This window comes from Cygnus olor, chromosome 1 (genome assembly GCF_009769625.2).
Source record: "Cygnus olor isolate bCygOlo1 chromosome 1, bCygOlo1.pri.v2, whole genome shotgun sequence".
In the NCBI taxonomy this organism is placed as follows: domain Eukaryota; kingdom Metazoa; phylum Chordata; class Aves; order Anseriformes; family Anatidae; genus Cygnus; species Cygnus olor.
This window is the reverse complement of record NC_049169.1, coordinates 21,024,458-21,096,546: the sequence shown is the minus strand read 5'-3', so window position 1 is coordinate 21,096,546 and position 72,089 is coordinate 21,024,458. Positions and strand designations below refer to the sequence as shown.

Here is a 72,089-nt window from a genome sequence, read left to right as displayed (position 1 = left end):
CATGGCAAAGTCCGGTCATCGTGGCCTTTGAGTTTCTCAGTGCTTTCATTTCAAAATTAAAAGCAGACAGTTTAAATGATTCAATACCGTAAAAAGCCAAAAAATATAGTTATATAACATTTTGTGAGTATCCTATAACTTCCTGGGCCTTTTAAAATTGAAGTTTGTTTTTTTTTTTCTTTTTTTTTTCTTTTTTTTTTTTTTTTCTTTAGCAGCAGAAGCTGTGCATTACAATATCCACAAGTACTGCATGACTTAACAGGAGGAGATGATTTGCTTTCTTTTTAGTTTTCATTTCTTATATTATTTTCTTTATAATTAAACTTTTTTATTTTCCAGAAACAGAATATAGCTTATGCCTATAAGCTTTTGAGAATGGTAGCTTACTAATTCAAACATTTAAGTTCTTAAGCTTTGGAAAGGATTCAAGCTATACTAATTTTCAAACAGTTACATATTTTGAGCTTTTAAAACTATAATACTATAAACAGACCTTAACTATTGTAGGTGTTTTTGAACACAGAGCTGTTGTTGAATGAAAGGCTATTTCAACTTTAAAAATGGACCTAATGTAATCAGTTAGATACTTTGCCTTTTCTCTCTCTCTCTCTCTTTTTTTTTTTTTCCCCAGAAAAACATATGGACATTGAGTTGCATATTTAAATTAAAAATCCTAACTAGAGAGCTGTAGCCCCAGGATGAGTGTTTGTGCACACTGTTTTCACCTAGGAGCTCCATCTCTGATGTAAGATTTTCATGAAAAATTTGCAAATAAAAACGATTCTGCTGCTTGCTATTCATACTTGTGAAGACAGTAGGTAGGACAATAGAATTGCGTCTGCATGTATTTACTGGAAAATCAGTTCTGACAACAGCTGAGGAGGTAGAGTTTCTATGAGAATTAGGTATCCCTAAAGTTGTGGGTGGTGAGAAATGCAAATCCTGTTGTTCATTCCCACTTACAGGAATTTCTTTTCTCTGTTCTTATCCCTTTTCAAGAAGCTATAGTCTTGTGTAGTGAGAGCTGATATATTAACTTGACTCTGTCCCTAAGAAAGCTGTTATCTATCCCATTCCTGTGAAGCATCTGAACCATGACTTCGGTATAGTACATTCAAGGAGAATATAACTTCATTATCTTCAGACACCTTGCAGAGCAAACACACAGGCTATATCACCTGTTTTTGTGAAAAGACATCACTTTTTGGAACTCGTAAGTTACAGTGTTTACATTTTTTTTTTAATAAAAAAGAAAACTTTGTTTACATATGTAGTTTTAGCATATGAAGCTATTTATATGTAGTTTCAACCCACTGCATGTTACCAATTCTAAATCCCATTTACAGATTTAATTTTCCAATCCCCACTTTTTTCTTTTAATCTTTTTCAGTATTTTTAAAGCTGTTACTGCAAAGCAGGCTTTTAAAAACATAAATTATCAGACACAATTGCTTTCAACCACATTATCAGCAAATGGCAAGAGTGCAATCAAACTAAGTGCTTCTTCCTGTTGTCTTTCATGCACACACACACCCCACAGACAAAATCACACTTGAATACACTCAGCTAAAACAGCTGATGAAACCTTTTTTCTGCTTTTCCCATGTGGCAGGTGAAGGGAAGAATGTGTCCCTGCACAGTGGTGTCACGACTTCCGCTATGCCAGTTTCTTTCCTTTGCATGGATCTGCCTGTCGGTCACACTTATGTCTAAGCGGTTTGGAGGGGTCATGTTTCCCTCCCACAGCAGCTGCTGTGCTTTTTCCCTTTTCAGTCTCTGTGTTCAGTGGTCCTGTCACTACTAAAAGAAATCAGGCACCCCATTGCCCTCAGCTGTGCTGCTGTGTAAAAAGGGATATGAATGAAAGAAGCTGGCATCCGGTCTCTCCTGCAGAGCACTTCCAGGCAATGGTAGAAGCTGTCCAGCCAGGAAGATCATTTCCTCTGCAGCATCGCAGAGATGCTGCAATATAGGAGCAATCTGGAAAATAGAGGGAAAGAAACCAAACAATTCTCACTATGTCTGTGAGAAATGAGTATCTGACACAATACTTGAATTCTGAAAGAATACTCCAATTTTAAAAAAATAGTAAGATTTCAAGAATAGGCTGGTTTTATTCACTGAGATGGGAGCAGTAAAATCCCTATGTGTATTAGTTCATTCTGTTTGACTGGACACTGATTGTTACTGTTAAGTTTGTATCAGGCAAATGGTTTGTCACCATTTATAACGATGTCAGCTGAGTATTCTTCCTGATGATGGCACCAATCTGAACCCCACAGAAACCCGTAATCCCCCTTTACTCTGCCCTGGTGAGACTACATCTGGAATATTGTGTCCATTTCTGAGCCCCTCAGTTCAAGAAGGACAGGGAACTGCTTGAGAGAGTCCAATGCAGAGCCACAAAGATGATTAAGGGAGTGGAGCATCTCCCTTATGAGGAAAGGCTGAGGGAGCCGGGTCTTTTTAGCTTGGAGAAGCTGCCCAGAGGGATTGGAGAGTCTCCTTCTCTGGAGGCAATCGAAACCCACCTGGACGCATTCCTGTGTGACCTGATCTAGGTGTTCCTGCTCCGGCAGGGAGATTGGACTAGATGATCTTTCAAGGTCCCTTCCAATCCCTAACATTCTGTGATTCTGTGACTGGATATGATGGCTACATCCACAGAGTTATTTAAGAATGCTTTATCATTGCAATACTTAACCATTGTGGTAGTTTCACTTCAGTGTCTAGCTCAGCTTCACCACACTGTTCTCTCACTCTCTCTCCTCAACAGAACAGAGGGAGAAAATATGAAAAAAATTCTCATGGGTTGAGATAAGGACAGGGAGGTCATCACCAATTACTCTCATGGGAAAAACAGACACAGTGTAAGGGAGATCAATGTCATGTATTGCTTATTAATAACAGACTAGAGCAGTGAGAACTAAAAATGAACTAAAAACACCTTCCCCCCCATCCACACTCTTCTATGTCTTTCCCCCGAGTGGTGCAGGGGAACAGGGAATGGGGGCTGTCGTCAGTCCCTGATGCTGCATCTCTGCCACTCCTTCATGGTCATTCTCTGTCCCTGCTCCACGTGGGGTCCCTCCCACGGGATGCCGTCCTTCCTGAACTGATCCTGTGGGGGCTTCCCACAGGCAGCATCTCTTCAAGAACTGCTCCAATATGAGTCTGTAACACAGGGTCCATTCTTCCAGAGCAAACTGCTCCAGCACGGGTCCACGATGGGCAGCAGCTCCGCCCAGACCCCCCTGCTCCTGCGGGGGCTCCTCTCCACGGGCTGCAGCTCCGGCCCGGGGCCTGCTCCTGCGGGGACTCTCCATGGGCTGCAGCCTCCTCCAGGCCACATCCACCTGCTCCACTGGGGCTCCTCCACGGGCTGCAGCGTGGAGATCTGCTCCATGTGGGACCCATGGGCTGCAGGGGGACAGCCTGCTCCACCAGGGGCCTCTCCACAGGCCGCAGGGGAACTGCTTCTGCATGCCTGGAGCACCTCTTGCCCTCCTTCTGCACTGACCTTGGGGTCTGCAGGGCTGCTTCTCACATTTTCTCTCTCCTCTCTCCCAGCTGATGTTGCATAGCAGTTTTTTCCTTTCCTATATATGCTTTCACAGAGGTATGACCACCTTTACCCATTGGCTCAACTTTGGCCAGTGGCAGGTCCCTTTTGGAGCCAGCTGGAGCTGGCCCTTATCTAACATGGGGCAGCTTCTGGGCTCTTCGCACACAAGCCACCCCTGCAGCCCCCAACCTGCTGCCAATAGCTTGCCGCATAAACCCAGTACAACCCTCAATATGGCCCTGTCCACTTTTCTTTAAATCCACGGTAGGTACTCAGATTCCTCACACAACACATCCTTATTTCTCATTATTTGTGATATTTATCTGAGGCAATATTTTAGTGCTGTGTCTTTGTCTCTTGTATAACCTCCCCATGCTCTGTAAAGTTCTCACACATCCACGTGTCTCCCAGAGCTCACAGCTCTCAGTGAGGATGACCTGGCTGCTTTCCTCTGAAGCTGCAGCTGTCCTCTCCTACAGATATGTTGAGATATGTTGCCATCTTTGATATTGTCCTGATCCATAACAGAGACATTTCATCTCCTCTTCTAGTACATTCCACCCCCCCCCCCCCCCCCCCCTTTTCTCCTTGTCTTAACTTCCTTTTGAATGATACATGAAATTGAATATTGAAAATACATGAAATGATGTTTATTGCCCGGTCTACCTTCTCTGCTTGTCATCACAACCCTATCCAGTCTAAATATTAAAATCATGGAATCATAGAATCATAGAATGACTTGGGTTGGAAGGAACCTTAAAAATCATCTAATTCCAACCCCCCTGCCATGGGCAGGGATGCTGCCCCCTAGATCAGGTTGCTCAAAGCCCCATCCAACCTGGCCCTGAACATTACCATGGATGGGGCAACTGCAAATTCTCTGGGCAACCTGTTCTAGTGCCTCACCACCCTCTGAATAAAGAATTTATGCGGAATATTTAAATTAAACCCATACACTTTTAGTTTAAAGTCATTACTCCTTGTCCTATCACTACACTCCCTGTCAAAGAGTCCCTCCTCAGCTTTCCTGCAGGCCCCCTTTAGGTACTGGAAGGCTGCTATATGGTCTCCCGAGAACCTTCTCTTTTGCAGGATGAACAACCCTAACTCCCTTAGCCTGTTTTCATAGGAGAGGTGCTCCAGCCTCTTGATTATCTTTGTGGCTTTCCTCTGGACTTGTCCTAATACATCCATGTCTTTCTTCTGCTGGGGGCCCTAGAGCTAAACATAGTACCCAGGTGGGGTGTCATGAGAACAGAGTAGAGAGGGGATTTAATCTAATAAAAATTAAATATTAAATAAAATGGTATTAAATAATAATTCTATTAAATAAATATTTTAAAATATAATAAATAAATATACAATAACTATAATATAATATGATATGACAATGCATAATAGCAATAATGTAAGTATATAATTTAAATATATTTAATTATATTAAGTAAAATTATAATTATTAAATCTCACCTCAGTCTGCCTGCTGGCCACGCTTCTTTTGGTGCAGCTCAGGATATGTTTGGCTTTCTGGGGTGCAAACACATTGCCAGCTCATATAGAGCTTCTCATCAAGCAACACTACCAAGTCCTCCTCAGAACTGGACTTAATCCATTCTCCACCCAGTCTGTATTCATGTTTTGGACTGCAAAATCTCTTCTAGTTCCTCATTCCTCTTCATCTGTTCACTTCCTCCTGTCTTTTTCCATGAATGTATCTCCCATTAGCCTTTCCCACTTTTGAGGTTGCTTGACTCTTGACCCCAGTTGCCTTTCCAAGTACTGCTTAATCTCCCTTTATGATTTCACATCAAAGATAATGTGTATTTTATACATTTTTAGGTGCACAGAGGTGTCAGAAACTGAGAGGCATAAGTTGGTATTCAGAATTGATGTTTGTAATCTGGCTGTAGGTCTTTGTGCTAATGTTTGTTGTATAGAAATGACAGTTCAAAATACATTGGAGGCATTTCTGAATTAGAATGAACTTGCTTCCCTTTATTCCAGGGGAAAGTTTTCCTTATTGATAGTCAACTGTTCAACTCTTTCAAATACAAATTCATCAAGCTTGCAAGGACAAAGTCTTTTCTAATTCTGCCTTATTTCATTAATCAATGTTTTTTGTTTGTTTGTTTGTTTGTTTGTTTGTTTTTTCTTCCCCTCACACCTTCTGATACCTAAACAATTATTCTTCTAACAGATGACTGATTTAGTTTTACAGGCTTAATAGAATTATTTTGCTGATTTCAGTCCACAGATATGTTTATACCACCTAAGTAGTTATTGCTGAAATGTATCTAGTTTCTGAGAATAGTCTTTTCTTTGTTCTTTAAAGAATAATAATAAAAATGAGTTAACACTGTGGAGCAAATCTTCAGCTGATGTATATATATATATATATATGTATATATATATCCTGACTTGAATCAGGATGAAGGAGCCTAAATTCATTACTTTATTTCCATTCTTTAGTTAGTAACATAGACAATTGGACTAGCCAGATGCTGTGCAACGGAGATAACTGTAATGTTCAAAATGCGGAGTCCCGTGTTGACACCCAGCGACAAGCCAAAGCTTTGCATCTGTTCAATGGCCTAATAGAAATTCAAGCTATACTGCCAAAAATGGTTCAAAAAAAGTTTAGCTTTATCCAATTTTACCAGAGGACTGCAAATGAATATATGTCATGATTTTGCTTGAGCTAGTGTACACTGCACAGTTTTTCTGGTAATGTTTCCTTCCTGAAAGCACATATTTGATTGCATCCATGTTTTGGAAGCATGTAGAAAACATGTCTTTATGCTACTTTATTTTAAACAAGACCCATGGAAAGAGCAAGTCTGATCAGTCTATCTGAGCTGGTACAACAAAGTATTGTAGAAAAGTGTGTGACTTCCTTTTGGTATTATAGCCTGGATAAGAAGAATGAGTGTAAATTCTGTATGCACATGTGAACAAAGCACACCTAGATGCTTGTTCTGAGAAGGACTTTGCCCCAAAACTGGCAATGTCCAAAGGAAATGAACAAAGATAAACTGTGCTTAAGCTGGCCATTAGTGGAATTAAACAGTAGGCAGTGGAATACCAAGTAAAATTTGAGAGAAAGTCATCTTGAGAAGCACTGTAGGAGAAAAGTGAAGATCTCTAATGGGATAGAGACCCTGTGGTGCAAATGAGGCCAGCAAGGCAGGTCAGATTCCCCTCTCTAAATAGTCCTAGCAAGACCATCTCCGTGGTCACACAAATGTGGCTCAATGAAAAACACACATCTAGCTTTTTAATCTCCTCTTTTCTCCCCCCAAGGCCATGGAAGATTTCCCTGAGAAAACTCAGCCATGGAATACCTGCCAAAAATTGACATTTATTATGACATTGCAAGGGAGACACAGAATATACAAGCAAGAAAGACAACAATATTGAGTGATGCTGGGGTGTCTACATATTTATAGCTGTGAAATGTGCTGTCTCAAGGGCTGTGGATGTGGTTTACCTTGACCTCAGTAAGGCTTTTGACACCGTTCCCCACAACATTCTCCTCAAGAAACTGGCTGCGCGGGGCTTGGACTGGCGTACGCTTCGCTGGGTTAGAAACTGGCTGGATAGCCGGGCCCAGAGAGTTGTGGTGAATGGAGTCAAATCCAGTTGGAGGCTGGTCACAAGTGGTGTCCCCCAGGGCTCGGTACTGGGGCCGGTCCTCTTTAATATCTTTATCGATGATCTGGATGAGGGCGTCCAGTGCACCCTCAGTAAGTTTGCAGATGACACCAAGCTAAGTGCGTGTGTCGATCTGCTCGAGGGCAGGAAGGCTCTGCAGGAGGATCTGGATAGGCTGGAGCGATGGGCTGAGGCCAACTGTATGAAGTTCAACAAGGCCAAGTGCCGGGTCCTGCACCTGGGGCGCAACAACCCCAAGCAGAGTTACAGGCTGGGAGATGAGTGGTTAGAAAGCTGCCTGGCAGAGAAGGACCTGGGAATACTGGTTGATAGTCGGCTGAATATGAGCCAGCAGTGTGCTCAGGTGGCCAAGAAGGCCAACAGCATCCTGGCCTGTATAAGAAGCAGTGTGTCCAGCAGGTCTGGGGACGTGATTGTCCCCCTGTACTCGGCTCTGGTGAGGCCGCACCTCGAGTACTGTGTTCAGTTTTGGGCCCCTCGCTACAGGAAGGACATGGACGTGCTCGAGCGAGTCCAGAGAAGGGCGACCAAGCTGGTGAGGGGTCTGGAGAACAAGTCTTACGAGGAGCGGCTGAGGGAGCTGGGCTTGTTCAGCCTGGAGAAGAGGAGGCTCAGGGGCGACCTTATCGCTCTCTACAGTTACCTTAAAGGAGGCTGTAGTGAGGTGGGGATTGGTCTGTTCTCCCACGTGCCTGGTGACAGGACGAGGGGGAATGGGCGAAAGTTGCGCCAGGGGAGTTTTAGGTTGGATGTTAGGAAGTACTTCTTTACCGAAAGGGTTATTAAGCATTGGAACGGGCTGCCCAGGGAGGTGGTGGAGTCACCATCCCTGGAGGTCTTTAAAAGACGTTTAGATGTAGAGCTTAGCGATATGGTTTAGTGGAGTGCTTAGTGTTAGGTCGGAGGTTGGACTCGATGATCTTGAGGTCTCTTCCAACCTAGAAATCTGTGTCTGTGTCTGTGTCTGTGTCTTAACAAAGGTGCAAAGGCAGCCAAGTGCACTCTAACAAAATTGCTATGTTGGCAGCTGTGTCCAGGAACAACAGGTACCAGTAAAAGTTCCTCACATGGAATTCATGTCTTTAACACCTCTATATTTACTTTAATTCTTTGTCTGATCATTCATGTTTTTCTACTATCTGTCCTATCCCACTACCTTTTATTTTTTGTGCTCATAGCTGAAAAGAAGATTGTATTTCAGTGTTGTGTCCATTAAAAATCACATCAAAAAATACTTACTGATACTATGTATGTACATTATGTTGATTTTATGCATTAGTAATCATAAAATACTGTAAGAAGTTGCAAAAGAACTGAAGTAAAAAACAAAAAACCCTCAGATTCCTCTCCAGAGACTATTTTTTCTGAATTCCATTTGACATACATTATGAGTTTTGTATATAAGATTTATGTTTTCTAGAAATTACATTTGTTCTTAATTTAGAGAGTAAAAGAGCCATCATGTCTACGGATATCAAAACATGTTATACATTCTTCTCTCCAACAAGAAGCACACCATCAGGACTGTATTAATTTCCTGTTTTCTCCTAGAGCTGTAAACAAGTACTATTCTTCTGCTTGTGGCAATCCTGTCTTCTCCTCCTTTTAACTGCATGGTACCAGGCTTTATTTACTTTGATTTTATTTTTTTCAGAATCTTTTACTTTCTTCCTTTTTTTCCCCCTTGTCTTCTACCATTAAGTCATATCTCCTGAACTTCTTGTCCCATTTAAGAAGCCTTATAAAATCGTTCCATCAATGCATTATATGGCACTGTGGGAGCTGTCTACCCAGCTCTGGAATCTGTGAGCCATTCTCCCACAACTCTTTGAATGCAATCTTTCAGCAAATTTCTTATCCACTGAGCAGTTTACCTGTCAAATCCATCTCTCTCTAATTTGGTGACAAGAATGTCATTTGCGATAGTGTCAAATTCTTTGCACAATTCCAGGTAGATGATGGCAGTTGCTCTTTTATCCACTGATGCTGTAACCCCACTGTAGAAGGCCACCAGATTTGTCAGGCACAGTCTGCCCTTAGTGAAGCCATGCTGGCTGTCACCAATCACCTCCTTATTTTCCATGTGCCTTAGCATAGTTTCCAGGAGGATCTGCTCCCTGATCTTGCTTGGCACAGTGGTGAGACTAACTGGCCTGTAGTTCCCTTGATCCTCCTTTTTTCCCTTTTTAAAAATGGAGGTTATGTTTCCTCTCTCCCAGTCAGTGGAAACTTCACTGGACTGCCATGACTTCTCAGATATGATGGATAGTGGCTTAGCAACTTCATCCACAAGTTCCGTCAGGACTCATGGACACATCTCAACAGGTCCCATGAGCTTGTGCATATTCAGGTTCCTTTGATGGTCTTGAACCTGATCCTCTCCAACAGTGGGTGGTTCATCGTTCTCCCAGTCCCTGCCTTTGCCTTCTGTGACTTGAGTGATATTGCTAGAACTTTTGCTGGTGCAAGATTTGGTGTAGGATCTCCCTCAATTGTGGATTGCAGGAAGCTGAGAGACTAGCATGAAATACATCAAGTAACCGACTGTTTCTTACACTCTTCCTTAAATATCCACTACTGATTATTTTTGTATATGAGACAGTGGGCTAACCACATGCTTGGCTTGCTATGATATGGCTATTCTTATATAATCCTGTGTAGAAATTTATGAACACAGATTATGAAAATGAATTAATGCTCACCCATGGACTAAGTGGAGCCTAGACTCATTCATTCGCTGTCAGGGTATCCTCACACTTTCTGCTCTTAAGTGTAGAAGGACTTTAGGGGAGAAGAAAGTATAGGTGCAAGAAACCTAGTAGATTACAATTCACTATCACGCGTGCATGCCATTAAACATGTATCTGCATTTTTTTTAAATTATATTTTGCATGATGAATGTGCGTACGATTGGGATTCAAAGTTGGCTGGTGCACTCATCAATGATTTTGGTATTGGTAGGGTACTGACATTAACATGAAAGTAGTTTTGCTCCTCATTTCTACATTAACATATTTTATCTGGTTGTAAAAGATTATTCACCTCATTTCCATTTTGGTCCTTTGCTTCTCTAATGCCAGGTGCCACATAAAGATAAAAAATTTCTAATGTTTGCCTTGATTTTATCTAAATTATGTTAAGACCCATGAGGGTCTTCGAAGACCTTGGAATACCGTATCTCCTCTGTGTTGTCAAGTTAACTGAAAACTCATCCCTAACTGGAGTCCCAATAAGAATAAAAACTCTTAATACAAATGTGATGAGTTTATTTTTTGCCTCCTGTTGGCTGATCTTTCCTGGAAAACAGTCCATTTTAGCACAGATGTGTTTTCCATTCCTACTGATCCATTTTGGTTGGCTACTGTTAATAAAACAACAACAAATAAACCACCAACCAACCAAACAAGCAATCAAACAGAAGAATCTAGCTATAACTCAGGCATAGGTAATGGAATATAAGAAGCTTTCTGAAATGTAATGTAAAATATAGTGAGACTCAAGCATAGTATCAAGCCAGTGTGAATTAACACTCAGGTAAAATGCACAGAAATGGGTTTTGACCTGAAGTCCATGGCCAGGTAAGTTAGTTGAACATTTTAAACTAGGACAAACAGGTAACTGCTTGCAAACCATTTGTCTTTTCTTTAAGAAGTAGCTTATCTGTAGAAAGTTTAGGTGATATGTTACAACTGTGAACTAAGATTCCTTTACCCCTTCCTCCTTCCCATGCACAAAATCTCTGCTGGGGATTTCACACTGGTTAAAAGATAGAGTTCATAGAAAAAAATAAATCAAAAAATATCCTTCAGAAGTTTGTTTCTGCACAATCCAGCTGATTAAAGGATTCAGAGCTGACAGAGAGCACTCAATAGTAATGTCAACAGCCCAGGTCTCCCTGGCAGAAGTGCTAACACAGTAAGCTCACAATCTGAACTGGCTTTTTTCAGCTGAGATCAAATCTCTGGCAGACACCCACTGCAGCTGTAGTTTTATTGACAGTAATGATATTTCTGTTTTCAAATGACAGAAAATATGTTTGGTACTTTCAGATTTTTTTTTCCCTTTGGGTCAAAGGTCTTTTCACGCCTTTCATAAATGGTGGAAAATATACAAGTTAACTTGTCTAAAAAATTAGATCTACAGATCATCTTCAATGTTTGAGTAACAAGTTTATTTTTACCAGAACTTGCTATTGAAATATTCTACACACATTTCCTATTAATGGGTAATACCATTCTGTACTTCTCATTATTCACTACATATTTAATGAACTGAAAATTATCTTATTGTAATAATGAAAGAAAGTTACCATGGTATTTAGTTGTTATGTCTAATAGTATAGCATTGTTAGAGAAATAATATAAATATTCCCAGCTGATAGAATATAATTTTGGATTGCGAAATACAACATAAACAAGTGATTTCCTTAAAGGGGGAAAAATAAATGATTATCATCTCACTTTAGATACTAGGGTTTGAGGCTTAGATAAATTAAATGTCTTAATCTTGTTAGGTAGGAGTTAACTGAGATCTTGTAGTTTGCAATCTACTGTCTGAAATCTAACTATATTTGTGCATGTGCATGTGTGCATCCATTCATCTGTTCATCCAACCACCCATTTATTTCCTTTTTTTTCATTCTAGGATACTAAATAGTGTCTGATTCACAAACATATGGAAAGAAATTACATTAGTAAACTTATTAAGGGAAGATGGTAATGACAGAAAAATCTCAAAGACTTTTGAAGTGCACTAGTGTTACTTTGCAGGTGTTTGTCTAACTTGTTCCTTGAGTCCTTCTGTGGTGGAGACTTCATCAACTTCTCATGCTGTTCCAGTGCTCCATTATCTTTAATGCTTAGATCATTTCATAATGTCTTTTTTTTTTTTTTTTTCAATTCACATCCATTATTTCTTTTCTCTCCTTCTATGTGTATTGAAAACTATTGTTCTCTTTGTGTTTGCAGTAAGAGCTTACACAGCTGAAGACAGTTATCATGTCTCCTCTCTGTCTTGTAGGACACCTGGTCTAAAGAAGATGTCATGGAGTGACAAACACAGCTACTGAAGAGGAAAACTGCTCTTAAAAGATAATAATATGCTAAAGGTGGAAATGTTAAAATATTATAAAGATAAAACATTTTTAAAAGATCTCTTCAATTACAGTTGTCTATAACAGCAGTTAAAGTCATCTGAAGTATTTTTAGGAACTACCTGCTACTCTAAAAGTGCTAAATATGTAGACTTTTCAGACAGCTGGAATAATAAACATGATCCCCAGGCCTTTACAATTGCGAAGACTCTGAAAACATATGACTTTCATCAGTGTAAATCAGAAGCAGTGGTTTGGAAGGAGGCATAAAATGACAGTTTTCTACAGGATACAATGAATTTAGGCTAAACTGCATTATTTGAGGAACACTCATGCTGTGGCTAACTAAGGAACAGAATACAGTCCACAGACCACTCACAGGCTACTTTTAGAGACCATTCAAACAATAGTTTTATTTGTTTGATTGTTTATTTGCTATTTGTTTAATATTTTTATCCACAACACTATTATGACAGATATTCAGAGCTTTGAGGTTTGATTCACATGAATTCCATACAAGCATAATTCTAGATTTATACTGGGGAAAGAGAAAGGAAAAACTGAGATTTTTATATCATCTTACAACATGCTATAATGCGCTGAAATGATTTATTCTTTGTATAAACCATTTACAAACATTTATCAAGTCTTAATAAAGTGATATAATAAATGTAACATTTTTCAGTTTTAAGGTAACTACACCTGCACAAAAAGAATTATCTTTATGGTAGAAAACACAACAAAGGACTTGAACTCAGTATTTTGCCTTCTCCAGATTATTTTGAAGTAGAATTGAAATCAAATTCAACTGCAATTTGACTCTGGCAGTAATTTAGAAAAATAAGAGAATATCATGAGCCTGAACTTCTAGTTTCTCTGAAGTATTTTGTTTTGAAATGCTGAAGTTCCCAACCTGTGCTAGTGTATACCTGGTGCAATCTGACACTGAGAAATACTGGAAGGATTCCTTAAAGAAGAATCCCTCAGGCCACAGCTTGTTCCACTGCAGCACAGCACACTATCACTTCTATTCAACTTGGACCATTTTTTCACAGTAGATCTTACAGAAGTAACAAAACCACACAAGCTGCGAAGAATTTGATGACATTTTACCTCTGTGAAGTTCGCAATGATATTGTTATTGAAGTGTGTGTCTGTGGGAAGGCTGAATAAAAAACAGAATTTCCTGTCAAGAAATAGATGAATACTGGTCCATTTGAAACAATAGAAATTATTCTCATTTACCATTAGATGGCATACATACAGTATAAAATAGATGATTAAACAGAATTCCAGTGTACTAGGTGAAAGGTTAAATATTACTTCTGTAGCAGAATAGATGCACACTAAAGCCTGCTAATATTTGTTTCCACTCAGAATTGTTATGTCTAAAGAATTTCAGACTCGTCATTGAATACTTCTACATAACTGGCCAAATAAGTCTATGCTGCTAAAAGCAGCTCAGTGGTTGTTAACACTGCAGCATTACTGTGTATTCAGCTCCTGCACATGTACTTTCTATTTTTCCTGTTCGGTGGGGATTTTCCATTACTTTAAGTCTTGTAACAGACTCAGAATTTTCTTCATTCCTTTACCGCAGGTGTGTGGCAAAAGGAATCACAAAAAAATAAAAATTAAAATTAAAAAATCTGTAGTCTCAAAGCATATGTTCAGTGAAAATCCAAGTATTTTACTTGAAAAAAGAAATGTCTGAGTTTCTTCTACCAAAGTGGGACTGTTCTTAATTTAGAAGTGCTCTAAGACAATCTATCATACCAAAATAGTAGCTGACTAGCTAAGCACAAGGAAGACGCAGGTCTACACTGAATAAGGGCTCTGACATGTATTTAATTGTGATCACATTATGAGATATACACTGCTGTGGAGTTATGAAAAATGCAGTCCTCCTGGCTGTGTCAGAAAGGAAAGGATACTGTTCAAGGCTGCAGTGGAGAAAGGACTTCTAGTGCCGGGTAGCATCATCCATCTTGCTCTGAAAACCTGTGTACCGGGTATATTTGCCTGGCTTGCTCATTAGCTGCGCTTTGTATGTAGGGCTGAGGAAAAGAGAAAATTTACAGTGTTGCTTATCAAAACTTCCTAATCTCTTGTTTCAGAAGTGGGAAAGGGGTGGAGGTTAATGTACAGCTACAGCCTTCTTTCTCTCTTAAACAGATGGAGAAAAAATATAAACTGTAAGGTCCTGTCAGCATACTCTTCCCAGTGAAAAGACAGGTAACTTCTGCAAAATCTCTAGACAGTAAGTCAGGAGGAGAATTCAAACCAAAACTTAGAAGTGACAACTTGTTCTGAAAACGAAACAAAACAAAACAAAACAAAACCATTGAATATTTGGAGGATATTTGAGTGCAATAAGAGAACTTTTGTGTTTATATGCCCAGAAGCTTATATAGAGAGGATAAAAATTGCTATGTTCTCTCTCATGACCTTATTCACTTCTGCTTCGTCCTTAGTGGTCAGATCATCCTGACTCATAAGATGTCTTAGTAGCAGATGTTGTATGCACAAAATGTCACGATAACTTAAAATCATCTCTAAACTAAACTGTTTATTCCCTTATTTGTGCTGGAAAGGAATTTGCTGAAAGTTAAGGTAATATCTCAACAGATTCTTGTAGAGATGCATACAGCAAACTAAACATCTTACTGATGCTACAGAAATGGCCAGTGTATTATATTGCATACTGTCGAGTTTTAGTACAGCTTTGTTCAGCCTGAAGAAGCTTTTTCAATTTAGAGTAATGTGGATCTGGAAAACACATTTTTTCTCTAATAACGTAACAATGGTATGGTGAAGCATATTCTAGACAGTAAAATAGTCTGGGATTAACATGTAGGTGTATTAAGCCCAAAAACATTTTGTTGCTTGCTTTTGAGAATCATTTTTCCAAACCACTCATTGTTTCACTTGATTTCTGTCACATAGATAAGGATGTTATTACACACAGCCTTGCATGCATATCTGATGTATAGCACCTGAATTGCTATAGTCCAATCTTAAGAAGAGGTAAATGCAGCAAGTATTGAACGTGTTAAGTAATGGAATTAAGGGAAGCCCTTGAAATGTGGGAATAGAGGAAAACAGAGAAATTTTGGAAAGTTAAAATAAATAAAAAGACAGGAAATATTTCTTAACTTTTAATAGGTGTTGCAGGGAAAACTGCTCAGTTCACATAGTTTATATGAAATCAATATCAAAACACTTTATTGATTTACCCTTTACATGAAATTAGACAGTAATCAGTGAATGCTGCCAGATGGAGAAGCAGCTGTTTCTGGCCCAGGCATAAGTTGTGATGCTGGGGGCAACTTGTGCCAGTGTTAATCCAAGCTGTGACTTGTGCAGTTTCCAGTAAAAGGACTCTACCCTCCAATTACAGATGTTCACCCTTCTTTCATACGTCTTCCCAAGCTGACTCTGTTTTTCAAAAGTCTATTTGTAATTCTCTGGTCACACTCCAACCTGCCTGAAGGGTGTCATCCTCTGTAACATTGTCAGTTTGGTGGCAAATGCCCTCCCAGGCAGTTTTGACCATTTAATTTACTTGTACTGGGTACACTCTGTATCTTAAAAAGTGTTGCTACCCAGGCCATTTGCCAAAGGTGGGCTTTGCAATCACCCACAACAAAGTTTCTAGTTAATTATGATGCCTTTTAACTAAATATTATGATCAGTGTTTCTTTCAGAGTTACCTGATACTTCTTCTAGGCACATGTAGTGTTTGTTTCTCTTCAGGACAGATGAAGGTCTTGTTAATTTTGCCAGTCTTGATTAATTGCTGGTAGTCTACCACACATTTGTAGTATATTTTTATAAAGAGCTCACATACACAAGGTTGTTATTACATCATTGTATGTGTTTATATTCAACTGAGTGGAAATTGGAATTTCCACCTCCTAGGAAATTTTTGCATTTCTTCAAAAAAGAAAGAAAAAAATCAGTTTTTCCCAGCTTAGAGCAAAAGGTTGTAAATATGCTTTCTTTTCCTTCATTAGGAGTTGTAGAGACAATGATTGCTTTTTGGGAAACATTGAAGAGGAAAGGAACAGTTTGCTTATTTTCACTTACAAGCTCCCATCTTGGCAGCAGACTGCCTTAGGTCTTAAGGGCCTGTGACATGAGGAGTTCAACAGCCCTTGCTCTCTTGAAAGGTCTTATGGACCTGTGTTGTAGAAGAACTCTGAATACTGAGTTCACAGGAGCACACCTGGTAAGCTGCTAAAAAAAATGGGGTGTTTCAGAGCTTCTCCAGTGTGACAGTAATTTTTAGTGTCAGAAAGTAACTTTGTGATGCAGGAGGAAATTGTCAGTGTTCATTAGTTCTCTTATTTGACTAAGCTTTAACCATAATCCTTACTATATGCATTTCACTCCAATTATAAATTGTGGGTTTTTGGAGAGGGATGGGGAAAGACATTGAAATAATATGGTAGGTTTTGATTCACTTCTCACTATACCATGAAAAGACAGGCAAAACAGATTCTGGCCTAATACCTGGTCATAGCTGGGTACATAAAAGCACAGAGATGTTGGAAGAGGAAAGTGACTGGGACGCTAGTCATCACAGGGATGTAAAAGGAGCATTGAAAGTTAGCTTTGCATTTGTTGAAGCTGTTTCATCAGACTGTAAAGTAATGTGATATTTAAATGTAATTACCCAGAAAATAAAGAACTCAGCTAGCCCTGTCCCTGCAGGACAGAGACTGTACTCCAGTCTTCTGTAACCTTTTGTAACCTTCTGCAATACAACAAGCTGGAGAAAGTGTCCATCCCCCTCTCCCTCCTCCTCCCCCCCCGTCCCCCCCATCCCCCACCCCGGATTTGTTTGAGGGCTCTCCTCCAAAGAATTCAGGAGTCACTGCATGTGATATCGATTCACTGATTATTTCAGCTCTTATAACTCCTACTGCCTTGCACAACGAGTCTCCCTGCTCAGTGTGCTGCCAGGTAGATATTGCCTAGCCTGCAGGTAGGCTACCTTCCTTTCTCAGACATATATATATATATATATATTTAATCAAAATGTGCTATATGTGTACACAAGACCATCAAAATCCAAATGCAACTTATATGCCTTCCACCACAGTGAAGGATTCACTTTCTGAGGTGCTACTACCTCTTAATTTTGAATACCAGACTACAAAAGCAACTTGAAAAGCAACTGAATGGGAAACTTTGCAAAAACAAGGTTTTGGCGAGATGTACAGTTGTACTGGAGATGTACAGTTCAGGACATCACTAATCACCTCAGCCTATGTTTTTATGGTTCTGTCATACACTTAACAGGATTGTCTACATTATAGTTGAGATGAAAACCTAATTCCTCTGGGAACTTTCTGGAGCACATAAGAATAAAATGTTGTTACAGATAAATTGTCCAAATTCCAACACAATTGTGTTGCCTTTAACCAGGTTACCTGTACAGTTACCTAACTTCCAGTTACCTACTGGTTCTTTTCTTTCTTTACTAAATGTGTTTTTAACACTGCTGAATGCTCTTCAGCTTTCTGTTTCATTCTACTATGGTTTTCTTTCCTACAGCAGATGAAACTGTGCTCTTGTAAAATAGTATTTTCAACAGTACACTGGATGAATTGTTGTCTAAAAATTTAATAATATATTTTATTTTCATTATTCATCTTTAACTTTTTATGAAACAAAATAAAATCATCATGATACATAATGTTCATTTGACATAGCTTGTGGCCAGGTTCTGGTGTGTGAATGCAACCGGTCAGAAACATTCAATACACTCTGTTTCCTTAATTTTCTTTCCTTTTATATATATATATATATATATATTATTTTTTTCCAACTTTTGTTACACTGCTAGCTTCAGTTAATTTTGCCAATCATAAACATTTCTGACTGAAAGGAATGCCTAATAGAGTGGCTCAGGAACTAAAGATGGGGAATGGGGGCTGTCGTCAGTCCCTGACACTTTGTCTCTGCCGCTCCTTCTCAGTCACTCTCTGCCCCTGCTCCACGTGGGGTCCCTCCCACGGGTTGCCGTCCTTCCTGAACTGATCCTGTGGGGGCTGCCCACAGGCAGCATCTCTTCAAGAACTGCTCCCACATGGCTCTGTACCACGGGGTCCATCTGTCAGGAGCAAAATGCTACAGCACAGGTCCCCCACGGTGGGCAGCTCCCCCCAGACCCCCTGCTCCTGTGTGGGCTCCTCTCCACGGGCTGCAGCTCTGGCCCGGGGTCTGCTCCTGCGGGGACTCTCCATGGGCTGCAGCCTCCTCCAGGCCACATCCACCTGCTCCACCGGGGGCTCCTCCACCGGTTGCAGCGTGGAGATCTGCTCCATGTGGGACCCATGGACTGCAGGGGGACAGCCTGCTCCACCAGGGGCCTCTCCACAGGCCGCAGGGGAGCTGCTTCTGCATGCCTGGAGCACCTCCTGCCCTCCTTCTGCACTGACCTTGGGGTCTGCAAGGCAGTTTCTCACTCCTCTCTCTCCCAGCTGCTGTTCCCCAGCATTATTTTTCCCCATTTCTTAAATCTGCTCTCACAGAGGTGCAAACAACATCACTTATTGGCTCAGCTTTGCCCAGTGGCAGGTCCCTTTTGGAGCCAGCTGGAGCTGGCCCTTATCTAACACGGGGCAGCTTCTGGATTCTTCTCACAGAAGCCACCCCTATGGAACCCCACTACCCAAACCTAGCCATATATACTGACTGCAGACCGTTACACTATTTCAGACAGATCTGCTGTAGACTATACTTCAGTTAGTCTCCCCACCACTGTGCTGAAGAGCTTAGATCAGACAACCAAATTTCTTCTGCTTTAATCAAAACTATATTGTCACTTGCCACAGGAGAAGAGGAAGAGGATGATATTCCCATCAGTGTAGAATTGCTCAACAGGAATGGCTGGTCTGTCCCAGTAGTTATTCTGGTTTCATGGGCAGGGAATTGTCTGCCTCATGGAGAACTGAAGCTTTGCAGATTGCTCTGTTGCAACAGCCTGGTGGCTAGAGACAGACCTTGGAGTTAAGGTAGCAAGTGAACCTTTCTGTTCTTTTCTTAGGATGCAGAAAGAAGAAGTAACAATCAAGGTCAAACAGAGACAGCTGAGAGTAGTACAAACATGGCCCAAAAATTACATTAGAAACTGGATTTATATATATATATATATATGATCACTGAAACCAGTATCTCTGCTCAAGTACTGCAAACTCTGGGGATGCATTCACTTTCCTTGCCTTGCTGGTACAGTGTCTGTTGTTATAGGTGAGATTTTCAAGGCTGAATTTATCCATATTTGACTTTTTTCCTTGCATTTAATCCTGCTATACCTCTATCAGCAAGGCTGAGGAGTCCCTCCTTTTGTCAGAGCTTTTTTTTTTTTTTTTTCTATCCAATGCAAAATATCTCTGCAGAGTAATAGTCACTTTCAAACTTTTCTATTCACAAGCTTCTGACTCCTGAAATCTTCCCTCAAAGGGCTTGCTCTTCAATGTCTGGCTCGTTTTCTTTCTTCTCTGAACTCTCTCCAGTTGACTGTACAGCTTTCCTGAAATGAGGATTCAGGTCTGTACCTAGAAAGATGAGAAATTTCTTCCACTCCATTATTTCATTTTCCCTATCTTTGTAACAACCATTGCTTTTGTTTTTATTATTATTATTAATTATTATTTTCTTATCATAATATTGCCCTGAAAGTTCTTCTTGAAGTAAAAAACAAGTTTTGACATTTATGACTTTGCTTCTCAAAACAGTCTTTACTATAATGAATACAATGCTCTTACTAAATATTTCAGGTGGGATCCTCCTCTGATCGACTAGACCCATCCTGCCAGTAGAGAAAACTCTATGCAACTGCAGCACAGCTTGCATGCAATAAAAGGAGTGGGTGGTAAGAAATGTTGTGGCCTTTCTTCATCTCCATCTCTCTGAAGGACCATAGAGGTGGTTTGCAGTGGTCCCTGACATTGCTGAGTGCAAGCATGTGCTGGCTGGAAGAACCTCTTGAATTCTTTCGTGTTTAAAGAGCAAGACAAATGTCAGAAACAAATAAGCCCCCAAAGGAGCAATGTATTAACACAAGCAAATTATAACAAAGCAGGAAATGTGTCATGCTTCAGTGGCTGAAGCAGGAACTGGCAATGGAGATTCTTAAGCTCTATTTTTAACCTAGTTATCTAGCTTTATGACACTTTTTACTTAACCTTACTGTGCTTGTATTATGTAATATACGGTCATATCTTACCTCAGAAGTTTGCTGCAAATATCCATTTGTTTTTCTACAGAATTTGGTGTTTCTCAGGGGAAAAAATTATTTAAAATGATTCATTATTAACTTATTGCACATCCAAGATCATTTATTTTCTCATGACATTTCTGCCAAAAAACAGTTTGTCTTTGATTTTTAAAAAGCGTAGTGAGGCATGCAAGCCTTTTAAATCTTACCAATTCTGCAGCGTCATAGGTGGCTTAGGGCAAAAGGAAGATAATAAGTATAGGCAATATGAGGCCGTTATGATCACTGCTTTCATTACGCATCAATTTAAATGATTATTTTTTACAGGTGTGATATTAGGAAGGAGGACAGAATTGCCATAAGGAAGAAGAAAATCTTCACAATTTATAAAAGCTTCAGGTTTGACGTTTCATTTTCTTTGCCTTCATTACAAAAAATTGGAGCAATCTCCCTCTGGAATGAAAGAAAAATGCTAAATATTTATTTTGCTAATTGATAGTTCTGTCATCCATCACTCTGTTCTCCACTTCCAAATCTGAAGAAGTCCAATATGCAGACAGGAAACCCCACACCACAATTTCTTTCCTTCAGAAAATGCTAGGTTTGCTCCTTAAAGACAATTTAAACTTCATATTTTTAGCCTCCTGAATTTCAAGAGCTAGCAAGTCTTGTAGGATGAATTCCCACATTCAGTGATTTTGTTTGTTTTAATTTTATTTTTTATTTTTTGACAGAAGACATATTTTATATCAAAAGGAAGCACCTTCATGGATTTGGTGAGATCAGTTAAAGCACTCAAACCTGGGCCTTGGTCTATTTAGGGTGAATGGGGTGAAAGTGAAAAGAGAGAGGATGAAAACATTTATATAAAGAAACTACATATACTCTTTGAAGCTTATTAGAGGTAAGAGACAAATTTATCAAAATTCTCTGTAAAAAAATACAAGGACTCAGGATAACTCTCACAGCTCTTAGAAAATATCTAATCAAAAGAAAGAAATTAGAAAAATTTTGAATGTCACCATTAATTGTCCAAATGATCTGTTTGTTGATAAAGGGAATCTTTAATTACAATCTAAAAACAGAATAGGAAGATAATACTAACTATCTTATAAGTCTTTAGAGTATATTTGTAGCAACTTCATGCTTTCAAATGCAGCAGAAGCTGTTGGAGATGACTTTTAGACTGAAATTCTGTACTGGAGGTGAAATTCAATTTAGGGAAAGTGATTCTCTATTAAGTTTTTGTGTCTATGAAGAAAGAGAGCAAAAAAAAAACACCCTCTAAATTTCAGGAAAACAAGCAAGGAAACAAACAAACAAACCCACAAAAACACAAAACAAACAAACAAACAAGCACCTTAGGTCTTGAACCAGTAAATAATGTTCCGAAGGAAATAGATCTATTGAAAAAGATGGCATTTCCTAACAACTAATACTAAAGCACAGGAGCAATCTGTCCTGATGGTCTGCAAAAGAAAAGAGGGATCACAGCTAAATAAGAGAGCTGTGGCTAGAGCTTGGGAAAAAGAAGAGGGTTTGTGACCTTTAGAAGAAGGGGCAGGCCACTCTTCAATATCTTTATTAATGATCTGGATGACGGGATTGAGTGTACCCTCAGTAAGTTTGCAGACACCACCAAGTTAGTTATGAGTGTTGATCAACTTAAGGGAAGGAAGGCTCTGCAGAGGGATCTGGATAGGCTGGACTGATGGGCTGAGGCCAACTGCGTGAGGTTCAACAAGGCTAAGTGCTGAGTCCTGCACATGGGGCAAAACAACACCATATAATGATAAAAGCTGGGGGAAGAGTGGCTGGAAAGCTGCCCAGTGGAAAGGAACCTGGGGATATTGGTCAACAGCTGGCTGAATATGAGCCAGCAGTGTGCTCAGGAGGCCAAGGCCAACAGCATTGTGGCTTATATCAGAAATAGTGTGGCCAGCAGGACCAGGGAAAAGATTGTTCCCCTGCAGTCGGCTCTGGTGAGGCTGCACCTTGAATACTGTGTTTGGTTTTGGGCCTCTCACTACAAGAAGGATACTGAGGTGCTGGAGCATGTCCAAAGAAGGGCAACAAAGTGGGTGAAGGGTCTAGAGACTAAGTCTTAGGAGGAGTGGCTGAAGGAACTGGGGTTATTTAGCCTGGAGAAGAGGATGCTCAGGGTAGACCTTATTGCACTCTAAAATTGCCTTAAAGGAGGCTATAGTGAAGTGGGGCTTGGTCTCTTCTGCCAAGCACGAAGTGATAAGACAAGAGGAGATGTCCCTAAATTGTACCAGGGGAGGTTTACGTTAGACATTAGGAAAAATTTCTTCACTGGAAGAGTTGTGAAGTACTGGAACAGGCTGCCCAGGGAAGTAGTTGAGTCACCATCCCTGGATGTCTTCAAAAATTGTTTAGATGTAGAACTTAGTGACATGGTTTAATGGTGAACTTGGCAGTGCTATGTTAAAGGTTGTATCAGATGATCGTAGAGGTCTCTTCTAACCTAAATGATTCTATGATTGTATATAAAAACAAAAAAAAAAAAAAAAAAAACAAAAAAAACCATAAACCTGATGGCTGAGATGTAAAATGACAGCAAGGATGCCACAATCTGCTCTTTCCCCTGGGAACACTAGAGGAGAGGGGAGACAAAAAAAGGAAGCAGGGAGGCAAATAAGAATCTCCAAAGTACAGGAGAGTCATCACTGTAAGAAATGTCCTCCACCACCATGGAACAAGATAACAGCATATAAGAGAAAAAGAAGAGGAGGAGACTCTGCTTAAGAGTGAGATAAGGTGTTTGTGGGTCTCTTATATGCTTGAGGACTGTGCTAGTCCCCAGTGTTGCACGCAGTTTTGCTAAGAATATCTATAGCTGGATGGGTTAGCAAAAGCCCTGTGTTTAGTAGCAGTAGCTGGGAAAGGAAGAAAAGTAGGCATGGAGACCAGCTGCCAAGCAGGAGTGGGGCAGGAGAACTGACAAAAAACAAATCAAAAATCCAAGACCCAGTTGGTGGAGTGGGCAGTAATAAGGCATAGCTATCAGGGGAGGCTTGCAGGGCAGGCAAGGAAAAAGTCCAGCTAGTGGGAGCTGAACTGGGAACAGCGAGATTCATGATGAATGGGAATGAGTGGTGGAAGCAAGTCTTACTGCAAGATCAATGGCAACTTAGATCGGATCTTGCTACCAAGCAGGACATACCGATTCCCAGGTGGATGTGATGCTGCTGCAGAAGGGGGCCTAAGTGTTTGTATTTAGTGGAAACCAATGATTAATCAGTTTGGTGAGTAGAAGGAAACAAGGGATTAAATTTGTGTTGGCTTTAGTAAGAACATGGACATGATCCTGCACATGCAAATTAGGAAGACATGGTTGGGTGAAATTAGTATGGAGTAGATAAAAAGCTGTTTGAAGAAAACTGTGCAGCTATTATTAACTTTTTGCCAAAAATGGGAGGAGAAATCATGAGGGCTTAGATGGATTTATTACCAGTCGGTATTTTACTTAATCATGATGGTAATAAGGATGACGTAAAAGAAAATATACTTTAAAATGGCAATATGAAGTTAAATGTTGTTATGGTAATTTGGAAGAGGAGGAGAGAGATACAAGTTTAGATTTCAAAAAGTTTTTGATGAATTAGAGAAAGGGTTTGTAATCAATAAGATGAAATTCAATAAAGAGCAATGCAGAATAATTATTTTGTAGGAGAAATGAAATTTAGAAACACAAAATGGAAAATAACTGGTTAATTAGCTGTGCTGCAGAAAAAATATCTTGAGGTTTGAGCTCACAGGTACAAGTTAATGCAGTGTGCTCTCAAAAAGGCAAATACCTTGCTGGGATGCATCAATAAAATTGTTCCTCTGCACCCAGCAGGTAATTTTCCCTCTAAACAAGCGTAGCCTCAGCTGACATATCTAGGTCTGGGCACCAGAGAGGAGGGCAATGAGAACAGAAGAAAAATGGAATATAAAGTATATGTTAAAATAGTGAGAAGGGTTGTAGGGGGAAGGAAGACAGGGTGACAGACCACCCAAAAAACAAACACAACCAAAACAAACCAAACCAAAGTAATCACTAGTTTTATTCTTCTTCATGTCCACTGGAGTAGGAGCTTACCAGTTCCAGGCTAGGAACCATGGTTAGTAAGAAACCTGGAATGTGGAAGTGTGTCTTGTAGACATAGGAAAGAGCTGTTAGGGAAGCACAACAACCGTGTCACCTACAGCTAGGCATGTATGATGGAAATATATAGGCCAGAGGTTCACAAAAGCATTTGATTACTCACACCTCAAAATGCTGTATGATCCATTCAAGGTGCAGTTGATGTCGCCTCAGGGCAGGGAATGCAAAGTTCCTTTTTGCCTCATGTTGTAATGCTTATTATGGCACTCACACACCTTGCAGGGTGATCCTGTGTGTAGTGCCTTCTACAGTATCTAGTTTCATAATTACTTCTAACCAGAGAATTATTATTATTTTTACAGATGGAGTTCAAATCAAATGGGGATGCCAGGATCTTTCCCTGCCTCCTGGCCAGTAGGGCTGGAATTTCACTGTGTCTAGGAAAAGTGGAAAACCTGGCTCGCTGCCAGACTGCAGATTAGTGCTGCTGAGATGCTGTCAGCAGCAGTCTTGATGGTAAATATTCATGAGCTAAAATGTGCCAATATTCATGTTTGGTGAATTGCATATTCAATGCTATTGTCTATACCACTTTGTAAAGGTCATTCTGGCATCTAAAGTTAACTGAAATAACTGATCCACTGTAAAAGAACACCATTCTCTCAGAAAGTGTGAAACCTGTACATTTTCAAATAGTCTTTGTGGGCCACTTGTAAACACTTCTGTTTCCATTATCAGGTGACAGCCCCAACATACAGTGTAGCTTTAATTTAGCAAGAACAGCTGTTGGTTCTGCCCAGCTTTCACTGATTCTTGCTATGCCTTATTTGACTTTGAGAGTACAAAAACTGTATCTAGAATCTCAGAATTTCATTCACTTGTGCAGTGGGTTTTTATCTGCAGTACTTTCTTCAGCACAACACAGTCAAGCTGATGTCTTTTCAGTTTTTGAATATAGAACAAATTTTATATAAAAAAGAAAAATGATTCCACTTATTTTTACTTCACAAACAGCTCATTTTGGGATGGGGCAGGGAAATCCCATATTAATTTTCAACAAGAAGGTATTGCTGTGAGTGAATTTCTGTCAGAGCCAAGGAAATGATTCTTTCAGCTGCAAGAATTCAGTGCTGCAATGTCATAAGAGCATGTAGTTATTATTCTGAATGCTATGCAGACTGTAACATAAGACAGAAAAAAGTGCTCACGAGGAACATATTGAATTATAATAAATCTGTCTCGTCTGGAGACAATGATGAGCTGGCACATTTTTTCAAGTGGCAGTCACATAGGATGCTGTGTGCTGCATACATATTACTGTATTAGCAATAGGCAGAGAGAGGATGGCACCGACAGGGGAACTGCTCAGACAGATAGGTTGATCATTTGTATTCCAGAGCTCAGCAAGTGCTCAATTCACTGATCCAAACCAAACATGTTGAAGTCAAGGCCTGTTTCTATAACATGTTTGATATACAGCTGAGCAGTAACTGAATCAAAACAGCATCTCACTATCGCTGTCTGGTGCCTTACTGGGTGGTGAAAGCAAGTGAAGCTTTTCCTGGCACTAGGGGTATGTTGTATGCAAATGGACCATCTCAGTGGTAAATCTTTAACGTGGCAGACAGAACATTAATTGCATAGCTCCCCAGGATCATGTTGCATGCCCAGTTTCCTTAAGTTAAATTATTCCAGTGATTCTTCTCTTGATGGAGGATTCCAGACATTGCAATCCTACTGTGTGCCGCAAATTAGCTATTCTGCAGTTCGCCTTCAAGTCCTAACTAACTCTTGGGGCAAATGACATTTACATTCACAATATGTATCTAACTGAGAGAACCCAGTGTGTTAATTACAATTCATATTAATATTATGAAATACAATCTAATAATTAATGTGATATAATATGGTGTAATATGTCTATAGTTACAGTATCTTTCTATCATGGGTACAGATTCCCGTGATGAAAATGAAAAAGCCACTCTTTCAGTTTTTTAAACAAATAAATGGCAAAAGTGATCTTCCTGTACATATTATAAAACTAATTCCTGGCATGCACACTGTGCTGAGGGATCAGCCCTTTGCTCTTTGAGCCGGTACTACTGAGGCTGTATACTCACGCACGTGCACCCAGATGCACACACGTACTCAAAGGCTTTGTTCCAGCTGCTTGCACTGTAATGACCTCACCTTTTAGTGTGTGCCCATAACTTAGCATAGCTTCAGATGTGCCATGAGCAGCATGCAGTGATTCTCCAGAGGCAGAGGTTAGCAGCATGACATTGCAGTCTTTTATTTTCTCTGAACATTTTTGCTTTCTCTTAATCTACACCCATTTCCATGTACAGGTGAAGGTCTATCAGAAAGAAATTAAGAGTTGCTCAAATTTTTATGCATGTATAAGTACAGTTCCTTCTATTTTCCAGAGAGCATTCTAATGTAATATCCTTTTCATTAGAATGAAGATACACTGTTTTAGATAGATTAGCCCCATTTGCAATGAAGAAAAGAAAGTTTAGTCCTTTCCAAAAATAAAAGCTCAACATCTCCTAAGATAGATGTCATTTGAAAGAACTGTCTAATCCACCTTGTTCTTTCCCTCATGGTTCCTTATTGCAGTTTACTTTTATTCTAATTTCTCTTCAAGAAGATAGGCCCTCTTGAAAATGTGATATATCTCTGGTAAGTAAGGAAAAAAAAAATCAAGAAAAAGGGAAAATTTTAATTTGCAATGGTGGAGGAAAAAATGTAGGTAAAAGAAGGGGAAAGAAGATGATTGTATGGAAAGACTGCTTATTTTCCAAACTGAGAATTCAAACAATGAATTTCCTGTTGCAGCCCTTTTAATAATACATATATGTAACAGGCAGGAGGTGCAAGACTGTCCATAATAACAAGTAAGCAAGCAAGCTGTATCTTTCTGGAGAACAACTTGTTGCTTAGTCAAATAATGTCAAAAAGGGGAGGGGGGGGAGATGATTTTAAATTAAAAGAGGGTAGGTTTAGATTAGATATAAAAAATTATTTACTCAAAGGGTGGTGAGGCACTGGAACAGGTTGCCCAGAGAAGCTGTGGATGCCCCATCCCTGGAAGTGTTCAAGACCAGGTTGGATGGGGCCGTGGGCAACCTGATCTGGTGGGTGGCATCCATGGCCATGGCAGGGAGGTTGGAACTGGATGACCTTTAAGCTCCCTTCCAATCTATGATTCTACGATTTCTGCCAAGAGTGAGTGTTAGAAGGAGGTGCCCTCTGTGGCCAAATACATCACCAAAGAAAGCAGTACTTGGAAAAGAGGAGTTGAAAAAAGGTTATTTTAATGGTTTATTTTAAAAAGCACGTAAGTAAAACAGCTAGAATACAAATAAAAGGAACACATCATGGAGTCATACAAGTCTAAATCAAAGTGTTTTTAATAGGTATTCCCTGACTACATAGCTTTGAGTCGATCACAACATAAAGAGGAAAATATATCTACAGTATGTTCTTGTCAGCTTGACTTAGTTAATGTAGACATTTGGAAACACAGAAGTGCCTTTATGTTTGCAATGTTCTACCTACTAGATTTGGGCTTGCAATATTGAACGTGGGTTCAATCTATGGCTAACTTTAATTTTTTTTCAACAAAAATAAGCAACAGATGAACATTTTCTTTTCTGCAATGCTATCTGATTGTAACTTGTCTGTTACTTAGCTCCAACATGTTTTAGTTTGTCCTGATCCTATAAAGGAGAATGCCTGGTAGCTTAAACATATAAAGCTCCTTATTGGAGCAGGATACTTTAGCATGCAAGCCACACTTTCTTTGGAATTTTTAATCTTACATCCATTAAAGACAATGTAAGCTGTGCAGTATTAAGTCCTTTCCAGACTCTCTTCACTTAGCTTACAGTGGAAATTATTCCAAGGTATATTAAGATTGTGATTAATATTTTTTCCTCACAGAAACAGATTGCCTAGTTTATGTGTTTCAGCATGTCTATGATTCATGTTCTTGTGTTCTCAGATGGTGGGAATCTTTGAAATGCCCCGTAAGTGATACAAAAAGAGAAAGTATGAGGACACCAATGTTTAGATGTCAGCTAATTCCCACTGCTGTCCGTACTCTTAGGAGTAAGAGGAATAGAAAATGAATTGTAATGACTTTTAAAGTTGTTTGTTTGTCCCCTGGGGTTCCTTTGTGGAGGTGCTGCTACTTGGCCTTTCCTATGCAGTACTGTGCCTGAAGGCGTTTGTTATAAAAAAATGACATAATGTATGTAACACTGCAGTCATTTTTAAGCCTGCACAATATCAGCTTGAAGAGGCTTCTTTATAGCATGTTTAGTGACTGATTATGTAAACAGAACAAAGTTCTTTTTCTGTTACATGAGTGTGTAATCTCTAAACATTTACGATCCAAACAACTTGAAAATGTTGGCTTTTTTCCACTTTTAAAGGTTATACACCCAAGTAATTCCCACAAATACCAAACTGCAATAACATGTATTTAAACTTCAAATGTCTCTGGCAAAATGTTGTGCTTTTAATCGTATCCTGGAAAACGTAAATGTAGTTTCAGAGGTAGCAAATGGTTTATGACAGGCCAGATTCTGCCTCCTTCACTCCTACAAATTGTGTCTTGGAAAAGTGATTCTATTAAAGGGGTAAAGCCCTTCATAAGTGAATAAGAGTGGTACGATCACTTCACTTGTTCACTAAGGGCATTTCTATGGCACTAGATATTCCTCTGCTTGGAGACAAGAGCTATTATTTCATTATGGTACTCTGACAAATGGCACAGAGATATTCCAGGGTCTATAAAACCTCCAATGCAGCAGTCAGAGGTTGGACTAGATGATCTTGGAGGTCTCTTCCAACCTAGACGATTCTGTGATTCTGTGATTCTGTAATACTTAAGTCAGACCTTCAATCTTCTTATGAAATAGAATAGACATTACTGCTTGGAAAAATTGACAATCCCCATTAGTATCTGATCAAGCTGCTGTAACTGGATGATTTGCCCCTGAATACTTCCTTGCACCCCAGTCATTGATATATGTTATTTGTAAAACAGCATATTTTACAACTCCAAATCTCTTTTTCTCTGAACAACAGTACAGGTGGAAAGGACTGGGGAGATGGGAAAGAACCACATTAACATGAATTATCTCCTACTGCCTCCACAGATCCCCTAAACATCTGTTCAAACTGTGCATGTTTTTTATTTACCAGTCTGGTGGTAAATATAAGTATGAAATAGCAGGTAACAATTCGACATTCAACCATTAGTCTGCGGGCAGTTTATTTCCCTTTGTAAATTTTCCTCTTTTCCCTAAACACAAGAATAAAAGGGATCGTAAGTGAGAACAGAAGGCACTGAAAACTCCACGAGACTGAATTCTTACACTTTTACATGGTTGTAGAAGGAACTGATGAATGATCAAAATATTTGCTCTTAACACTTATAAAATTAAAATCATGTTTCATGTTCCTGTGATACACATTGATCTGCTTATTGAGAGTAGCTGATTCTGTTCTTTTCACTGAATAATATCACTGGCTATTGAGTAGACATGGAAGAGAATCAGACCTTTGGGAAATGAAATATGAGGCATTTTAAATTCTTGGCTCTCTTTTATAATTATTTTTTTACCTATACTCTGTTTTTACGGCTTGGGTGTAAGTACACTGTTTTGATAACCAAGTATATATAGGACTATATATCCATGAAATATGTATTAGGACAGACCAAGTCAACTCATTCTTTTATCTCAGAGCAGGAGGTCAATTCAGAACTTGAAAAAGAGGACAGGATAATATTGACCACTACTACTACTACTACTACTACTTATTATTTCTGAATAAAACATATCTGAAGTTCCAGTCCTCTAGTAAAGCATGTGAAGTGATCTTAAAATGTGCTTAACTGAAATATTCACTCAGAGTATTAAGAGATAGTTGAAGCAATTGTTATCTATTTAATATATTTCAGAAATTGATTATTGGTTTTTGAGGCACAGGAAAATCTCAGTCATACTTTCTGATATAAAGAAACAGATCAGTCTCAAAAACATGCATGTACTATATAGGATATCAATATATAAAACTGGATGAAATATATTTGGACTTATTCTAGTCTGAAAATATTTTGCATCAAAAGAAATTGCTTTAGGTGAAGAAAATAACTATACATAAGGTCTTCAAATATTATTTGTAGATAAGCACTAATAACTTAATGATGACCTCTGTAGACTGAGACTCTAGGCTTCATTACTTTCTGCCACTTGCCAGCTGTCTTGATCAACAGTTTTGAACAGTCAGAAAATTACACAGCTTTGAGATAACAGTGATAGAACTAAATTTTTAAGATAGATTGAATGAAAACATAACATTGAACTTGAATGTTATGTCAAAGTCAATTGAAAAAAAAGAAGAAAATCTTAAAAAAAAAATAATAAGGCCCCCTATCTTACTGAGACCTGTTAATATTCCACAAAAAAATTGTCTTGGTGGAATTTTAGTCAAGCTCTTTGCCTGCAACACCTCTCTTGTACGGTCCAAAACAAGATTAAATCTTGACAAGAGAATCAGGCCTGTTCCCATGCTTGGAAGCATGTGACACTTTCAAGGCAAATGTTTCTATCCACCAGCTCCAAACTTGGGACAAATCACGGATTACTCAACTGTTTCCTTAATTTCAGTGGAGTACATAATATATGCTAAAGGGTTCAACGAAATAAACAGAGGATAACAGACCCTTTGTCCTGCTGTTTCTGTGCATGATTTGCAAATAGTTGTTTAATTCTGACAGTTTTCTTTTGATATGTTGCTTGTATGGTTTTAACTGTGGCTTTGCTAGTGGACTTTTGAATTGATAGTGCACAATATTCTACTGAAGTTGAATGTTTATTCCAGATTTTTCAAGCTATTATATGCAACTTGAAGCAGGATTTATTTCTGTACACTCTCCCAAGTACATAAATATGTTCAATGGCTAACAGTTCCCTTTGCTAGACTAGTGGCTTAACAATACTGTTCCCCAATGACCTTTTTTGTCTTCATCCTAAGGTTTTATTTTTTTTCTTATGTCCTCCTGCCACCACAATGGAAAATATTTTCAGGGCAAAAACCTGTTTTGACCTGTGTCTTGCAAAACACAGAATTACTCTTGGACTCTACACAGATCAGCAGTTGTGGAGTTCTGTCATTTTCTACAAAATCTTCAATTAGTCATACTTGCCAACAGAAGTTGCCAACTGCCTTCACAACGCATATCAGATATAATACACAAATACACACATACATGCACACACCTCACATATATATAAAGTACTAACCTATGAGATTTTTTTTCTGAAATACTAAACAAGCATATCTCTCATTGCTTTAAAACAAACACCTTTCAAGTTGGAAAACTCTTTTTTTTTTTTTTTTTTTTTAAACAGTACCTAGTCAATTCCCTAAATCTATGTTAAACTCTGGACACTGGCCATGTGCTTATCATTTGCTATCTGTTAATTTTTACAGTCTGTTTCACTTCTTACCTTAGCACCTTATTGATACTCTCTACTTAACAGGGCTTTTTGATGCACATATAATGTACTATCACTGCCTGTGTTTGAGGTTTAATATCATTTTAGCCCAAGGAACTGATCCAGAGATTCTCATTCAATTGCATTTTATTTGCATGTATGAAGCTCATCTCTGTCATTGACACAGACAACATTGAAGTGCTGGTTGTTTTCAAATGTCTATACATTATTATATTCAAAGCTTCTTTTCTCAGACAGGAATCATAGTTCCAATATGCTTTGGTTTGAGGAACGCAGAAACTGTTAAGCTTCTGAATGGTTATATTTCCTCCAGTGTTTGCTTATTTGCTATTTATGTTCATTATTTCAACTGTGCTTGCCCATTAAACATAACCCACAAAATATGCTCTCACCCTAATTAAATTAGGTGGTGATACACTCTTTGTTGTTGACAGCAAAAGCTGACTCACTTGACATTGTTAAGTTTATATGAGAATACATACAGCTTTCATATCTACTAGAAATCTGCATATTTTTTATCAAATCTAAATTTCTCATAACTATAGTTTTGAGTGAACAAAAATAATATTTTTGTATTAGTCTGGGGGAAGAACTACATTTTTTTCATTATGTCTTTCCTAGTTCATTAAATTATGGGAAGTACTTTATAACCTAACAGAAAAAAAATAATATGTAAAATGACTAAAATTTCAGGTCATAGTTTAAACTGGATCTTTTTTTCTGAAGTGAGGATAAAGAGCCATCAGACACAACTCCCAGAGAATGGGGTGAATCTTAGGCATACTAAGTCTTTAAATATGGGCTGCATTATTTTTTTTTATTGATTTTTATTTACTTATTTATTTTAAGTTGCTGCAGTTACTAATCAGATGCAGGAATCACTGCCTGAAAATAATAATGTAAGATTAGACTGAATGACCTTTATGTTTCTTTCTGGCCTCATCCAACTCTCTCTCTGAGCAAAGTACTATCTCTGTTTTTCTCCTGTGGCCATTTGGTCTATCAATCATTGTGCGTTAGCCTGAGACAAATAAAATGACAGCAAGGCAAATTGGAAACCAGTATTTGGACCAGAAAATGCAAAAGATGTAAAAATTTTAATATCCAGTTTACATGCCTACTTGTACAACATGTGCCAAATCTTCATGAATCCAGACACTTGAACTTGTCATGATTGAACACAGAAATTTATATAACTAAAACTCAAAGCCCTTTTAAATAATCCAATAAAAGGAGCAAAGCTCCCAGACAAAACCTGTGGTTTGATCCTCTCTTCACCCTGCTGGACACTCAATGTTTTGCTACCCTGACATATATAGCAATGGTGGTCTGGAGTTACTCACAGTCTTGAAGTTCTTGAAGAAACTTTATCTTGATATTTTCTTCTGTGCTACTAAAGAATCATGACTTCCTACTTGATGCAGTACATTGCTCTGCCATCCAGTGTTTGGTAGTGGGCAGGGGAAAAGAACAACAATTCATCCTTCTGATGTAAAATATTGCTAGTTTTAAGGAACTTTTTGCACAGGGAGGTACAAGTACTGCTATTGTCTCTGTCATTAAAATGCTGTATAAGCACTCTAAACACAGTTCAACCCAGAGTTTGAGTCAACAATTGCATGATCACATAAAATGAGACAGTTCGAATATAATGAATCTAACATAGTGTCTGCACTCATGATGCAGTATGCATCACATGTGCATTGCTCTGAGAGTTGGGTAAATGATACAAAAGCTTTTAATCCTGCCTTAATTTAAATTTGTAATTCAGTCATTACAGTTAGATTTTATGTCTCAAAAACTGTATCTGTGAACTTTTTATTGAGAACTTCCAGAATAGTAGAGAAGACAAAAACACGAGCTGTTACCATAGACAGAAAAATAGCATCTCTACAGCATCTCTGCAAAAAAAGAGGAGGATCTTCTGTGAGCAACATGTTTTTAATTCTGGACAGCATGTGTTAACAGTCTATCCAATTAAGAGTATTAACAGAGTCATGAGGCAGTCATACGAATGAGGAACGAAGTGGTAACTTTCAGGTAGGTGACCATCCCTTTCATCTCTCTGCCTTGAGCAGACTCTTCCTCTACATCTGCCCCTGGAGCAGCTAGATGTGAGAAATTGTATTAATTAGCTTAATTGACTTGTCTCCTCTTGATGAACTCTGAAGCTGCAACTTGTCTTGTCAGCTGCACCTGCAAGATGCTAACATCTCAAATTTCCCAAACCCAAACAGGACAGCCTGCCTTCTATAGAAGGATTATTGGTCTAGATGGCCTGTTCATAGAAGGTGATGTTTTACATGCTAGCAAAAAAGTGAACAAAACTCCTAACAACTCCACACATACAATGCACAATAGTTATGACTGCTCACAGGAGTAGTCTTAACATACTTGTTAGTGCAATTACATCCTCTGCAACAAGAAACATGTAAACAATGTTATGTTAATTTTACATGCCCTTGCTCTCCCTCCTGTAAGCTTCAGGCAACACTGGAATATGATATACATATGCATATATATTTCATCTCCAAGATGATTAGATGGTCCTTTAATTAAAAAGTTGAGAAATTCCATATAGAGCATGTGATACTATTCATACCAAACTTATTTGTTGGTAAGATGCACCCATTTCAAGAAGCAGTAAGATATGTTCACCTTAATTTAAATATTCTCAAATATTAAGGGTACTTGTTAACTTGCAAAGAGACCCCTGGGAACTGAGGTTAATCATGTAGGATTACCAGGAGGAAAAAAAATGGTAAAAAACATTCTTCAAAGAAATAACTGGAGAAGTAGAATGGAAAGAAGAGTCAACACTTGAATGCAATAAAACTTGTGAGAATGTATGCTTATAGTGCATAATAATCTGTTTTGCAGTGTGAATTTGAAATGCTACTTTTGTTAGACATATTTAGCAGTTGGACCGCTTTTTTTAAATGAATATGATCTCAATTACTTAACACTTGGATTTTCACTCTCTTCTTACTTTCTTGCTCTACTTGTGTTAAACAATTTATTTTGGAACTAGATCTCACCAGATATTTGTGCAGCAGCTAACACAATAGTGCTGGGTACAGATGTAATACAAATTATGAATAAATACAGATGGTATTCATGACCTTAGGCAGGTTCAGGGATGAGAGGAAGGTCAACATAAAATATTATTTCCACCTGAACCGCTCCTTGAAAAAGTCTTACCTACTTCAATAGTACTAAGATTTCATGCTAAATTTTAAATTTGCAGTTGAAACTATTCCCATTAAAGTTCATTTTGAGCCTTAAATTTGTGGGCTTTGTAAAGAAAACATGCTTTAATCTTTCAGTGTTGGCTATGAGATCTGAGACCATCCTTGCTGTCAATAGGAGTAATTAAAAAGAACAGGAATGATAGTAGAAAGGGGAATTACCTGTCCTTGTTTTTTGATCAAGAAAGCAAAGTAAAGATTTTGGATATGATATACTATAATTAGCATCAGTTTTAATTGGAAGCAAGATAATTTGCACGGGTTATATTATCAGCAGGATACAGAAACCATTTGGCTATAAATTTTTTTTTTCTCCTTGTCTTTTAAGCTGAACTTGTTCAAGAAAGGAAACCCTTCGGAATTTTCATTTTCTGCATCTGCTGACAAGATGTAATTAAAAAAAAAAAAAAAAAAGATACAGAACATACAGAAGGTATATAAAGACAACCCCAGAGATCAGAAACACACACACATACACACAGAATTTAGATTCATTCCAGGCATGGGGGTTGTGGGAAGAATGATTTTCACTTAGGTGCTGATAACCTGGGGAGGTTAAGGAAGTCCTAGTCCCCAGACCATTGTCTGCTTCTCCCTGTTTCACAGTTTCACACTAATGACATACATTGTGTCTGCAATGCAGCACTGCAGAGCTCTCAGTTTCTCCAAAGCAATAAAGCCTAACTGCAACTAACGAATGGAACCTTCTCAGCTATTGTCCTATACTACAGTTCTGTTGGAGTTATGGGATGCATAGACACATGCTTTCTGATGGTGAGGCCAAGTGGTGTGGCCCTGTTTTAAAACAGGAATCTGTATTTTTCACCTCTGTTAAGAAAGGTGACCCTGCTTCTTCCCTCTTGTTAACTGTGATTTTTCTCAAGGCAGTAGAGGCTGCACAGTCCCAAGGGCCTAGATTTTAAGAGCCAAGTGTCCAAAGCAATGCTAAAACTTCAGTGTTGGATATTTTGTGTTGGTATTTTCATCGTACAAAAAGGGAATGGTTCCCACTTCATTCAAAAACTATTTTGACCTGTCAGACTAGGAAAGGACTACTACTTTTACTTTCCAAGGGGATCTTTGTTCCTCCTGATTTCTTCCTGACTATTTTCTGTTCAATACAAACTGAGACATCTTGACTGTTGCCTTAACCACAAAAGCTATGGTGTATTTATGAAGCCATTAGCATGGTCACAGATTATTATTACACATGGACACCTACCTATAATCCATAGAATCACAGAATCATTCAGGTTGGAAAAGACCTTTATGATCATCTAGTCCAACCTTTAACCTAGCACTGACAAGTCCATCACTAAACCATGCTCCAAAGTTCTACATTTACACATTTCTTGAAGTCCTCTAGGGAAGGTGAATCAACCACTTCTCTGGGCAGCCTATTCCAATGCTGCACAACCCTTTCAGTAAATAAATTTCTCTTAATATCCAACCTAAACCTCCCCTGGGATAACTTGAAGCCATTTTCCCTCGTCTTATCACTTGGTGCTTGGGAGAAGAGCCTGATTCCCCACCTCACTACAATCTCCTTTAAGATAATGGTAAAGTACAATAAGGTCTCCCCTGAGCCTTCTTTTCTCCAAGCTAAACAACCCTAGCTCCCTCAGCTGCTCCTCATAAGACTTGTTATCCATTCAACTCCATTAGTAATTTTTCCACTAGCAAGGTTAGGTTCCACTTGCATGTCTTTGTGCAGCAGTCCTTTTTAAATATACACGCATAGAAACATGACACACAGTCAGACATTACTAGTTAATGCCTCTTAATGAAATATAGCAGTTTTTTACAGGACTACCTTCAGTTAAGGTTATCTCAGAACTGAAGAATCAGGGATGAGTCTCTATTTCATGTTACATTATGTTTTGCTGTTTGTTCTGCAGGTGCTTTTCTTGAGGAAGAAAGATAAGATAGGACTGGACTTCTGCCAGCAAATGACAACCGATGCCTCCTCTTCCCCAGAAATAATTCATTTCTTTTTCATTTGTCTCTCATTTCCATGACAGAAGCACAACCTTTTCTGCTTACCTGAATATGATTTTTAGCACACAGGCACAAACTAACACAGCTTACTCAGTGTCACTGCTCTGAAAAAAAATTTCCTTCTGGAGTACTTTTTGTGATTTTCAGTTGCCTAACTACATGTTTTGCATTTCTATAAAGGCTTGGGATGTACTGGTTTGGTAACTCAAAATAAGACACTACTAACTATGGATAATGTTTCATTCTGTTCATGAAGTCTCAGAATGGGTTATGGTCCCCATTTATAGGTGTACAATCTCAACTTCTTTGCATTGACTTATCTTGAGCAGGATCTTAATTCACCTGAAGATAAACACTTTTTTTTTTTTGGGGGGGGGGGGGACAAATACGTAGTCTAACTCTAGATTTTGATTCATAGAATCATAGAATCATTAGGGTTGGAAAAGACCCCCAAGATCATCTAGTCCAACTGTCCCTTGACCACTATTACCCAATAAACCATGTCCCTAAGTACCCTTGCAACCATTTGACAAACATAGCTGCAGCTATCAAATTTCGTTGTCTTTCATGCTTAAAAATAAAAGTCATAGAATTTTACCTGGCATTGGAAAACCATCTCTTTGGTTTTGAGTGTGAATTGTTGGTGAAAGTCAAAGGTTGGTCTCCAGATCATTTCAGTGTAAGCTAATGATATATGTGAGTGAAAGAGAATTATGGTAATAAGAACTGTTCATGTCACAAAACTGGGAGCCAACATCAAAACATATCACCAAGACATAAGGATGAAGAGCTGTAATACATAGAAGCAGAACTGGGACAGAATCCTTTTCTCGAAGCAAAGTCTTTTTATAGGCCCCTACCAGCTGAAGATGACTGCAGATGAGAGCTTTGTATAGTGGTCAAAAGCACAGGACTCTTGTGAGCAACACATGAATGCAATAAATCCATAGGAAACTTAAATTCTTGTATTTGTAAGTTGAAGTTCTTTTATCAGAGACATGAAGCCAGAATTGACATAATGTAGAGTTCAAGTCAGACCACCCTTGACTGTCCTATCATTCACAACCAAAAAAAGGAATTCTTCTTAGGATGATGTAGAGGAGAGATGACTGGGGAATGTAGAGACCTTCCACTATGAGGAGAGACTAAGAGTTCATCTTCCTGAGACTAGTAAAATAAACTGTAAGATACGATTGGTATGAATAAAAACTCTGGCAGATTACTGCCAAGGCGGAGAAAAGAAATGAAAGTAAAGGAAATGTGGTTTTAAGAGCAGCTAAAATTAAACTTAGAATGGAGATGAAGAGGTTTCTTGCTACCCAGAAGAGGAAACTTCTGGTCTCACCTTCAAGCAAGAGTTGTGGTCTAAAGAAACATCACCAATTTTTAGATGGAACTAGAAACGTTGTTTGTTTGTTTGTTTGTTTGTTTTTGGAGGAGGAGGGGAGCTATATAAACTTTTGACAATAAATAAGTCATCTTTTTGGAAAATTATCTTCCGGAATTGCAAATCACGAAAGCATGTAGTGTAGCAAAGTGTCTCCGTTACTATTCATTATGCTCTTTTTGAAATCCATACCTTTCTACATACAATCTTGTGGTCTTAGCTTTTTGTATGTTTGTCATTTTAGAATACTATTTGGAAGAAAGATGTTCATCTGTAAAAAGCTCCAAGATGGAATTTACACAAAAATGAGATATATATATTATTGTGCTCTGTAACTGCTGAACACTGAAGAAAGCTTTTCTACATAGTTGCTATTATGACTGCATAGTATAAATCACTAATAAATATGACTATAAGGCTAGAAAATGTGAGATTATTATTATGATTTTTTTAAAATCAATATTATGTAGTTGTAAAGATGCTTTTCTCTTTCTCTTGTGTCTTTGAGGAGCTCCAGAGCCTAGTTCCTAAGAACATGAGCACAGGCAAAGCAGCAGGAATATCCTTTGGACCCACAAAGAGAAACATGAGTAAGGGGTACTTCATTTAGTCTACTCCATATAACTGCATTTTGATGTCCATGATCCACATGCTAGAGATAATTATATTTCTACTAAAACCCTTTTTCCCCTCTTTTTTTTTTTTTTATTATTTTGTTTATAGATTGCAAACGAACTGAAACATCAAATACTGAAGATCACTCTACTGTGTGAGGATTTTCTAAGGAGATGTCCCTAAAGGAAATACAGGGTTGTTTTAGCTAGGTAAAATGCTAGTATAATCAATCTGTGTGCCCAAATCTGTAAGGGAATAAAGTAATATTCATCAATGGATCTAAAAGGTTTTTCATATTTCAGAGTGTCTCAGCTGGAAACCCACCCAAATAACAGAGAAAAACAATTATACCTTTTTTTTTTTTTTTTTTTTTTTTTTTAATAAAAATGTTCACACTATTTCATGTTGTACTGCTTTTTATTTTAAAAGTCTACTCATAATGTTTAAATGCTTATAGGTCTACGGTGTTTTAAATCAGAAAATTAATGTCTTTGCAGGTGACAATGGATACCACTGCATATAAAGCATGTGCAGCTCACAGACACATATCATTATAGTAGCATGGACTGAAAGGTTCTTCATTTTATCCTAGAGACTCTGTAAATGTCTTGTATGAATTAGAACAAAAGTAGCCAGTGGGCTAAAAAATTTCCAGCTACTGTCTTATACTGGTAATATAAGAGTTATTTGAGTTTGGTTATGTTATGCTGAGAAATGTACCATCTCTGTTAAGTCTCAGCAAACAAAACCAGTGTTGATATAAACTGTCACCTCTTCATGGCAATTTCTGTTTCTTGTAAAATACTGCTGTTAGAACATCACTGTCACCTACTAAACCCACAGTGCCAGACTGTGCTCTCTTAGTTGTGTGATGCTAAATGTCATGAGGTGTCTAGTTTCATAAAATTCTCTGTACAAAGGACATGAACTCTTGATGTGACCCAGATTTCTTCCTGACTGCACCAGCCAAAGCTCTTCTCCTGTATTCTCCAGTGTCAGCTTGTATGTTAGGAGTTGCTCTCTGTTCTGGCTCTCCATGGCCCCATCCTCTAGAAGGGATGATGAGCAGGGTCAGCACTGCTGAGTTTTCTAGTGACCTTATCCACTTCATTTTGGTCTTGGGTTAAGGATCTTGAATATCCTACAGATCAACAGCCCAAGGGGCTATTTTAAATCTGATTAAGTTGACCTACTGACTATTCCTAAATGAAGCAGACCTGTGACTGTTTTTGTTTTTTTGTTTTTTTTTTTTTTTTTTTTTTTTCCCCTGAGGCTGTGCCATATCTCACATGCCCAAACTTTACCCCTTCCCAAATATAGTAGTCACACGTCTCTAGGAATAGTCCCTGTTATGTATAACATATCCCAATGTCTCCCAAGCATAATATGAAAGAGTAGTAGCTGAGCCAAAACTGCACTAGGAACTGTGCTGATATTTAACTAATGTGAATGTTTGTGAGTTATGGACTATTTACTAGTATATAGCCACAGAGACTAAGGTCAGTTCTGCTGCTATTAAAACAGATCTCTTTGTGACTGGACATCTGTGTGGTCATTCTCCCAGCGTGCTTAAATAAGGAGAATTTAAATGTAACCCCAGAGACCTCAGCTGGACAAAGCCTCTATGTACTGGGGCCACATGTTACTTTTTTTTCTAGGCAAAGTATGTCTCACCACAGTGAGTCAAGAGGATCGACTTGTTCTTCTATGTATGATGGAGCAAAAAGAAACCTTTAGCATCAAAAAAAATAGTAACAAGAGAATCTTGTGTCAGCAAAAACAGGCAAAAACAAAACTCTGCATTCTTTTCAAAGACATTAATATTGACACAACAGTGAGGGCAAAGTAACAAATTTCACTTCAACTTTGACCCTGTTAGTTAGTGCTGAGCTAAAAGTCAAAAGAAGTTACAGACTTTCAGTGTGAGGTCTAGGGAAAAATAAAATAATTTAAAGATATAGGTTTTCTATATTTCCTCCATAAAAAGTGCCAATAAAGACACTGGAATTCTGAGGACATTCCTGCAGTGAGAAATAAGTTTGTTCAGGTTCCTGGCTTGCAAGGGCCTATAGCCTGGCCAAATGGGGCAACCACCTTTGGAATGGGGAGGGTGATGATAAAGTTTATGCAGCATTGCTAGCTACAAAAATGCAGAGGATGAGAAGGCACAAAAAGTTTTCTTCTAGGTGTTGAAAGAAAGGTTCTTCCAAGGGTTCCCATGGCCTATCATGCTCCTGAACCATACAGCAAATGTATCAACACTTTCGTCACATAATTACTAAAAGATTACTGAAAATAGTTAGAAATATAGATACAAAATATCCTTCTTTTGCATAGTTGTTGTTTAACTTAGTCCAATCATTTGCATATATTTATCCATTTGTTAAGCATGTAATCAATAAAGTGAGGAAAAGGGATTCATTTCAGGAAGTACAATCAACCTGCTTAGGAAAAAAGGAAATCTGAAAAATCTAGTGTGAAGATCTATTTTTCTGCCCTTCTCCAACAGATTAACTGATCTGCTGTCTGTGTTTTGTTTTACAACTGCCATATATAGTGAGAAAGTGTACGTATTTGTGTATGTGTACTCTAATAAGTCCCTTAAAATATGAGGCTGTAGCTCATAGAATCTTGGGCAATGACATTTGTAAATTGAAAATCAAAGCCAATGGGAACAGAGCAGAGATGTTATAGGCAGCAATAAGGACAAAAATAAAATGGGAGAAGCATCAAGGATAGACATCCTTATCTTGCCCCATGTGCTTTATTATCTTTTGTTCAGTCTTATTCCTGGCACCAATGGTAACGTTTGCAGGACAGTAATAGAAGCAGAAAAGGTGTACTGCAGACAGCATGTGTTGGAAATTGCCTAACTAAAGCTCTGGGTGGCACTCTGGGTAGCATGTTGGGTAGCACTCTCCCAGTTCTGAAGGTAAGTGGACAACCCAAATACTTGTCCAAGAGGAATGTGAGTTCAAAAATGTTATGCTACTTATGCATGACATATTTACAGTATTAAAAGAACCACCGCCATGACCAAAAACAAACAAACAAACAAACAAACAAACAATAAACCCCGAAGACTGTCTAGGAAGATTTTACTTTGCTTTTCTTTGTTCAACAGTTGCGTCAGAATTGTGTACTAAACTGACGAATGACAAAACAAGCAGTTTATGACATTTAAAGTGTTTAGTTGATTTTCTTCCTTCTTTTGTTGTCTTAGCCCTTGGACTAGTTATTTACCTGACTATTTCTATAAATTGAGCTAACAGATGTTAAATATACAGGAAAGCAATTGACCATCAGAACCTGCAATTACTGCCTTCTTCAGTAATAATACACCACAGTTTCATTCTTGGAAAACAACAACTACTCTGAGACCTAGACTATAATTCAGCCTGCAAAGACTGCTTTTTTTTTTTTTTTTTTTTTTTCCAATGATCAACAGTGAATTGAAAGCCAGACTCAAAGCTGGCACTTGAGACCTACAGTGAAAGTAGACTGATTTTTTCCTTGTAATTCAATGCAGTAGCTGGAAAATTTCTAGTGAAAATCATTTTTTATTCTGCAGGAGTGGAGAGCAGGGCAGCAATGCCTATTCTTTAAAACCATATTTCTTTGTTTAGATGAGGATGACATTTGGAGTCATAGTATGAAGACAGTGGCAAACCTCATTCTGTAGAGTAGGTTAGACTCCATCATTTAGTATACATGCCCCAAACTTTCCTGCTATTTGACTATGAGTCTCCTAAGTAAGTGAGGTTGCATCCTGCTTTCACCACCCCTAAAGATTTTTCTTCATGTTCAGGTTGAAGAGGAATAAATTGATACTATAAATTTTTTGGAATAGGAAAATGGTGTGTACAGTCTGAAATATTTCAGTGTTTTACCACTTTCCAGCAATATATATATATATATATATATAAAGAATAACATTGAAAAATAAAACCACATTCCCCACACTAACACTCTACTATGTTAATCTGTATTTATTTATTTATTTATTTAATATTAATGTTGATTTAACTTCTGAACTTTGATAAAGTTAATACTACAAATTTATATGTAGGGAGACAAACTAACTTTAACACTTGTTAAAGTAACAAACTTTGTGAACAAACTCTACTATCAAGCCAAGTTGATCAGATATAGTCTCTTGTAAACTAAGGTTTACTTTAAAATATTATGAATACAATTTGCTTAAAAAGTGAAGAGAATGTACATTCTTAAGAAAGGACATTTCAATCTGCTGAATTTAAAAGCTCTCTATACAATGTATGGATTTTAAGCCTATGACTAAATTAACAAGTACTGCAGACGAATTGGAGCACATGTGCAGAAAGAAACAGTGATGAGAAACTGCTGTTACACATACAAATTTCATGTTTTTTTAAACTTCAAGCTCACTGTAGTCTGCTCCATTGGACTGAATGCCCACTGGTGACTAGTGTACATTAAATATATTCCTGGATCATATATTTTTTTTCAGTGTCACACAGAAAAATTCCAATGTAAGCTCTCAGACACAGAGAGATCTGATATGTGATCAATGCCCAGGTGACTGGGAGATTTCCATCAGATATGCACCCTTTGCCTGAACTAAAACACTTTGTTGATGTGTCCCAAGCTACCCTTTAGGTTTTGGTTAACCTGGCCTATGTCACCAGCTACAGAACCTGAAGCAGTATACAAGTGTCTGGAATACCTAATTTAACCAGCACAACTTCTCTTGAAACAATATGTTAGGTAGTAAAACATACTAATGCTGCCATTTACAACATGATTTTTTTTTCTCTCTCTGCATATTACAACTTTATGTGGCATGTGGGTTACGTGAAGACCCAATAGAAAATATGCTTTGAAGAAGGATTTTATCTGAGACAAGGGAGAAATAATAGGTTTTCTTATCTTCAAATAATACATTATATATGCCCTACCCTGATTTTCATATAAATTGGATCATAATGAAAAATAACTAGTCAAAGATATTGCAAATTTTACAAATTAAAATAAAAAAGTGCTTTGAATCTAGATTAACATTAAAACAAACTTAGAAAAAGAAAATTCAGAGGCAAGTTTTAGTTACATGAGTTTCTTTTGAGAATTCAACATTAGATGTTGATCATAATAAAAGTAATGAACATTAAAGAAGTTGAGTCAATGAGGTTTTATATAAGGTCATAGATATCAACACCCAGGTTATAGAAGCATGTGGACGCATGCTTGCTCTGTAGTCCCACTGGAAGATGCATAGGACAGAGGCTTTTTGCCTCTTTCAAATCAATATTTGCAAAACAAAACCAAACAAAACCAACAAAACCAACACACACACACACACACACACAAACAACAACAAACCAACCAACCAACCAGCCAACCAACCAACCAACCAAACTGCTCAAATGAAATATGACAAACTATTCTGGTTTTAATAGAGAACTGTTTTTCTAGTGACCTCTCCACATACCCACACAGTGGATATGATTTTATATATATGTAAGGCAGAATCAATCATAGACTTCACAAAGCACTATATGTTATCCATACGGATACCTTGTACATGTTTTTATGCCCATACAATGATCCTCTACCATAAGATATTTTTTCATTCAGTTCCCTCTGGAGTACATGCAATTTTTACAAAGGGAACAGCATGTGTTGAACATTAATTGGCACCAGACAAACTCATTATTCTCTGAAAGATGTTGTTCATCAATGGGGAACCATCTGCATTATATTTACATAAGTAACTATTGGTTTTTCTCTTATTACCATGCTGTATCCTTGACAAAATAACAAGGTATTCCTAATACAACCACTTTACACATCCTGCTGAACAAACCAGGCAGAAAAGATATATGACTTTGAGTCCAAGATTAATTTAATTCTCTGATGGTCAAATGAGTTTCTATTAAGAACAAAATGCAAAAAATGTGGTGAAACATAAGGATATTGGCTTTGGTGAAGTGAGAAAACTGGCAAGAAAAACTGTTTCTCGTTGTGACAACTAGTTGATATTTAAGGAACGAATGGAAGACCAAGGCAGACCTTGTTCCAGCTTTTGATATTTGGAAGCTCAGTGTCTTCATGAGTGAAGGATCATATGCATGACATCATATTTGATACTTCATGTTGGGTCTTCAAAAACCTTTCCAGTATTATTTTTTTCTTTTGGTCTACATATGCTCTTTGGCAGGGATGAGAACCCATTCTTTGGTGTTTCTGTTTTCTAGGAAATGTCTTTACTATTGCAGAATCTTCTCCAACTTCTGCTAAATCTACTTCCATAGTATTTTATGAGCTAAACACCAGACTTTGCCCTTGTGCCTAGTCCTATCAATCATACTGCATAAACTCCAAGAATGTTGTGATGGAGATTTTTGTTAAAATTTTGCCTAACTGGCTTCAGACCTATCCTTCTCTCTATAGTTGGTATCCACAATCACCCCAAAGTATGACTTCACCCTTATCTAGACAACCAATGAAGTCTTCCACTTTTCCTCATACAGGTGAGTCCTCACCCAGTCTTCTCTGGCATTACAAATCCAGATAACTAACGCTACAGCACTGATTTTGGTATTGGTAAGGATCTCTCCGCTGGTGTCATAATATAGACTTCTTCTTGATACTACAAAGTAGTCTTCATTTCGTTTTAATCTCTACAGGATAAAATCCCTTAACTGAAGATTTTGAAATGTAACCTACTATTTCTGATGTTTCATAATTGATATATAGTGGGAAGAGAATATATCACCTCATTTTTTGAAATAAGAAATACCCCTTAAGTACAGGGCTTAATATAGACAGTTTCTATTTTAATTTCATGCCAGATATGATGAAAATCACATAGGAGGTTCATTCAATGACATTCTAATTTATTGGGCAGTTCGGATCTGAATTAACAAGATTAGAGATTATAAACTAAAGATTAGTCTACAATTGACTAACAACAGCCTTTTTATTTATTTATTTATTTATAGCAAAGAAATTGTGTATGACACCTAATTTTCAATTCCATTGATTAGTAAAAACTATTCTTGAGTTCACTGTACTGTTAAAAATAATGGAAACCTTTTACAATTCATTGATTTTTGTGAATTTTTACATTTACTTCTTGGGGAGAAAATATCTGAATAGTCTTTCAGAATTTTTGCATTAATTATGCTAGTGCTAACAAAAATATTCATAGAAATTTTCAGAGTTGGAGAAGTGGGAACAGTGAAAAGTACCACTCAATCTGTACCGTGACTATACAGTGTTAATGAAACAAGTTAGATGTTGACGAATATTACAGATTTAATGATGGGTTACATGGCAGAGTCCACTCCATAGATCCACTCCATAGAAAGCTTATCTTAATTTAGCAGTGTGGGTACACTAACTGCACTTGCTAGGCTTGGCATGCTTACATTTGCCTACTGTTAAAAGAAGCGGTCTGTCAACTTATTAGTGACTTTATCATTACTGGAACTTTTTTTCCTGAGTTAGTATGATCTGGATCTTATGTGGTTCACACCGCAGCTGCACAAATATTTTTACTGAACTAAAGAACAGAGATCAGCATGGGAAGTATAATTCCTTCTGTTTGCAGTGCTCAATTACATTGGATTATGGTGACTGTGGAACTAGATCTTCCTTGTATGTCTTCATTTCACTGGAAATCTTTAATATCTCATTTACTAAAGAAAGTCACTTGGTAATGACAGCCATGGCATAACATTTCCACATGGCTTAACAAAAAAAGTGTTTGTTTTTTTTTGTTTGTTTTGTTTTTTTAAAGTTTAACACTACTTCATTCAAATTTGGGATTCTAACACAAAATAGCTAACATTGCAGTTTGCAAAGTTCAGATAGATCTTGTTTTTGAAATGTAGTAAATACAAGGCAGTCTCAGGAAATGTCTTTTGGTCTTATGTGTATATACCTTAGAGTCACGACATGGTATTAGTATAATACTATATCTTGTCTCCTGTGTTAATACTGTGATTATAGAAAGAAGCATTTTGTCCTAGACGCGCAGAAAGAATGACATGTAGGAGATGTTCTTTAATTAGGTCATAACTTTGTCAATCTAACTCCCCTGGGGTTCACTGCCCAATGCTGCTTAGAATATAGATCTTTGTCTCTGTCTTGCACATTTCCATCTCCTGGCAGGAAGGGGGAGGGCAGCTGTCATTCTTCACCACTCCAAACCCAATTTCAATTCTTTATTATGACCCCTACAGTACTCTTGTCTATAGGGGTTAAGAGGTGAGAAAAAGGAGGTCATTATTTCATTTTTCCATGCGAAGTAGGAAGAGTTGCTGCATACTGGTATCTTTGCCTGAATATGAATGAGTTGCTGGAAAGAACTGCTGCTTTAACCCCAACTTACCTGTTTTAATGCACATAATTGAGAAATAAATATAGCCTGTTAATGGGAACCAAACTATTACAAAAATGCAGGACTTTCTCAGGATGAATCACACATGGTGATTTCTGCTGCTGTTGATGACTTCTTCTGAAGCTTTGACAAGCATGTTTGATTAGAAAAGTTTTTAGCATAATTTTTAATGGAGCCTATGAATGAGAACATTAAAGTAATAAAATTATCCTTACTAATTTGTTCTCCCATTTGTCTAGCCTTCAGAAAAATTAAATGCAATTTAAAATGTCCTAGAGAAATGGAAGGGTTTAATTCTTTCTTAGACGAGAGTGGAAGACAAACACTGTCTGGTTTAGAGTTCAAAGAAGTTTTTCATCTTCCTTACTGCCACCTATTTAAGTAAGTGGTCTACAGAAGGCTCACTGTTACAATACGAGTAGGAAAAGTACATTTGCAGCCATACCTTTGCACTCTTGCTCTGAACATTTTTGGCTAGTACATGTATTTCTATGTATGAAGTGGAAATAAAGGAGGGGTATGGTGAAGCATTTTTGTGGGAAAGAAGAAAAATCAATTTACTTATGCAGTTTTAATCTGGGGGTCAGATGACTTAGAGCTCTTTTGCAAACAAGGGAACTCTAGTCAGTGAGGGTATCTGATTTTGGTGATTGTGAGGAGAAACTGTGTCCCTAAATCTTCCTTGTGTTTGTATTACAAAGCAGAACAGGGTTTGCATTTAAATATAATTGGAATTTGACTGTTACATATTTTTGCATAAACTATGGGTTTTAATGATGTATCTTTTCTTTTTGAAATATAGTCAAAGATTATAAAACCAGAGAGAAGAGAAATTGATCAAAATGTTACTGTGTGATTTTATTGTCTTTCTTTTTTTTTTTCTTTTTTTTTCCTGGAGATCATATAAAGTCCGTATCAACTAAGTTTGCAGAAAATAATGGGGATTCTTTTTCTAATATGGGACTTTCTTCTACAGACAGAATAATTACAGAAGAATATAAAGTCAGACTTGATAAATTGTTCCCTATTTATAATATAAAGTGAGGACTCTGTGTGCAAAAGTTCTATAAATGATAAGAAAATGTCCCTAAATTGCAAGTTTTATTGGATTCCTGAAATAAAGCTTCTTCAGTTAATTTAAAACTTGATGAACTGCAATTTTTGCCAAATTTTGTTTTTCATGACAAACTGTTTTTTATAAAACTGAAATAATTGAATCCTTATGTTGGATTGTTTGGGAATTCAAGAAAATGAATCCTGATGGGTATGAGTGAGAAGATTAGCAATCTCATTCAACAATATATTAATCAAGGCACATATGTACTAACCATCTATGATGTTCTACACTAAGACGTTAAATCAGGAGACTGTATCATGAGTATCAGTTGTAAAGGTGTTTTTATGAATATATTTCAAAAGTAGCATGTACATGTACAAGATGTTCATAGGTTAGTTTTATCAGCGATGGATCAGTGGAGGAGGCAGCCAATGCACCATTAGTTTTGCATTGGGGTTCAAAGCTTATACTAGGGAACACAGATGGTCTGTCAAATTATAAATGATCATTTTCAAATACACACAATGCTTATGTACCAACAACGGTATTTGTACAAACTTCTCAGAAAAGCACGTGTTGCCCTTGCTGCCTGGACATGAAGTCCTATGCTGGCTAAGCTGGTTCTTTATCAGGAAGCAAGGGCACACTGCTGTTTTCTAATACTGCTGACATTTAAGAGCCAGCCCACTGTGCCCTTGTGAGTGTAAAGAAACAGAAAGTTTTGCCACACTGCTTCCTCTTGCAAGGACATATGATTTGTTGCAACTCCCTTTTTCTAAATTTTTCTGAGGGGTAAAATGAGGAGATCTAAAGAACCTGAATACCTCACTCCAAATCTGTTCTGGATTTAAGTAAAAAAAAAATGTCAACAAAAGCATGCTTTCATTTCATTAGCTTTTAATCACTACTTGTAATGCTGCAGACAGCTCAGAGGCAAAGGGATATCCCAGTACCTATACCTACTGATTATGTGTCAAAGGGAAGGATTAGCTGCACCAGTACTCTGTTCTTGTGGAATCTGAAACATGAACAATAAGCCCACACACCATCCTTGAACCTGTTTAAGGACCTCCATCCTCAAATTTTCCAGAGGCTATATTTTTTTGTTTCCTATTTGCAAGAGACCAGAGAACAGTATTTTATCATATATATGTCATCATCTCCTTACTGCTGAACCTTGGGAATTTTGAAGTTTTTTAAATAAAGGGTATTTCTTCATAAGTTGGACGGGAGATTAAAGATCCCAAGCACAGTTTGAGCTCCCGATCTCCTTCATCTTACAGTTTAGTATATAGGTGCTAATACAAGTTAAGTCTGAGACCCCAAAACTTTTGGAGATATATATATTTTTTCTTCAAAGTGAAAAATCGGCAAGTAAATTGTTTCTTTCTCTTTGTGAAGAATAAAGCAGACAACAAACAGGGTTGGTATATTCCCTTTCTGGAGCAGTGTCTGTCTTCCCACAATATCTTGCCCATGTCTATGTCCCTCCTCTCCTTTTGCAGTACTGTTCTTCTTTTTCTCATAAACTTCTTAACTGTTTCCTGTTTCTCTCCTTTCCTTGCTGCTTATTCAACATCCTCTGCTTTCTCCTTTCTTGGTGCAACAGAACCCATTCCCTTTTACCTCCTCCCACCTAATGTGTAACTACTGTACCTGCCACTGTACCAGAGAATCCATACAATTTCCTGACTGGGACACCATGTTGCTTCTCAGGCTGTGGCAGGTCAAACAGTGGTCAGTGTCTCTCAGGTGCTGAGGAGACAAACACTTTGATTTAAAAGTCATGCAAATACAATTTATATAGGCCTGTACTAGGCTGAAGGCTATCTGATGTACAGGTATGTAAAGAATTGAAAGGTAAGTTACCAACTCTTTGTTTTCAAAAGGGAAATGTGTAAGATGGGTGGAACTGTGAAAGGATGGATTTGGTTTTCTCTCAGCTGAGGGGTTGGAAATACAAATTGGGAGTAAGATACAGCTCTCAGAGTTGCCCGCTGACAAGGGACAGCTGTCAACCTTAGAATTACTTTTTGAGCATTAATCTCCCTTACCCGCTTTTGATTAAGGACAGCATGTTTGGTTTTGCAGAACATTTACCATTGACACTGTCTTGAGATAAGCTGGCAAACAACTTGCAAACAAAGCAAACATACCAACTGTTATGTGTGCTTTTACACTTGCCGCATCCCGTATAGTAATAGAACACCCAGAATATATTAATTTAATCTCTTAGAAATGAAAAATTTTGAAGGTTTTAATGATGTACTTCAGGCCTGAAATCTGACACTGAAATTGCATTAGTGGACTTTACAGGAGATAAAAACAGTTCAACTACTAACAGTCAATAGTACCACTTTTTTTTTTTTTTTTTTTTTTTTTTTTTTTTTTTGAGAGAGAGGCTAGATGTGATTCCATTTTACACCATTGTACTTTAACTTTTCAACATAAAAATGTTAATTCAAACACAAGTTTTGCTGAACATGCACTTTGATATTCACAGTAGTGCAGGAAAAGAAGTTGTATACATATACACAAGCAGACAAAAATTAATGACTTTTTTTTTTTTTTTTTTTCCCCTGTCAAATATAAAGGTATTATATGATTTATATAGTGGGTCTGCTCTCACTTGTAGGGATGTTTCTCTCCATGTGTTACTGCCTTTGCTGCATTCAGAGCAGAGACTATTGGAAAACATTTTGCTGTTAAAAAATTAACAGGTGTTTATATCTCTGGACTGCTTCTCTTTCTCAGATGTACTGATTTTTCTAGGCACTCTGTAAAAGACATCACTGGGGATTTTGATGACGTCTAGGAATATGCTTGGTAGTGATAAAGAGAGCAAGTGTCCAGCTGTGTGTCTGGCTTCTTGAGCTTCAGGCTAATTCCTTAACTTAGTTTTACTGTGTGATTAAATTCATTATGGGGGCTATAGGCTTGCAGGATTCACATTTCAATCCAACTTAAAACAATTCATGAAACAGAATCTGCTAAAAATACATACATATATATATATATTTTCTTCACGAGGAGCAGAACAGAATTATTTTGCACTCTGTTCCCATTCTTGCACAATGGAATGATTGGTATGGAAATTCTTTTCTTCCAAAAAAAGACCTGACCTGTCACTTACTGCACATTAAGGGTTGTTCAGGACCTTTGTTCCAGTCATACCCGAATAATGCAATTCTGCTTCATATTATAAAGCCAAAGTCATTTGAAAGCTGGCTTGCTGATCATTAGATACTGCAATAAGCTCCATGGATCTGATTACGAGATACTGAACTTGTACCAGCCAGAAAAAAAACCTCACTCAGCATTTTTGCAACGCTCTGAAAGAGTAATGAAATAAATTTATGTCAAAAGTGTACTTTCTTTTCCCTGTTTGGGGGGAATGGAGAATACTTTTTATTTTATTTATTTATTTTTCAGACACCACCCTTCAGACAAGACCAGAGTGCTTTCTAGAGATTTTCGTTGCACTGATGAATATTTCATTCTAAAATATACTTTACAGAAGTATACACCTCTTGATACCTTAAAGCTCATCACATAATATCCGCGAAACTGTTACTTTTTAAAAGGGCTCTAATTTTGTAGGCAGATGGCCCATGCCAATTCGGCAGTTACTCATAGCAATGCATACTTTGTATCTGTCAATGAGTTAGAATCTAATATATTGCTACAATATGATTAATTATGTACTTCCATAATGTTGTGCTTCAGCTTTGAAAACTTGAGAAAGAGGCTTTTTTAACACCTCCTTGAACTAAGCTGCATCATCTGAATAGAATTATATTGCTTCAAAAGGATACTGTATGTACAATGTTATTCTCAAAATCTTGCTTATGGGTAAAGCGGAAGCACACCTATAAAACAGGAATTTATTGTAGGTAGAAACGAAATCTTAACAATCTAATTAAAGAGTCCCTATCAGTCTAGATCTACCCACTACCAAAACAGCAACAACAACCAAACCAAACCAAAACAACAACAACAACAAAAGAGGAATAAAAATGCAGTTGAAAACGTTATACACACTCTTAGTTTCTACCCATTAATCTTGTATTATGCTCACCCCTCCTCTTCTCTCTTTGTCCTGTGGTTCCTGGTCCTTCATTAGAAAATATATAATCTTAATGGTTTCTCCCTTCTCACTCTAGGATACATTTGGAGTCTTTTAAATGTTTGCTAGCATACTTTTACAACTTTTGCTCTTCTTTCATTGGTCTGCAGCTGCTGCTCTGAATTTACTGTGGGTTGTGCCATTTTTGTATGTTATATGCTATGTGTTCTCTGTTAACTCTAAAACCAGCTTTGTCCATCTCCAGGTCTACATTTCTTTTAATTGGCCACTGGTTATTTGCTTTCAGCTATATGCTGCAAATACTAGGTAAATAGCTTACCAATTTAAAAATATTTCTGGTAGCAGGTATTGATTGAAAAAGTGCTCTGCTGAAATTCTTGATATTCAGTTACCATTTTTTACCCCCAAATGTTGGATAGGCTTGAAGTCATATCACTTTTACTTAGTCGAGTTAGTTTCTACTACTGAGCAACACCAAGAAAGTAAAGAATGTGGATTTTTTTCCCCCATTACACAATGAAATAGAAAAAGGAATTGCAGCACATCTTTTCACTTTTAACACTTCTTTCTATATTCTATTACTTTTTGCATGAAATAAAAACTTTAGCAGTTGCACAGCAAGAAGCAATTTGGGATTCTCTCTGGAGACATCCTGGTCAAGTAATTTTGGTCTGTCTTTACTTTCTGGACTGCAATAAACCCATTTATCTGGGCTTAGATCTCTGCAGAGCTATCACTACCTATTGCCTTCATTCACCTTGTCTTTGCTGCAATCATTATAATATGGCATAAATTTAAGTTTGCCAGAGAACTGTGACTAACAATTACCAAAAATGACTCAAGAAAGGCACCTTAAAACAAACAAACAAACAAACAAACTAAATATTACCGTGTTACTCTGCAGTAATTTGCAGACTTGTTAAATTCTCATCTCCTTTCTGTTTTTGACAATGCAAGACGATGATACAGAAAAAGCAAAGAACGGTACTGACGAAAAAAATACAAGTCCCGTATCATACCAAAACAACTCATGGTGCTTTTGCTTGGGATCTTCTTACAAGAAAATATGAAATGAGATTTACCTAGTATGTCCTAGTATAAAGATCCTACTAGGATCTTTATTTTTTCCAAAAAGAAGGCAATAAGATACTTCCACTTCCAAAAGTGGAAGAGGATGAATAGAGAAGATAGGAAGAGATGAGCTCCTGTTTTTCTGCATGTGTAGAGGTGATCTTTAGTTCCCTTTCCTCTTTGGTTTTATCAGTATGCCTACCGAGTTTAAAGAAAGACATGTTTTTATGTGATAAATCCTTAAGTTCCATTTTAAAGTCCATTATACTTCCATGATTTCCAAAGTTTGCTGTTATTCTGAGATGTTTAACTTGTTCCTTATGGAACAAAAATATCTAAGGAATAACAATTTTATTAATTATGAGAAGAATCTGGTAATTTGCAGAGAAACTTATCTGAAGAGTGTTTTGGTTTGCTATCAAAATTTTAACCTCCTCAGTCTTAGAAAATCCCAACTCATTTATCTTCATTGATTCATGTAATTTATGATATGAATTATGAGTTGGGATTTTCATAAATGATATGAATCATTTATTTCACAACCAAGTAATTTAACGCCATAGTTATAAGTTCAAAATGGTCATCTGGCCCTCTTGCAACCAGAAGTCAGAGGTCAGAAGAGCAAATATAGGGAACCATGTATCCTGGTAGGCCTGCAGTTTTGATGCATCTTTTAGAAATGCTCTATTACTGCATGCTACAAAGGGACAGGCAAGAATCTGAATACGGGAAAATGGCCACTAATTTAACTCATTCCAGTCCCTTGGAAATAAAAAATTTCTTTCCTTGAAGACGTGTAGACCCCAGTTCAGTGAAAAAGTTTGAGAAATGCTGTCAGATAGTTCTGTTGAATGAGACATTTTCTTTCCATTCTGCAAGAATGATAGAGTGACAGGAGAATTCTATTAGCACCCACACAAGAAATTATTTTCATGGACAACAGCAATGCTCTTTGATAGGCAATTTTTTTATACATATTATTAACATGTTCCTTCCTTCAATGTATGTCAGTATATCTTGCTTTCTTGAGAATCATCTAAAGCTTCTGAAGAGAATATTACTTTGTCCATAAGGGCAGCTAGGAAGATCAAACCCCAGCAAAAATGATAGGCTGGTTAATGGTCATTGCTCAGTGGTAAAGAGAGAGCCATGGGGTACATAATCTCTGGAGTTGCTACTGGGAACCTGAGTTTAAAAAAAAAAAAAGATGAAGATCCCAGGTACAACTGCTCTTTTACATTTCAGTTGAGTTTACAACCCATTACAATCACAGCAAGTCATTTTATTGACTTTAATGCTCTTTGCTCTATGATTTTTACTTTAATATGGATCCTACCTTTAGTACTTTAAATAAGTTTTTTTCAATTGTGCCAAGGGGAATGATTTAGAAAAGAGTTCCTTTTGGTATTGTTCTGTTTACACTCTTCACTCAAACTATGATTTATAACAATAAAATATTCATTATCTTGCCCTTCTTCACAAAAAAAATCAATGAAAGATCAATTAATCCCATTAAAGTAATATACAGCAAGAATGAATTTCTTTCATAATGATTTTATAGCACTGATTGGATTAGACGTGATAGATTCTGTAGATAGATTCTGTATAGCACACATTGGATTAGATGTGATGACTCTGAGGGTAGTTTTCTTAACTCCTGATTAAGAGTTATGTGGAAAGCATTAGTGTAGCTAATGATGAACTAATCTATTCAGGAGGACAGAATGTTTATAGCTAATTTATTGGTGACCTGCAACACAGTGTGAAAATAATCTATCAGTGATATGCAATGTGCAATTCACAGGAAATGAATACGACTATTTTTAGATTCTTATTAATTTTCTGTGATTATAACCATGTGACTCTTCAGTAGCTAGTGAAGATATGTTTTATAGTGTAACTGCATGTTGTTTTTGCATTCTCTTCCCTCTGTTTTTAATTATAGTACCATCATGTGAGTGTATCTGGTATTAGAACACTGTAGCTGTAGGCCAGCAATATTGTTCAAGATCCTACGTAAACTAATTGTTACTTGTGATGAGCTTTCTTTAGAAAAGATTGCATTCCCAGATTGCAGGAAGCAGGAAGTAAGCGTGAGGATGCTAAAAATAATATTAATAAGAAGGAAACAAAAATCAGAAGCTTTGCATATTATATTAAAATAATTCATATACTTTGCCACTTAACACTGTCCTTCTTGCAACTTCCATTTGACTATATCAATAAAAGTATATATCTTATGATTATTGACGTCTTTCAATATTCCAAACAGTTTTTGCTGACTATCGATATTGGTCCTGAAAATGAACATACATTTACTTGTTTGGAATTATCTAACACATGTGAAATCTCATTCTTAAAATCATGCAAATCAGGAAAGTACTAAGAAAGCAGTCAGTACAGACTTACCACAGAAATTTAAAATAGCACAGAGAAATATTCAAGTGTACCTAAAATAAAAAATATTACTATGAGAAATCTAATATTTCTCTTTGAATAAGCCAAATAATTGCAAAACAGATAAGGATTTAAATTTTGCATTATCATAACAGAACTCCAAACTGTTTACAAAACAATTTTTTAGGTTGGCATCATATTACACTTACTGAAAATTTTGACACAAGACAATATGCTCAGAAATAATAAAAAAGCAAGCAAACATTTGTTGGGATTACAAAATATTTATATAGCATATAAAAAAAAACAAAACACATTTTCTTATCAAAAAGAGATGAAAATCTAAGTGAATAAACTGCTATAATAACTTACAATGTGTAGAAGTAATGTAAGAAACCATTCATTACATATTGAACATGCAAATGTGTTTTTCTCTTGATAATTGTAACCTACAAACATGCTGACTGCATTTTTCTGAACACCAGTAGTGAATGCCATCTTATGAATTTCTCCTAAAATTATTTTTTTTCAGTCACAAAAACTCACATTTAATTTTGCTATTGGCCTGTTATTTTCATTGTCTGAACAGTTAATGTTACTTGATTAAGCTGACTAATTTCTGTAGTCTTGTGATTGGCATGCATAGACAGAGATGAATATGTAAAGATTCATAACGCAGACACACTCTCATTTGTGGGATTACTTAAGAGCAGTTTGTAGTCCTTCTCTCCTTCACCTGAAGCTTTGTGTGAATTAGAATGCAATGTATGCGCTAAACAAATTCCACTAAAGTATTCCTGTATCATTTGGAGAATAAAATGATTAGTTACTGTTTACGTGGAAATATTTTGAAGACCAAGAGAGTTACTATCTCAGGTTAGAAGGGGAAATTACTGACTACATGTGAAATATTGGTTTTCAGTTAGTGTTTAGGTCTCTTTGGGTGAAACTCCATGCAGAGTAGATGATCACTAAGCCAAGAAATAGTAGTTGTAGCACCAGTTGATAAGCCAAAATGGAATAATGTGAGAAAGCAACATGAAAGAATGGTAGTTTGAATATATTGCATTAGTGTCATATTTTTGGTATGAAACATCTGAAACTAATGAAATATTATTTTCACACTACTTAGAAAAGAAGAGCTGAGTTTCTTTTCTTTCTTCTTTTCTTTTCTTTTCTTTTCTTTTCTTTTCTTTTCTTTTCTTTTCTTTTCTTTTCTTTTCTTTTCTTTTCTTTTCTTTTCTCTTCTCTTCTCTTCTCTTCTCTTCTCTTCTCTTCTCTTCTCTTCTTTTCTCTTCTTTTCTTTTCTCTTCTCTTCTCTTCTCTTCTCTTCTCTTCTCTTCTCTTCTCTTCTCTTCTCTTCTCTTCTCTTCTCTTCTCTTCTCTTCTCTTCTCTTCTCTTCTCTTCTCTTTTCTCTTCTCTTTTCTTCTCTTCTCTTCTCTTCTCTTCTCTTTTCTTTTCTTTTCTTTTCTTTTCTTTTCTTTTCTTTTCTTTTCTTTTCTTTTCTTTTCTTTTCTTTTCTTTTCTTTTCTTTTCTTTTCTTTTCTTTTCTTTTCTTTTCTTTATTATTTTTTGTTTTGTTTTGTTTTATTTATTTTATTTTATTTTATTATTTTATTTTATTTTAATTGAATCACGTAGAAATGAGAGCAAAAGGAGGGGAGGCATGCACAGACGTGAGACAGAAAAGGGGCTGGTGAGAGGGGAAAGAGCCAGGATGGCAGAGGATGCACAATGGAGAAGGTAAGAAGATGGAAGGCAAGAGGACACCTTCTGCATAAAGCTAAACCTCATCTCACCAAAAGTCCTTGCTGAAACTCTTCATGCAACTGTTTGTGTGAGAATGCTTGACTGAAACAAAATTCAGCATCAGTGGCCTCTCTCTTTCTCACCCTGATCCACTATCCTTTCTTCTCTGATGTATTTTGCTTCTCTAAGGAGAGGAATTTATTGCTGATACCTCCTCAACTGTCTGCCAGTTCCAACTCCATGTAGGTGAGCTCTTCGGTAATAAATAGCTGGGCTCACTGTTCACTTGGAGAATGACTTTCTCAAGTGTCAACCACTGCCTCCTTCACTGCTATGCATTTTGCTTCTCACAATTTTGAGTTCATTTCCTTTTTTATTTATTTTCTCAGCTATATTTGTCCTCAAGTTTTCTCTCCCATCACTGCTTTCTCCAAGGTCAGGCTGACCCATTCAACTATATGTCAAGATTTTATTTTATTTTATTTTATTTTATTTTATTTTATTTTATTTTATTTTATTTTATTATTGTTATTTTTTTCATTGTTCTTTGCTTTTATCTCTAGCATATTTGGCTGGAAAAATGTGTCTATTCATGTAACTCACATCACTGGGGAAGCCTGGTCAGCATCTCTTGAGGGACGAGAAAGGCAGTAGGGCCAGTTAGAGAAACAACATATCCCAGAACAAAAATATGAATGGAGCAATTTTTCCTCAATAACTGCTGTAGCTCAGACTGGTGTCTTCCAGACAGATATGTCTCTGCATATTCTGTTTACACAGTTGCTCAGATATAAAGTACACAGATCCTTCTTCCCAGTAAGGTACTTCTTCTACAGAGACATCTTTTCTTTCTCTCTCATTTTTTTTGTTTATTATTATTTTTTTTTTTTTTTTCAGGGAGATAAATTATTTTTTTTGAGCTGAACATGATACTTTTTCATGTGCCTCTCTATTGCCACTATCCTCTGCATACCATGTTGTACGGTGTGTTTGTACGGTGTGTCTGTGCCCAGGTGCTGGCAGTGGGGCTGCTGGGCTTCTCTGTGACGGGAGCTTTGGGTTGCCCCATTATGGACACAGCTGGTTCCAGCTGGCTCCAACAGCCCCAGTGCAGGGCATGGCTGGGCCCAGCAGCAAAAATGGCAGTGCCTTGCGGAAAATGTTTTTAAGAAAGGATAAGAAAAATGCTGCACAAGAGATTTCCCTGCAGCCCACGGAGAAGACTGTAATGGAGCAGATATTCCACACTGCAGACCCTGGAGGACCCATGCCAAGCAGTTCACAAAGGACTAAATCCTGAGGTGAGCCCATGCTGGAGCAGGTTTATCTTAAAGGACTACAAAACTTGGAGAAGACTCATCCGGAGCACGAGAAAACTGTAAGGAGGAAGGTGCAGTGGAAAGGAATTGTTATGGACTGACCATCACCACCCTCTATTCCCCATTCCCCCTGCACTGCATGGAGGGAGTGAGCTTGGGCCTGGGAAAACAGGGGTTTAGGGAAGGAGTCTTGTTTTTTCTTTGTTTAATGCTATCCAAATCTATATTAATTGTATATTAATTAAATTAATTTTCCCAAGGTTGAGTCTTTTTTGCCCATGACAGTAATTGGTAAGTGACCTCCTTATCTTAATCTCGACCCACAAGCTTTTTCATCTTAGTTTCTGTCTTTGTCTTTTTAAGGAAGGGGAGTGAGAAGGCAGCTGGGTGGGCATCTGGCAGCTAGCCAAGGTCAGCCCTGCACACATATATAAACTCTGTAATCTTCCAGATACATTGGCTACTTTACATTAACTTGGTTCAAAATGATGCACAAGTTGTTCCTGCAATGGAGGCATGGAGTAATTTAATTGCTGAGCAGTTTACAGGTGGAAAGAGCACGAATGGAATTCTGAGTACAACTCTGGCATTGAAGGACTACCTTAGTCAAGTAACTTGCCTTTAACAATGTAACTAGCTTTTAGGGCTCTCACTGAGCTTTGTGAAGTTTGATTATGTGCTACTTGCAAAGATTTACTGTGTAAGAATAAAAATCTTTTAAATTTGTTAAATTTCCAGTGACTGGCAGTGACTGATCCCTTTCCTGTTGTTGTTTTGGGTTCCTGATGCCAGCAAAGGCTGCTTGAAGGACCCTAGTATCAAGACATTATTGAGGGATTTGGATACTGCAAGCACAGGAACACTTGAGTGGGCATTGTTAATTATACATCAAAGTGACTTAAAATTAATTTCTTTATAGACTAACTTGCCAGCTAGAACCTCATGATCTTGGAAAGCATGAGCAACCTTAGACTTTGAGATGAAGGGAAAAGGCAGGAAAAGTCTAGGTGCCAAACGTAGATTATATATGACTAGCCCTCATGTTAACTCTTATTTTTAAACTTGTAAGGTTTGTCACACTGCTTGAAAAGGACCTTTTTTTGCTACTCTGCTCTGAGAAGTAGTTTTTCCATGTTATACAGCTACAAGGTCTTATGATTAAGTACTATACAACTTGCAGCAGAACCAGTGTTCATATGGCTAAATTTAGCTATAGTGCTGCCATTGGCTGTTGATAAGCTAAAATTACATCCTTTTGATTTGTCTGCCGTTTAAAAAATATTTTAGAGGATTATTAAGTTCTTAATCAGAATTATCACTGTCTCCATACTGGATTTAGGTCTTGTGGCCAAAGCGTGATTTCATACTTGACTATCTTTGTTTTCAAAGACAATATGCTTCATAAATTTAACTCCTATATTAGCTTTAAAGGCAATTAAAAAATGCATTCAGTTTTTTATGACAGTTAAAAACTCTTCAACATATTCTGTCAGAATAGTGGGAAAATAGGATAGGCTCTAATTAAATGTCTGGTATTTCCAACCCTATGGAGAACAGAGATGATAGTTCCTGTCATATTCTTCTGGCTGGCTGCTTATCTTATCTGTATAAATCAATAATGCTTTTGATAGAGATGTGCAAAGAGTTTTCTTGGGTAGAACATTTCTGGAGTGTGAAACCTGTTTGTCACATCTCAGACAATGTGCCAATGCTGGACTCATTTTCTGTTCTTGCTGTCTCACTTCTGTCCCTTCAAGACATTTTTAGGAACATAACCTCTACATCAAATACTTTTCCATTATTATTACTAAAAGGAGTTAGCAGCAGATGTTTCAGAGGTCAGCTATTTGGCTTTGCTCTTGTGACCCATTTGCTGCCTCTCTGAAACAGACTGATAGCAGAAAACTCCACAGGGACAAGTGATGGACCTGTGAATTCCTTAAGATGACCGGGCAGATATCATAGAATCATAGAATTATAGAATGGCTTGGGTTGGAAGGGACCTCAAAGATCATCTAGTTCCAACCCCGCTGCCATAGGGAGGGATGCCATCCATTAGATCAGGTTGCTCATCTAACCAGGTCTTGAAATACTAAACAAAAATATTATATAAATATTGCAGTCTACTATGGGAGCTCTAGGCTTCTGCATTGTTGACCATAACTTCTGTTTATCTCAGTCAAGAACAGGTCCAGTCTGAGAGGCTTTGAAAAACCTAGGAAGCACTTCAAACACTTGCTTTCTTGCCACATAGTAGGCAAAAGACGGATGGCAAAATAAAGAGGCCAGAGTGATCACTAACAATGCACTTTTGTATAAATTTCCTCTTCAGCCTTGACATAAATAAGAACTTGGTAATATTTTAATGTAGAAAAAGATGAAATGATTGTGTACTTCTTTCCAAACATAAAGGAGAACAGCGAAGCCTGTTTGCATGATAGACTTCCAGGCTATGTTCTTACAGCCAGACTGGATTTACTCAAATCAGAACTATGATACCCTTAAACCAGACATAATAGAATCTGCATTAACTTTCTTCTTGGGTAGAAGAATGTCTTATGTTTATGTGTAAGTTATTTCTAAAAGCATCTGTGATCTCCTCAGCCTTGTTTTGCAAAATGTCCCTCTTATCTTTATCTCAAGGCTGTGTAAAATTAAGTCAAACCCAGGACTGGTAAGGTTGGGACAAGGTTGTAAAACGTCTTTTCAGTTTCAGAGCATATCAAGGGCTTCTTGAGATAGTTGGATGATCTTATCATTCAGGACCCTATTCTTAAAATTGTTTTAAAAAGGCAGATAAAGACTACACTGTTTTGAAAGGTCATCCTGTCTACCTACCCAAACATGTTTTAAAGTGAAGTAGCATCTTTATTAATTACCTGTTGTTCCATTTATTTATTTTTTTCTCTCATAAAACATCTGTCATCCTAAAGCTTTCTCCTCCAGAGTTCTGAAAAGGTCTAAATAAGATGGTTTATTTAATATGTTTATACTACTAGTGGTCATTTATTATAAAGAGGTGGAAGATTAAACTACCACTGATAAAGTTCTAGAGTGAACTAGAAGAAATAAATTAATTCAGGTGAGTAAGAAAATTGAGATTTAACATTTTTGTCTCCCTGGATAATAAAATAGATAAACTGTTTGTCATAGCTAACAAGGAGTTTCTCAAGTTATTCAAAATGATAAAATTGTCAGGAGAAAAAACACCTGGCAGTATTCTGTTTCAGTATCCTATCTTGAACCTAGGGACTTTCTCTTTTGTATTGCGGCAACATGTAAAGGAAAATGAATAATCTTTTGTGCCTCAGCTTCTATAAATAGAACCATACTGATGCTGCCCCAACATGGATATGTGTCATACATGCTGACATCTGCCTCTAAATCTGATCAAAGAACTTCCTTTACATAAAATGAACAAATAAAACAACAAAGACAAAATGAAACAAAACAAAAAACATTCAAGGCTCACAGGAAAGAATTTAGCTGAGTTTAAATAAAAAATCACTTTCTGGAAAACTATTTTTTATATATATTTTATTTTGAAATGCAACAGTCTCCTATTCAGACCTTTGTCTTAACACTGAGTCTATATCTTTTCAGATAAAAAATATTTTTAATTAGGCACTGCTAGACTTCATAGTTTGAATGGTAGCTGGGATAAAATTAAAAATTAAAGGTTATGAAAATATGTGTAGTTTAGGGCTGAAAGAGAATTTGACAGAATCATAGGATTTTCCTCCTAATGAGAAGATTTATGCCATAAATTCTTTAATGCAGGCTTTACTGGAGATCTTGTTGATACTATCTGACACTGGATCCTATTGGAGATAGACTACGTGTGTGTTATTGTCAGTGAGTTCTTCTCTAAGGCAAAGTAAAAGTAGCAAAGCCATATGATTTTAATCCTAATTTATGGAACTTTGATATGATCAGTCAGGAAAACGCAGGTATCTTGAACAGTTTGCTCATCTTTGAGGTCTCTAATTTGAAGGTTAATGGAGGAGATGGTAATGAGCAGTAAATATTGTCTGGATACTGGAAGAAGTTACAAACAACAGAATGACATTTATTCGTTGCCCGTGCTTGCTTCATGTTACAGCAGAATTTTCAAATACATGTGGCCTTTCCAAGGAGAATTATTATTATTATTATTATTATTATTATTATTATTATTATTATTATTATTAACATTTTGAATACCTGTTGTTTGCTACTGCTCCTTTTTTTCTCCAAGCTATCTCTGTCTGTCCTTATGCAGCTGACTAGAGAAGGGCTGTGAATATTTTACAGCCATAACTATTTAGAAGACATAATAAGGCTGCACGTTTTCTAGCTGAAATTTCTCTCAAGGTATCTCTGCCTTTAAGTTGTTTTGACCATCTATCTTATTTTTGTCACTCTGGAAATTAGGAACTATGTATCTCAGTATGCAGGTAACTTCTTGCAAAAGGTTGACAACTAGGAGCCTTTTCCCCTTTTATGGTATAACACAAAAGACTGCAATTATTTGAGGTGAAGGACATTTGCTTTGTTTTAAAAGGGGATTCAGGCCTTGGTCTAGCAATATATACACTACAACAGTATATATCAGACAGGACTGTAACTACATGCTGGAGGTTCAGTAGCACTTTGGTATGTACTATCAGGACAAAGATGGCATTTTTATTTTTATTTTTATTTTTTTTCTGGAAATTTATGAGATTGGTATATCTAGGTGAAAAATGGGATCTGCTGGGTTCTCTTTAACTTTGGTAGCAGATTTGAAAAACTGAATTTGCTGAATGGGCAACCTTTGTAAATGAGGCCTTTCATTCTGTCTGAAGTTTTAAGGTTTATTGCTCTCTGGTGAAGCACCTCAGATTGAATGTTTTCCTGCTGGACAAGAAAAGATCCAGCCGTGCTCCTTCCTTCACCTGGGACTTTACCTTGCTTGTTCTTTCATTCTCTTTGATTCCTCTGTTCACTTTCTTTAGTATTTGTGATTCAGGTGATTACAAACTGAAGATGATTCTCCTCTGGAGTGCTATTCTGTCACTGGATCAGGTGCAGATGGCAGAACTCTTGTTATCTTAATTGATTATTAAAAAGGTGGCATATGGAAAGAATTGCTGCCTCGCACTTCTTAGCTTGGGGAAATTGTTATTTGAGGAAACAAATTTAAAAGTTCCTGAAAATAAGAGTTAGTGATTGTTGTGGTTTAGCCCGGGTTTACCCCTCCCTCTCTGGGATGCGGGAGAGAAACGGGAAAGTGAAGCCCGTGAGTTGAGATAAAGACAGTTTATTAAGACAGGGAAATAATAATAACAACAATAATAATAATAATAGTATTAATAATAATAATGTGTACAAAACAAGTGATGCACAATGCAATTGCTCACCACACGCTGACCGATGCCCACCCTATCCCCGAGCAGCCGGCCCCCACCCCCACCCCGGCTAGCCACCCCTATATATTATTTAGCATGATGTCAGATGGTATGGAATACCCCTTTGGCCAGGTTGGGTCAGCTGTCCTGGGTCTGCCCCCTCCCAGCTCTTGCTGCACCCCTAGCCTGCTCGCTATCAGGACAGAGCGAGAAGCTGAAAAGTCCTTGGCTTAGTGTAAGCACTGCTCTGCAACAATTAAAACATCAGTGTGTTATCAACATTATTCTCATCCTAAATCCAAAACATAGCACCCTACCAGCTACTAGGAGGAAAATTAACTCTGTCCTAACTGAAACCAGGACAGTGATATATTAGAGGGCTGTCTAATCTTCTCACGAGTTCTCACCTCCCCAGAAATTGGAAGAAGGCACTGATTGGTACCATGTAGTACTTACTGCTGCTATGTCACATATGAAAGGAGGTTGTCTACAGAATTCAAGAACTTCCAATATCCTTCAGAGTAGTTGGATCATATGTGTGGAAATAGTCCAGGAAATATGAGAAAGTTGGAGAGGAGACAGAAGACAGAACATGTTTGTTTTGTCATGTTATATATTCTCTAAAATTTGTTCTTCAATATCACAATTAAGATTTTTTTTTCTCATTGTTTTCATAACCAAACTGACTAAAGTAAAGGACAACTCTGTTTTCTGATTTAGAATGTTAAGGGTACAAAACTTGAATTTCAAAGACATGGAAAACTAAACATAAGTATATTGTATGATTAAGATATGCTTGGCTTTGACAGACCTGCTAAAACTGTTGGTGGTTAAACCTAAGAACTCTTGTAATGAATGTCATTAAAAGCTGAATGTATTGAGATTGTCTTTATTCTGTTTCTTCAATACTGGCTATGCACATCCACTCAGTTCCCTCAAACATAAAATATTACCATCATTAGGGCAATTCCTTAACTATCCTCATGCATACATTAAGGTAAGCTCCATGTATACTGTCCATCTCCGATGTCAACTAGGATCCCTTGTATGTTAAACTTTCTAATACCTTCATGCTTTTTGCCACGATGTCTCTCACACTTAGGAGGAACTTCCTGCAATACTCAGAAATCCCTCACCACTTTTTAATTGTTTGTGAGAAATTTCCAGTGGGAATCATGATAGCCACTAACCTCCCAGAGCACTGATGACATGGCCTACCATGCTGAGCATTATCTCACGTCTAAGACCATTCTGATGTTGGACAAATAGGCTGTAAACTCTTTTGTGGAGTGGAGAATAATCTCTTTCATCTCTGGGTTTTACATGAGTTAATATTGTAGGGTCCCGGTCTTACAGTACTACAAGAACACACTGCTTTCATCGCAGTAGCAGATTGCAAAGTTTGTTCCTAATGTTCTTCTTTCTCATGGTATTCATTAATAAAACAAATATCAAACAAATCTTTGCATATTATTGTATACAACAGCAACTGGTATTGCTTGAATGCTTGAAAAGTTGTTCAACAGAAAATGCAGAGAGTACTGCTAGAAAGAAGCCCTGTTATATGACATAAATAGGAACCAAAACATAAACTGGAGACTGATCAGCTGAAACTTGCAGAATTGAAATAGACATATTTAGTAAAATTAAAATCTAATCAAATGCAGAATTGCCAATCTTATGGTGTATAGGTCAGAGTTTCGTTAAGAGCATCACGTCCCAACAAAAGTTAAAGCGTTTGTGTAAAAAGTTTGCGTTTTCTAATACAAAAGACTTCAAAATAGTTGTACACTTCTCCCTATAGCTTTTGAAAAGTTCGTCTATGAAAAAAGCTGCTTGTCTTTTCATGAAATGATGTTTATTGCTATCTCAGCTAGCATAAAGATGTCCAACTATAAACCAATACAGACTGTTAAATGCAATAAGAATGACCACCAAACCACATACTATCTTTTAATCTTCCTCTGCAATTAGCAGTGCTCAATCCCTAAGTGTTTTGCACAGATTTTATTTTCTGTTCATATCTCTTCTCCCAAGCAACCAGCAACAGGACAAGAGGAAACAGCCTCAAGTTGTGCCAGGGAAGGTTTAGGTTGGATATTAGGAAAAAACTCTTTACTGAAGGGATTGTGAGGCATTGGAACAGGCTGCCCAAGGAAGTGGTTGAGTCACCATCCCTGAAGATCTTCAAGAAATATTTAGATGTAGTTCTTAGGGAGGTGGTTTGGTGGTAGACTTGGCAATGCTAAGTTAGAGCTTGGACTTGATCTTGGAGGCCTTTTCCAACGTAAGTGATTCTGTGATTCTTTCTTTGCTGCTAAAGGCCAAAGTCCATGTATATGTGTATTGTGTTTATGTGGCAAGGTTTTGGTAACAGGGTGCTGCAGTGGTGGCCTCCATGAGAAGAGCCCAGCAGCTGTCCCATGCAGCCAGTTTCAGCTGGCTCCAAAGGGACCTGACCCTGGCCAGAACCAAGCCAATAAGTGATGTTGTTTGCGCCTCTGTGATAGAAGATTTAAGAAAGGGAAAAAAAACTGCTGTGTAACAGCAGCTGGGAGAGAGAAGTGAGAACCAGCCCTGCAGACCCTAAAGTCAGTGCAGAAGGAGGGCAGGAGGTGCAACCAGGCATGGAGCAGCAGCTCCCCTGCGGCCTGTGGAGAGGCCCCTGGTGGAGCAGGTGGATGTGGCCTGGAGGAGGCTGCGGCCCATGGAGAGCCCCCACAGGAGCAGGCCCCAGGCTGTAGCTGCAGCCCGTGGAGAGGAGCAGGGTCTGGGGGGAGCTGCCGCCTGTGGGGGACCCGTGCTGGAGCAGTTTGCTCCTGGGGTATGGATGGAGTCTGTGGTATGGAGCCGTGTGGGAGCAGTTCTTGAAGAGCTGCAGCCTGTGGGAAGCCCACCCAGGATCAGTTCGGGAAGGATGACATCCTGTGGTAGGGACCCCACATAGAGCAGGGGCAGAGAGTGACTGTGAAGAAGCAGCAGAGACAAAGTGTTACAAACTGACTGTCCCCATTCCCGTTCCCCTGTGCTGCCTTGGGGGAGGATGTAGAATAGGGTGGATGGGGAAAAGGTGTTTTTAGTTTTTGTTTGTTTGTTTGTTTGTTTTGTTTCCCACTGCTTTAGCTTGTTAGTAATAGGTAATCAATTACATTAGTCTCCCTATGCTGACTCTGTTTTGCCTGTGATAATAACTGTTGAGTGGTCTCCCTGTCCTTACCTCAACTCTTGAGCCCTTGTCATCATATTTTTTCCCCCCTTCCCTTTGAGGAGGGGGAATGAGAGAGTAGTTGTGGTGGAACTCAGCTGCCCAGCTGAGTAAAACCCCCTCAATATGTTAAAAGAAGGTATGATTACGTAGTAATTTCAAACTGAGTTGTTGGTCGAATGGGCACCTGGGCAGCTCAGAAGGGAAACTAATAGTGCCAAGTTTTCCATATTCTGGCTGCAGTCTCCTGAACCGTAGCACAAAGTGTGAAAAAAATCTCTCTTTCTCATTCTCTCAGTAAAGAAGTTGCACTCCCCTTACATTTAGTGGTGGGGGAAGGCTTTCTTTGCTTTAAAATAACAAGACAGTAATTCTCCATCCCTACAGAGCTATGCTGGAATGGAGATTGTCTTTAGACTTGCAGTGGGCAAAGGTGGATTTCTGATGTGCAAGAACAAAGGAGAAAGAATAGGCTGATACGTATCACCTGTATAAAGGCATACTTTTACAGAGCTTCTCTTGTTCTGCTCTTGTCCATCCCGTGTCATCCCCCGCGCCCCCCCTTTCTGTATGCTACAGTGGTTTCTACCATATTCTATGTAATGGCCTGTTAACCTCTCAAACAAGTGTAGAGACAGATACCAATCTAACAAAACACTCCCTCACCATTTGCTAAATCAAATACGACAGTCAAGCCATATGGTCTAAATGAGACTTCTACAGCTTGAGCCCAAGCCTAATCTGAAATGCAGAAGTGTCATTGTAAAGAATTACTCTATGCATTATCTGATTTAAGGGAATGACAGTTAGTCCCTTTTTAAATTTGTGAATCTGCAGCTGTAGGGAAAAGTACAGAAATATCAATTAAAAACAAAGTTGACTTGTTGGTTATAAAACCAGAAAGGTAATGAATATTTCAATCAATATCAAAATGCTGTATACTGAGTCACATTAGCAAGCATGTTGTCTCTATCAACTTATCAGCTGTTCCAATATGTTAAATACAAAATGACTGACTTAATAGTCCTTACTCGGTGACATTGATAGGTTGGAGTCAACATGCAAAATAACATCAGAGACATCATTCTTCTTGTTCTAGGAAAAATGAATGAAATTCTTATAGATTAATTGACAGAAGCAGAATTCTGGATAGAATCCTTTATTGTTCATATTCCACTAAGTCCAGTAAGTTTCTGAACATTTACTGATTCAAAACCAGGGCACTGCAAAAAATAGACTTGAAGTTAATACCTATCTTTTATTATTGTATCTCTGAGAACTAATACCAGAGGAAAGAACTGATATGTATCTTGTTTGGAAAGCTGAAGAACAGATATTGAATGTCTTCTAAAATGAATCTCGATCAATACAGTTGTTTTTAGAAAATTTGTGTTTGGGTGTGCTCTAAATTGATAGTATATATACCACTGCTCCATAAAAGTTAAACAAACAAAAAACAAACAAACAAAAAAATGTTTCCTGTGTTTTAGTCTTGCAGCTGGTCTTTTGGTAGTACCTTCATACTAGTGTTCACATCTATGCCAGCAGCAAACTTTGTATTGGAAAAGATCTCCCAGTTAATCCACTTCCCTGATGGAATGGGTATCAGATATTTAAATGCAAAGTCCCTTAGGTTAATGTAATTCTGATATAAAGCATCAGCATATCAAATCACACTCTTCTATGAAAAGTATTTTCTTCCATGCAAGTCTTTTTCCTCTATTATAACTAGAGGATAAAACAGTTGTTGTAGCAATGAGAAAGAAAAAGAAGTATAGATTGTATTGAAAGCTAAACTATTAAAGTGGGAAACTCTAAAGTAATAAAACTAATTACATAAAAGTAACTTGAGAAGGTTCTTTGTTTATTGTCTCTTAATAATTTATATACTAAACATATTCAGATTCAATGTAAAAAAGATTTCCTGTTGCCAAGCATTATCTGAGTCAAGCTGCAATTTTTCTGCAAGTATCAACATTTGCAATAAAGGTACTGGAGATAACATGCATATACTTCATGGTGTTTCTGCCAGTTAATTAGTAAATATTTGTAATATTCCTCATATGTATTAAGATCTAACAGAATTCAGGTGTGATCATTTAAAAAATCTCCAACATTTTATTTATTTCCTCCACAAGCTTACTTGGGAAAAAAAAAAAAAAAAAAGTGTCTTAGATCAAGTGCATCACAATTTAACACAAACATACAAGGTATGCTTAATTTAGAACTGTCTGAAGTCATCTCCCACTCACAGTCCCACTTTGGCACCTATATCAGGGCATGGCATTTTGTTACCTAGCTTACAGAGACAATGACTATTTTTCTGAAACTGCACCTGCTAGAACAGTATTTACATTTGTTCCAACAATGATAATAAAAGATATATTTATACACAGTTTTGCAACTAAAGTGTTTCCCCTGAAGACAGAGATCAAGGTTTAGCCTCTTTTGTGCTTAGTTATATTGAAACCTGCATGTAACCATCTGGTTGATGACAAGTGGATGTGTTCTCCAGTTCTTGCTTGAAGGTGAACATGCTCACAAATAGTAACTGCTATTATAATATGAGAAGATGAACAACAGAGTGTTTACTTTTGCTCATGTAGTTTTAGAGGTATTGTGTTCTCTGATAACCTTAATCCTGGGTGATTTCTGTAGGAATCAGTGGTTGTCAAATGTAAGACATAAAATTCCAGATACACATAATTTCCTTCACTAGACCATTTATTTGCAATAAACAAACAAATAAACAAACAAAAACTCTAGTTAAGAGCACAGGGAATAATTTCAAAAACATGCCTTGCAGAACTACCCAGAATGCCCAGCTACCTAAGCCAGCAAAGAGAATGGACCCCATGATGCACAGAGTTCTAGCTGAGTCCGGTCAGGAAAATTAAGGCCTTCTTCTGGTCCCTAAAGGCCTACACTCTGGTCCCTAACACATGCAACCAAGCATTAGTTTAATGGTAAAATATGTTGCTCTGAAAGAATGTAATCCGCACATGCCATGATACCAGAAAATTTAAGCTAAAAGCACACTTACAAAATAATTGCTGCAGGGTTCTAGGGGCAGCTGTTTGACCACAGAAGAAATCCCAGGTAGACTGAAGGTACAAGAGCTGTCCCTACTCCTGTACTAATTAGCACAGAAGAGGAAAACAGTTGTTTCTGCTTAAGGTACTTTATCCTCCATCAATACAGCATAAACTGAAATGTGGCATAATTAAATATTAGAGGAATCTCTCTTTCTCTCTTTATAAAGTCAATGGACTCTTTATCAAGTTAAGTGTGACTAGTGTAAGACTTACGCTGGGCTGGAACTAACCCCTGTATTGTTAGCAAAGCAAACTGTGTATATTTAAAGTATTAAATTATGGGGAAAGATGTTCTATAATTCCTTCTTTTAGCACTGAAATTTGAAAATAAATCCAATATGTAATGGTATAATAGATGAATTTGTATGCAGTTTAGTTTAATATTTATGCAGCTTGAAGATGATTTTATTTTTTATGTATAGGCCTTTTTAGTGTGGTTACCCATTACTCTCAATTGTGCATATTTTACTATCATTTATAATAGCTGCTGGCTGTCGATTCTGGAAAACAATAATAATGAGTACTTCTAGATGCTTGGAATAAATCTATATAAATAATCTGTGAAAGTAAGAGGATATGAGTATAGCCAGAGGCAAAAAGAAAAAAAAAAAAAATCAAGGCAAGTGAAGAAGGGTGGGAAAAGTTTACTTGTTTCTTCAGACCATGTGTCACATGTGGTATTTAATGACAGAAATGATAAAAATATTTAGTGCTGGATGGTCTATGGAATGAATTCAGGGTTTCTATGGAAGGCAGATGAATATTAAGTAAAACAGACATGGCTGTTATTTAAAAAAGTAGCAAGTTTCTGATAAATGTGCAGTATGTTCTGTGGGAGTGCATCGGTGTCACTGTTCTTGCATCCAACCTCTCTTCCCAAGCTCACATGAATGACTGTCT

General features: G+C 37.5%; 1 long non-coding RNA gene across 1 annotated transcript; it reads left to right on the top strand.

Annotated features, from left to right (window-relative positions):
• The first annotated feature begins 20,817 nt into the window (after positions 1 to 20,817).
• LOC121064104 lies at positions 20,818 to 39,431 on the top strand. The gene is made up of 3 exons (XR_005816342.1): positions 20,818 to 20,958; positions 25,036 to 25,189; positions 39,350 to 39,431. It is a non-coding gene; the product is annotated as an uncharacterized LOC121064104 (long non-coding RNA).
• Positions 39,432 to 72,089: the final 32,658 nt, after the last annotated feature.